The 72,089-nt window shown below is 33.5% G+C and overlaps 1 protein-coding gene across 3 annotated transcripts; it reads left to right on the top strand.

Moving 5' to 3' along the window:
• Positions 1 to 19,140: 19,140 nt before the first annotated feature.
• Positions 19,141 to 39,465, top strand: LOC124919693. Of its 3 annotated transcripts, XM_047460009.1 has the most exons (14): positions 19,141 to 19,489; positions 20,047 to 20,096; positions 20,449 to 20,753; positions 20,828 to 20,902; positions 20,983 to 21,041; positions 22,530 to 22,665; positions 26,492 to 26,588; positions 26,675 to 26,741; positions 31,890 to 31,988; positions 33,150 to 33,239; positions 37,811 to 37,965; positions 38,690 to 38,791; positions 38,995 to 39,148; positions 39,179 to 39,465. In XM_047460009.1, exons 3-13 carry the CDS (start codon positions 20,501 to 20,503, stop codon positions 39,140 to 39,142), a joined length of 1,281 nt encoding a protein of 426 aa, XP_047315965.1. In that variant the 5' UTR covers positions 19,141 to 19,489; positions 20,047 to 20,096; positions 20,449 to 20,500; the 3' UTR covers positions 39,143 to 39,148; positions 39,179 to 39,465. The 3 variants fall into 3 exon arrangements, with proteins under 3 accessions (XP_047315965.1, XP_047315964.1, XP_047315966.1); XM_047460008.1 differs by having other exon boundaries at positions 38,995 to 39,465; XM_047460010.1 differs by having other exon boundaries at positions 19,141 to 19,507; positions 38,995 to 39,465.
• Positions 39,466 to 72,089: the final 32,624 nt, after the last annotated feature.

Below are 72,089 nucleotides of genomic sequence, written 5' to 3'. Positions count from 1 at the left end.
AGTTGATTGATTGGATTTTGTTTCAACAAAAAGCTTATAAATAATCTTAAGATCGTTTTTCAATCAAAAAATTAGACAATCAAGTAGTATATAAAACAGACAAAGTTGAAATATAAAAATTTCAATTCAAACTACTAAATTGAATTACAGTGTGATTAGAAGTTTACATGGATTTGGAGAACACTCCTTAACTCTTAGAGAAACTTCTTAAATGCCTAAATTAGAGCCTTATAGCCTTACACGAAATTTCCGATCGAAATTCTAAAAAAACTTAAAGAGCTTTAATGGAGGATTTATGTTTGGGCTTGATTGAGAAGGGGAGAATGGATCTCTTGCCTTCGGTTTTCCCAGAGGGGCTATTTATAGGATCTTAAGGTTGGTTCTCGACCAAGTGGATTGAATTATGATAAAAGGCCATTGATGGTCTTTTGTTTGATCTTTGGCCAGTTGTTGTTATAGGCCGTAATGATGCCTCAAGGTGTAGGAGAAATGATCACCGGAGTAGAGTGATCATTTCACCCTATGAATGAAGTCAAAAGGCTGAGAAACGACAAAGTTCTATCTTTGAAAAATCAAAGCTAGAACTGTTCTTATCCAGTTTGTTGCGAGGAAGAAGACAAACTAGACAAGCACGATGTTGATTCCTCCTTCTGCGTTTGAGAGTTGAAGAATGGCTAAACCGTCGTCGTTTCAAATCTAAGGGTGGACGTTGGGAGTTTCGTTAGCTCTCTATTGGCAATGGGCGATCCGCGCACGTCTGGGCTGACATCGTTGGAGGCGTCCGTTTGTTGATCCTATGATTCGCAAGCGCGTGTCTCCTTCGTTGCAGCGAGCGATGCGGATGGCTCTCGTGCGTTGAATGGGCTTCCAGCGCTCATCCAACGGTTGTAGGGTCTACTGCAATGAATCTTTCTTATTTCGACTGCAGTAGATCACGCTCCATTTTCAACTTAAGAGCTTGTTTGAAATTAATTTTTCTTACATCCTTTCTTTTTATTTTTAACCTACACAATATACAAACTAATAAATGTGAAATTTATTTTGTCAATTTTTTTTTTTATATAATTTTGGAGTTTAATAAATAATTTATTTGGGATAAAATGTATATAACATTTATCCTAAATTATTTATTTTAACTTCCCCTGATTTTCTTAAAATTAATTTGAGATAAAATGAGTATAACATTTATTCCAATTTATTTTCTTTAGTCTTCATTTTAATTAATTGAGATTTAATTATCACAATAATTAATTCAATTAATTATTTAATTATGTTTTTACCTTACTTTTAATTATTTTGATTTTATTTATTTAAAATAGTTATTTTTAAAATTTAAAAATTTTATAGATAAAATTTTATAACTTACCCAAATTAACTAAATTAATTTTTTAAGATAAAAAAGAATTTCAATAATAACTTCACAGGGTTAATACAAAATGTCTTTAAAGCGGTTAGGATTAACCAATTTATACCAACCATTTTATCCGTAATTTGTATTTCACATTTTATACTAATCAATTTTTCCGCGATTGATAATTTTTGTTTGTATTCACATTTGTTTTACTAATGTACAATTTATTTCTTAATTGGCTCAAGCAAAGATGAAGATATATGTGTCTTATAAATTTTTTTATGACATGATATGTGTTTGAGTAAAGATTAAAGTGTTGAACTCATTTATTTTTAGTGGCTTGATATTTGTAAAAGTGGAGATTATCGAGTACAGCTTGTGTATTATCTAATGGATTTGGAATTAATCAAGATAGAGATAGTTGAATTTGTGATTTATTCATCAAGTTTCAATAAGGTAGTTTACACATAAGATAGAGATTTTTTTTTTAATTTTATTAGTTTATATTTTAGTGGATTTTAAATTTTTAATGGGTTTAGTAATAGTAGTATATTTTGTATGTCTGTAAATGTGCGGTTTTACCAATAAAAATGGCGTTTCTTTATGAGAGGGATTTATTGACTAGTCTTATTATATATCAGGTTCATTATTTTACCTCTATCTTTATTATTTTAAATTTGTATTGTTTGTATTTAATTTTTCTAACATACTAATCCAAAGAATGACATTTCAATTATGTTCTCCTAGTACTAACTGACTCTAAAAACTCAAAGTCACACCACTTAAATTCATCCTAATGGGTATTTAATATTTAATATGATGTAATGCCTTAAATATATTTATTTATTTATTTTAATTTCAATTTTTAAAATGTTGGCCTTTCCAGTGCGACTAATCTTCGGCGGGTTAAGCACATAACCCGCAAACACATTTAATCATTTAATCAGACGCACAACTTGTTTTGTCGTCGAAAAGACTCAAACCCAAGACCACAACCAAGTTAGGCGATATTTATTTCTTATTGCGGTTAGACTAGAATAGAGAATTTAAATATATATATATATATATATATATATATATATATATTATAATGATATATATATATATATATTATAATGATAGTGACTTTTGAATTTATTATAACATCACAAATTATTAATAATAATTAGGATTGTTTTATAAATGATTATATTTTTTATTAAAAAAAATTGATGTGTTTTTGCATTATAATTGGTTCAATAATTTGGATTACTTTTATAAATTATTATAATTTTTAATAATAATAATTTAGTGTTTTGCATCATATCGTACAATAGATATGATAAAAGTCATTAAACATATATGGAAATAAAGTAATTTAATGATAAGAAATGCTATAAAATATGTGGTATGTCACACCACGTGGCAATATGTTACATCAACAAATCAAGGCAAAAACAAAAGAAGAAAATATGTCACCGTCCTTTTCTATGGCAATATAATCTGCCAGGTGTCGAAATGGCCAATCAATTGAACCATTCCAGAGTGTGCCTTTTTTAGGCTGTCTTTACATTACTGATTGTTCCATCATTATTAGTTCAACAGCGAGGTCCACTTTGTTTTCTATTTCGATTTATGCTTTTTCTTTTCTTTTATTTTTCGATATTTCATATTAATTTCATATACTAATTTTAAAATTGTAAAAGTATTGTTATAAGAAAAATAGTAAATATGGATCAAATAAATCAAATTACAGCAATAAATAAAATATATATAGTGTTAACTAAGCCTAGTTTGGTAATGAGTTATTTAAAAAATTATAATTTGTGGGATTAGAAAGTTAATTTTTTTTTTTTGTAAAAAGAAAATATATACTATAGTGCTAACTAAGCCTTGTTTGGTAATGGGTTATTTAAATAACTTATGATTTATTTACAAACTTATAATTTGTGTTGATTAGAAAAAAAAATTAAAAAAACTTAAAATGTATTAATATATAAATAATTGATGAAAAGAGAACGAAGAAAAAAAATGACATAATGACGTCTAGAGCAAGAATGTAAGAAAAGAGAGAATAGATAAATAATTTTTTTTGTACGTAATTCTCTCTCATTAAACAAAATATATTTTAATAAATATATAAGAGTAAATAGTAAAATAATGTTTAATTTGTCAATAATTTATAATTTAAAAGTTATTTAACTAAATATTTTATTTATGACTACACCATATTGCATTTCTAGAAAATATTGATTTTTAATTATTAATATAATGTTTATATATTAAATGTGATGATACATAATTGTTTTTAAGTATGTAATAATTATACTGAATTTAAGATATTTTCTCAGTCAAATACATTCAGATATTTTCTTATTTGATTTTGAACTCTTGGAAGAATTCCTTGACATTAATTATTAGAGTTGGGTGGTGTATATTTGGAATCCTGATTTTTATATAAAATATTATTGCTAACACATTTGAAATTTTCTATGTAATTAAATTTGCTATTAATCTTGTTTAGAGGTAGTTTTCTACAAATTAATACACTTGTTAAAAAAAATCAACCAATTATATTTGATAGAAAAGTTGGATCAAAATATTTTTATATAGCTTGATTTAAAAATAAATCAAAATATCAATTTTTAATTCACTTTCTACCTTAAAAAATATTTTATCTAACAATGACATATTTCCTATCAAACAAAAATAAAATCACTTTCAATTTTTATTTTACTTATTTTCAAAAAACAATTATTATAATAATTCTCATAACATACTAATTTTAAAATAACCTCATTAATTTCTAAGAAACCCAGTTTCATGAAAGAAAACTTTTATAACACCTAAAAATAGTAACAAAACTGAATGGTTACCACCTAATAAAACAATTCGTTTGTCATGAAAATTGCCTTTAAATTTATTTATATAGTTAATAGTTTCCTTTAACTATATGCAAGTAATGTCTTCTAATTTGACATCTGTCTTCCCATTATTTTTAAGACTCCCAACTATATTTAAAAATGATTCTTTCCTTAATTAGTGTTTGGTGTGTGTTTTCTTATTTCTTTAGGTTTCTTATGTGCATATTTAAAATATAATATTTCTTAAACCATCCATTAGTATTAATTAAGAGAATGCTTCAAACTTATATAAAAAAAAAAAAAGTATTTCTAGAGTTGTGCATTTGTTTGTAAAAAGTTTGAATAGTTAGTGAGAAACCATTTATTAAAGCAAATGAGGGTGCCTTTATAATGAAGAATTTGAATTGAAATTTAATTCTCATATATGAACAAATTATTGAATTATAATTTAATTGAAAATTTATATTTAAAAAAATTATAATAAAAACAATTTAAATAAACATTATCTATATATATAAAAAAATTTAAAAAAGATTAATATATATTAAATATGAAAAAAAATTATTTAAACCTAACGACAAAGTATGACAGGAAAAAATTAAGAAAAAACGTTACCCAATAAATTATCGAGTTCCTAAATCTTCGAGAAGAACAATTAAACTCTTCGTCTTGTTTTTTTCTGAACGAATCTCAGAAAACATCATAATAATATCGCTAATATGAATGATACACATTTGACGACTACTAAAATCATTGAAAATAGTATATATATTACTAAAAACAATATTGAATTTATGAAGTTTGCACACCATGAGATGTCTCATACTTCAATCTAATATGTTTTAATGACAATGAAATATATGACATTGGTTCTTTTAGACAATATTTTTATTATCACTTGTTGTCAAAGGTTAATTATTTATAGTAATGTCTTGTTTAAAAAGTATATTTAATATGTTTTTATAAAAAAAATATTTTTTTTAAAATTAATTTATTTAAATACTTTTCTATTTAATTAATAATAATATTAAAAGAAATGAAAAGTATTTTAATATTTTATTTAATAAATAAAATAATTTAATTGATGTGAAAAAGAAAAATATGATATAATTAATGTTTTAGTAAAAATATAAAAAAAGTAAAAAATAAATAAAAGAAACATCATCAAACCATCCCTTATTAACAATGTTAACAATGGGTCATACTAGGGTCTTGTTCAGATTATGGTTATTGTTTGAAAATTGTATTTTGGGGGTGATTTTGAGGAGTTATAATTTTTTTTTTTGATAAAATGAATTAAAGGATATTAATATATAATAATAAAATAAAAAATAATAATTTAAAATAAAATATATTTTTGTATTTTGTTTAATAAATTAAATAATATTATAAAAAAGAGGTGAATAAAAAAATATTTTTAAATTATTGTATTTAAATAACCCAAATCAAATAATGTCCAAAAGGAATCCATGTTATGCCATCTCTCAACTAAGTCGTCTTCAATTCAATGAGAAGATTGTGAAGAATTATGCTCTTAAACATCCTTGATAGTAGATATATCTAATTAATATATATATATATATATAAATTATTATTTATTTTTGTATATTTAAAGACTTCCATTCTCAAGGTGTTTTAAATGAAATTGAACTCTTAATTTTTTGATATATTAAAAATACTAAAATAATTATTTTCATCCTCATATAAAAATATTAAGATAATTCATGATTTGGCAATTATATGTTTGTTTTCTTAATAATTGAAATATTAATAGAAAATTTCTAGATTTTTATATGATTTTTTTGAATTTATATTAATATTATATAAAAATAATAATAGAAAAAATAAATGTCAAATCAAATGATTAACAAACAGATCACATAATGTGTCCACGTCACCATCCCTACCTCAATCTATAAAAATTTGATTAAATAACCTCAAAGATGAGGTTATTTGATCTGGTGGTGATTTACTAATTAAATTGCGTTCGTGGTATTTTTATTTTTTTTGACGAAATTATCCTTGTAGCGAAACGCTAAGGGACTTAGCATTTCGCTAAGTGAATTAGGTTTAGTATAAATACTCTAATTTTTTCATTTTTTTCATTTTCTTTCTCTCTCTTCTCTTGTTCTCTCTTTCACGGCGGCGGCGACGAGACGACGGAGGCAGAGGCGACGGGGCGGCGGTCTAACCTAAATCGATTTGCACGATCTTCATTTCTTTCAAACCCTAAACCTAAATCGATTTACACTATCTTCATTTCTTTCAAACCCTAACCCTAAACCTATTTTGCATGCAGGTCAGGTGAAGGATGATTCTAAGGATGTTTCCATGATATTCTCAAACCCTTCTGTTCTTATTTGGTTTATATTGTTTCATATTTATTATTTGGTTCGTTCATATCATATTGGTTCATATTTCTGGTTCATATTTCTGTTTCAGGGAAGTTTCGCTAAGTGTTTAGCGTTTCGCTAAGTGCTTAGCGTTTCGCTAAGTGTCTAGCGTTTCGCTAAGTGCCTAGCGTTTCGCTAAGTGCTTAGCGTTTCGTGAGTTATACTGCGATGATTTCGAATTTGTCGAAGGTGGGAAGATCGGATGAGGCATTTGAATTGTTTGATGAGATGAAAGAAGCTGGTTTAAAGAGGCAAATCGATTTAGGTTTAGGGTTAGGGTTTGAAAGAAATGAAGATAGTGTAAATCGATTTAGGTTTAGGGTTTGAAAGAAATGAAGATCGTGCAAATCGATTTAGGTTAGACCGCCACCCGCCGCCTCTGCCTCCGTCGTCTCCGTCGTCGCCGCCGTGAAAGAGAGAACAAGAGAAGAGAGAGAAAGAAAATGAAAAAATGAAAAAATTAGAGTATTTATACTAAACCTAATTCACTTAGCGAAACGCTAAGTCCCTTAGCGTTTCGCTACAAGGGTAATTTCGTCAAAAAATAAATAAAAATACCACGAACGCAATTTAATTAGTAAATCACCACCAGATCAAATAACCTCATCTTTGAGGTTATTTAATCAAATTCCCCCTATCTATATCCACCAAAAATTTCAGAATTATTTTAAAATTATTCATTTAAAATAATATGATTTACATATTGATATTTAATCACTTCATAAACAAAATACTTACAAATTTAGAAACAAAACTCTTATTATTTTATCTTTCCCATTAATATTGAAAACCCCGACTATTCAAAATTCTAAAAAAAATCATTCTAAAACAATGAGCATATTAAACACAAAATTAATAGATTTAAAATAATAATTCCATCATAATATAAATTTTGAGATATATTATTGAAAACTCTATAATTTCATTCTAAGTAAATCATCAACCAAAAAGGAAAATGAAAACTTATTTCTTATCAAATTATTTGGTTAGGTGACATCTTAAGTTATGATTGATACATGATTTTTTAGTTTGATTTTGATTATCCACGTATATTAAGGAATTCTGTAATAGTCTTCGATATAGAGTTCTTAGACAAGGTAAATGTTTTCTCATTCCTTTAGTCAATACTATGTGTATTCTAGAGAAATGCAATACTTGCATGATACCTTTAAAAAGGATGGACAATATAAAAGCTAGACAACTCTCTACCATGCAACTTTTAAAAGATGTGAAAAAGCCTACCCAATATTTCTTATTACCTTGAAAGAAGATGAGAAAACAAATCCCAAAAAAAGACACCTCTAGAAGTCACGAATTTCTTAGAGAAATTTCAGATGTAATGTCCACTGAATTACTAAAAAAGCTACCTCCGAAGAGAGAGGTGGACAACATAATAGAGTTAGTCGAAGGTATTAAATCACCGAGGGAGGTCCCTTATCGCATGGCACCTCCTGAATTGGAGGTGCTGAAGAGGAAACTGAAGTAGTTGTTCGACGCGGGTTACATCAAGTCGTCTAAAGCACCCTATGGAGCACTAATGCTTTTCCAAAAGAAGCATGATGGGTCACTCCGAATGTGGATTGATTATCGGACGCTCAACAAGTTGACGATAAAGAACAACTACCACATCCTGCTGATAGCTAACTTGTTCGACCAACTTGGTGATGCGAAGTGGTTCACAAAGCTAGATCTATGGTCGGGCTACTACCAAGTAAGAATAGTTGAGGGAGACGAATCCAAGACTCCTTGCGTTACGAGGTATGGCTCTTTTGAGTTCTCATTTATGCCTTTTGGCTTAATGAACGCTTATGCTACATTTTGTACCATGATGAATCAAGTGTTTCAACCCTTTTTGGACAAGTTTATTGTGGTGTACTTAGATGATATAGTGATATATAGCAGAACGTTGAAGGATCATCTTCAACACCTACAACAAGTTCTCTAGGTACTAAAGGAAAATGATTTGTTCTTCAAGAAAGAAAATTGTGAATTCGCAAGGCTAGAAGTGATGTTCTTGGGGCACATCGTGGGAAGGGGCTAACTTCGCATGGACAGGGCCAAGGTGCAAGCCATTGAAGATTGTAAACTACCGAGGAAGGTTACTGAGTTGCGATCTTTCATCGGCATTGTCAATTATTATCAAAAGTTTATGAAGGGGTACTCGTCGATCACATCTCCGTTAACGGACTTATTAAAAAAGAATAAGTTGTGGAACTGGGATACAAGATGCAAGGGGGCATTTGAGAAGTTGAAACAAGCGGTGATGGAGAAGCCCTCTTAGTACCAAATCACACCATGGCTTACAAAATCCACACGGATGCCAAATATTTTTCCATTGGTGGAGTGTTGATGCAAGAGGGTCACCCCGTTGTCTATGATAGTCGTAAGCTCATTGATGTTGAATGTCGGTACACCGTTCAAGAAAAGGAGATGAATGGGTTGTCCATTGATTGCAAACATGGAGACATTATTTGCTTGGGTCCAAGTTCATCGTGAAGACTGATAACGTGGCGACAAGTTATTTCCTCACACAAAAGAAGTTGACCCCAAAACAAGCAAGTTGACAAGCTTTTCTCACGGAGTTCGACTTCGTTATGGAGTATAAATCGGTAAAATCCAACTTGGTAGTTGATGCCCTGAGTAGGAAGGCAGAGTTAATCTCCATCACGAGTGCTAACTTTCCTTTGGTAGATTAAATCAGGGAACGAATTGGGCATAACCCACAAGCCAAGAGTTTAAAACAATTAGCGGAGAAGGGGAAGACTCGTCAATTTTGGCTAAGAGATGGAGTGCTCGTTACAAAAGGAGATAGAATCTATGTACCAAAATGGGAAGGATTAATAAAAGCCATCCTAAAAGATTGCCACAACTCAAGATGGATTAGACATCCAGGTACACATCGTACATTGACACTCGTGGAGCGTGGTTATTATTGGCCTCAGAATCAACACAAGATTGTGGGATTTCTAGAGCTATTACCAACCCTAGAAAGACATTGGGAAAGCATTTCCATGGACTTCATGACGTTCATAGCCAAGTCCGATGGATGTAGCAACATCATGGTTATGGTGGATCGGTTTAGCAAGTACATAATATTCATCCTCATGACCACAAAGTTTACAGCTAAAGATGTTGCTCACTTGTTCTTCAAATATGTGATGAAATATTGGGGCATTCTAAAATTCATTATGAGCGATCGAGATACTCGCTTCACTAGAAGGTTTTGGATGGAGTTGTTCAAGCTTATGGGATTCGAACTCAATTTCTCAACCAATTTTCACCCACAAACCGACGGACAAACAAAAAGCGTGGACGCCTTATTTGAGTTTTTCTTAAGGCACTACGTAAGTGCCAACCAAAGAGATTGGACAAAGTTGCTTGACTTAGCCCAATTTTCATATAATCTGTAAAATAAAGTGAGTCAACGGGGGGAGCCCATTTTAGATCGCTACAGGTCAACAATCCTTAACACCACACACTTTGACGATGGGATACAAAGGCCCAAGCCCTATAGCCTTTAAGTTCGCCAACGAATGGCACAAGGAAGTCGACATGGTACGAGCCCACCTCACCAAGGCCACCAAAAGAATGAAGAAATGTGCGGACAAAAAGAGAAGACACTTGGAGTTCGAAGAAGGAGATCGAGTGATGGTAAAACTCCTCCTCCATCAAGGGAGACGGTTTTCCAAGGTTCAAAAGGGGCTTGTGAGGCGATACCAAGGCCCTTTCATTGTGGACCTAAAAAATTATTCTATCACTTAAAGCTTCCATCATATTTGGAGATGCACCTCAAATTCTACGTGAGTTTATTAAAAACTTATCATGAAGATAAAGAAGATCCAAGTAGAGGCGAATCAAATAGAGCTCCCACGACAATCACAGTCGTACCCGAGAAAGAAAGCGAAGAGATACTAGCACATCGGTTCATACCGAGAATGGGTTCACATCCAAGTTATGTCGAATATTTTGTGAAGTGGAAGAGATTACTAGAAGGCGAAGCTAGTTGGGAACACAAATTAGTGTTATGGAACTTCAAAAACATCGTCCAGACTTATAAAGAGGACGTGACGAGGATGTCACCGGAATGAGTGGGGGAGAATGTCACATTGCACTAATCTTCCTAGCCAAAGAGGAGGCCTAATCGTCTAAGTAGGCCCAACCCAAAGAGGAATATTCTAGTTGAAGTCATGCCCTAAATAGTTGGAAGGCATGTGCTATATTAGTGCATAATTAATTGTCAGTTAAAAAGCATGCCTGAATTTAGTGCATCATTAATTAGCAGTTAGAAGACATGACTTAAAATAGGGCGCTATTAATGGTGGTAATTATAATGAGTCCTATTATAAATGTCTCCAATGTATTATATTATAATAATTAAATATTCAAAAATATTCAAACATTATAATATTATTCTTTGTAATAGTTTGTTTTTTTTATAAAGTTTTTGTGTTTATTGAAGTAAACATTAATTGTTGCTTCAAATAAGTGTGACTAATTACTCATTCTATTACATGAGAAAATTAAGGTAATAAAAAAGTGGAGAAAAGGGAGTCCCAAATTGAGCAGTCGGAAAGGGAGAGAGAAGTAAAGGATAGAGGGAGAATTATGGAGGGAATTTTAATACGACCATAACAGGAGAATAAGAATTGTAAATTCAAATAATTAAATAATTTTTTTAAGATAATATAGATATTTTTTAAAATGAATAGTTTTAAATATTAATTTTTATATATATCTTTTTATATCACATTATACTGTATATATTTATATTTAAAATATATATTAATAAAATTTTATAAAAATTAATATATTCATATAATTTATTTTAAAATATAATTATTAAATAATATTATAAATATAAAAAAGAAATAAAATATTGTATATAAACTGAATCAAACTTACTTGTATTAGCAATTAAATAATAGGAGAATAAGAATTATAAATTCAAATAAATAAATAATTTTTCTAGATAATATATATTTTTTTTTAAATGGATAATTTTAAATATTAATTTATATATATATATATATATATATCTTTTTATATCATATTATACCATATATATTTATATTTAAAATATATATTAATAAAATTTTATAAAAATTAATATATTCATATAATTTGTTTTAAAATATAATTATTAAATAATATTATAAATATACAAAAGAAATAAGATGTCGTATACACACTAAATCAAACTTACACGCAATAAGTTTAGAATAAACTAAATAATTAGTTTAAGAATCAATAATCAATTTCAGTATTATCAATTCAATGTCACTAAAGCTTCATAAAAAAAATCTACAAAATTAATAATACTCACTTACAAGCAATAATGATGGTCTAATGTAATATTAGACGTAGTATTTAATATATATATATAATTTTTAATGAACACGATATACAGGTATTGCTTGAATTTTAAAATTTAAAGGAAAAAATATATATTAAATTATTTTATATATTTTTTACCTAAAAATAACATAACGTTTTTAATCATTATTAATTAAATATATATGTATATAATAATATTAAAAAAATGATTAAAATGATTATATGATATATATTTAATGACATATTAATGTTATATATATTAGATTAAAAATATTATTATTATTATTATGATATATATTCAATAAATAATAGTTTAAAATTATTATGTTATTCCTCCTAAAAATTTTAGGAGGAATAATTTAATACATAATTTTTTTTAAATTCTCAATTATATACCTAGAAATATTAGTGAGATATTTATTTTATTAATAAAGATTTAAAATTATTATGTCAATAGTTATAAATAAATATATATAATAATTTAATTAATAATATATATATTTAAATTAATAATATATTTTTAAAATTATTATATTATTCCTTATAAATAAACAAATATAATATATAATTTTAAAATTATTATATTATTCCTTATAAATAAACAAATATAATATATAATTGGTTAATGCGATGATATTAGTACAAAACATATATAACATTCCTATGTTATTAACACATAATATTAATGTGTTATATATTTAATTTGTAAAATTATTATATTATTTCTTATAACAAATTATATACATATATACTTAATTAATAATGATTTAAAATCATTATGTTATTTTTAGGTAAAAAATATATAAAATATATAAAATAATTTAATATATTAATTTTGTTTAAATTCTAAACTATAATTGGGTTTATGGTTTAGTAGAGAGAGACAGTAATTTAAAGAAAAAATATTATAACATGCTTCAAATATTGAATGGATTCATGCACTAAATGTATAGGTAGTATTGAACTAACCTAATCGTGCAAGAGAGAAAAGAAAAAATTTGTTATTTTTCAACAAATCAGAATAAATTACGTAATTCCCTCAAGTTCTCTTTAATTAACGTATCTATTTAGTCGTAAGTTATACTCAAATATGAGTTACAAACTAATTTAGTTTACTATTTTTAAATTTAATTTATTTTTTATTTTTTAATTTAAATTATTTTAACTTATTATTAAATATATCTTAAACATAATTATGTATATTATATATATTTAAATTATTATTTTTATAAATTTAATTATTTATATTTTAATATATTTTATTTAAATTATTATTTGATTATGTATATTATATATATATATTTATTTATTTATAAATTTAATTATTTAAATTATATATATATATTTAATTATTTAAAATTTATTTTTTATACAATAGAAATACAATATGATATAAACCATAGCTGTTTAAAAATAACCACAAAAACATTACAAAAATAAAATTTTACCAAACCCAACGAAAACATAACGAGATTAACTATTTGAATAATAACATTAAAAAAATTTAAGCCAAAATGTTCATAAAAAACATAGCATAAAAATTTTCATCAACAATAATGAGTCTAACCTTCGGAAATCTCTTGTACCGAAAAAATTCGAGATTCGAGAAATTTCAATATTGATTTGCGTGTCGAGAATCTTTTTAATAAAACATTATTTAAAAAGATTTATAAAAATATGACATTAATTATAAAATAATTAATTTTGATCTAATTTTAAATAATCTTTTAGATTTAGGATAATCAAATCATAATTTGATTAAAGGAAATTTTTTTAAATTAATAAATTTGAAAAAATATTTATTTGATGAAAGTGTCATCAATTGAATTTTAATTTAAAATCAATCAAACATTTTTGTATACGTATACAAACATATATTTAAACTAGAGATTTTTTTGAATTCAGTGTTTGATGATACTTGGAAAAGGACTTTCGCGCTATATCCTCCGTACCCGTTAAAGAGCGGTCTGTACTTTATAAAGTCTTGGCATTTGAAAAATTATTTATTACGTTTTATTTAATTAATTATTCTTCAGGTCATAGACATGCACATGTTTTTTCTGTATTTAAAATTGTTGTAGAATAATATTTAAATGATGGTACTTTACTTACGATTGATTTTGAAGATTAATGATGAAAGTACTACGAGTTGGATAACACTCATAGACTCTTTTAGAAGATTTATGAATGCTGAGATCCGAGCTTTACAACTTTATACAAAGATTCGAAATTTTCAAGAAAAACTTAAAAATTTTATTGACGGATTTGCTTGAGATTAATTGAGGGATTGTGATTGAAATCCTTGCCTTTGGTTTGCCCAAAAGAGGCTATTTATAGCCTCACAATGTCGGATGATCGATTAAGTAGATCACATTTCAGTCAAAAGCCATCAATGGTGTTTTGTCTAGTCTTCATCCAACTTGATCGTTTAGAACATGACGAGGCCTATGATCATAGGTGAAATGAACACCGTAGTAAGGTGATCATTTCAGCCTATGAATCAACTAATTTAGTTGAGTATCGGTCGAGTTCCACTTTTGAAAAATCAAAAGTTATGGCCGATGATTATTGTTGATTCTTGCGAGGAAGAAGACAAACTAGAGGCAAAATAACGTCATTTTGGGTTGAAATGCGAACGCTTGGGCGCTACGTCCGCGTTCCGTTAGTGCGTCGTTGCGTTTGGGCGTTTTGTCAGCTTTTGGGTTAACGACGCTGAAGCGCGCGTTAGTCGATTTGCTGATTCGCGAACGCGTGCTTCCTTTGATGCAGAAGCGACGAGGCTAGTTGTGGTGTATTGAATGAGTTTCCAGGTCTCATCCAATGGTTGTAGGGTCTGTTGCACTAAATCTTCCCGATTTCGATTGCAATTGATCACGCTACATTTTCAGCCTTAAGGTTTGTTTGAAATTAAAAATAAATCATCCCTTTGACTTTTGTTTTGTAACTACAAAATATACAAAATATTTTTAATAAATATGACATTTGTTTTATCTATTTATTTTATTTTATATATTTTTGGGTTTAATAAATAATTTATTTATGATAAAATTGATACAACATTTATCATAAATTATTAATTTTAATTTATTTTTGCTCTTCTAAAATTAATTTGAGATAAAATGAGACCACATATCCATCTCTTCTTGCCGTTAGGCTAAAATAAAGAATAATTTGAGATAAAATAAATACAACATATATCTCAAATTATTTTGTTTATTTTTCTAGGCTATTATCTTAATTAATTGGGGTTTAATTGTTATAATAATTAATTTAATTAATTATTTAATTGTATTTTGGTCTTAATTTTAATTATTTAATTTTATTTATTTTAAATAATTATTTTAAAATTTATTAATTGAATAGTTAAAATTTTAGTGCATACAATATGTAAATATTCACTTCATTATTTTCATAAATACTTAATAATTTTTTTTTATGAATAGATTAACTAACTTTTTTTTTATTGTGTTATATTTTTATAAAAAATATAATTTAAATAGATATATTAAAATATAAATAATTAAATTTATAAAAATAATATTTTAAATTGATATATTAAAATATAAATAATTAAATTTATAAATATAATAATTTGAATATATAACATAAATAATTAAATTTAAGATATATTATATAATGAGTTATAATTGTTTAAATAAATAAATTTAAAAAAGTGAAAACTGAATTTAAACATTAAACTAATAAATAGAGTAAGTTAGTTCCCCTCTTTAGAAAAAGAGTATTTAAGCACTAAGAGACAAGAAAGTTTTTAAGTCTTTGAGTAGGAGGAAAAATACTTTTTCAAATTAAGGCAAATTCAAAAATATCACATGATCATAAAGTTTAGTCAAATAGAGATTTACTTTCTATAATAACCATTTTGGCTGGTAAAATTTTTGGTCGAACTTGAAACTTTAGGTTAAATCTTTTTTTAGGTAACTTTTTTAGGGGTTAATTAGACATTCTTTCCTAATGCATTTCTATTATTGTCAAGACTAATATGATTACATGAATGACAAGTTTCTTGATATATATATTTAAGACATCAACAAGAATAATTATAGATGACATCGTCTCTTAAAAGAGAAAGAGAAACTTTGAAATGAGGTTGCAACTCTTCTAACAAGGTTGTGATGATATGTTGTAAAAATGCTTGAATTCAAAAAATGTTAGGTTAGATTTAGTTTTTATTTTAAAATTTTTATTTTTAAGACTATTGTTTATTATTTGGAGAAAGCTGCCCTAATATAAATGTCATTACATTCTTGTTCAATTAAAATCTCTCCAAAATCCTAAACATTCATCCTCCATATCTCTCTAGATAGAGATGGTGCTCGCGAAACACTTTAAAACTATAAACTTTAATCTCTAATTCTATGACGACAATGATGAGCGCTCCAAAACGGGAGGTTGTTAGTCGGAGGAGAAATTTTCGTCACACATTGCGACTAGATCTTCATGAATGAATAATTCAATTTTCCTTGTCAATCCTCTAGAAAAGTACAAAGGTAATCCAATTACCTTTAAGGGTGATTTAGTTGCATATAAAATGATTCTCATCCCTGGTATGTATTCTCAAGAATGATGTCTACTCACCCTCTCTCTTGTCCCTCTTTTCGCTGCGGTACGTGTACCTAATGAACCATGTGCAAGAACGTGTTGGACTACACTTGACTACTAACACGACGTACCCTTTCAGAGACTTATTGATGTGCGAGTCCTTTAGAATTTTGGTGTTTCATTAGTTGGGCAACAATCAAAGAAACAACGTCAACATAAACTCTTGGAATTCATTGATTTAACCCACATTATTTTGCCCTAAACGAAGATGTGATCGAACAAAATGCAAAAAAAAAAAACATTAAATTAGAGTTTCGCTCTTACACCGATATAATTATGAACAAATAAAAAAATTATAGTCATAGTTGACTTGAAACAAATTTAATATGAAATTGAAAAAAATGAATTGTAAAAAATAATATGTAATTATAAGAATCAAACTGAGAGTGTAATTTAAAAAAAATTGTCACACTAAGCTACTAAACAATTAATATTATAATTTTTTTTTAAAGTTGAGATATGTAAATTGGTCTTGATCGTGCTGCCTTAAATGTTAATTATTTTTTAGAAGATAGTTATTTATCCAAAAATATTATTTGGATATAAGAAAATAAAAATAACCTGTGAGATAAAAATATCCATAACTTGTAAAAACTTAAATAATTATATCAAACTAACCCTTAAAAATAAATATTTAGTATTTACACAAACCACAACCTCTTTCCCTCACCCAAATAAACATAATCAAACAAACCTAATATACTTTTATCTCATTGCCTCTTTCTCACACCCAAATAAGCATAAATTACTGTATCTTTTCCTTTGGGTATTTTATCTGTCCAGGGGTGAAATACATTCTTCCGATTTCTATTTTATTATTCGATCCCAACATCAAAGTGTAAATCTTTTCTATTTCCATCTCCAATTCGTTGGATATTCAATTCAGGATGACGTGTACTTCATTATCTGATTAAAATTTCAAAATTAAAGTTTTACAAAATAGAAAAATTAAAAATTGATAATTAAACCTAAATCGTTGACTTACTAGTTTCATTTTACCAATTTATCGGTTAATCAATTCTAGTGATTTCAATTAAACTGTTCGGTTTTCGGTCGAACTATTTTATACCGATTTAACTAGTAATTAAAGCGTTAATAATTTAATTATATATTTATATTTTATAATTTATATTAATTGTTTTTTGTTGTAAATATATAATATTTACTACTATATATATTAGTTATTTATATTTTTTAAATTATAATTTTTAAAGAATTGTTTATAAAAAATTATAATTTATATTAAATTATTAAAATATAAATTAAAATACAACTAAAATAATTTGAAATATATAAATTTGTTCTTATAATATTCCAATAATGTAGAACTATAAAATTATAATAAAAATTTGATAAAATTCATTAAAAAATTGAATTACCAGTTCTCGGTTAAACCCGATTAATCGATCGGAACCGATAAAATTGATATCAATATCGGTCAGTTAACCGGTTTATAAAATAAATGTCAAAATTGATTTTAATTAAAACCAGTTAACCAACCGATTAAACATCCTTACTTATAACATTGAGAGATTGAATAAAAGAAATATAATTTTAATAAATAATCTTAAAATTAATAATATCAAAATATAAAAAATAAAAATATTACTTACTTACATATTTTGTTATAGATTTTGAAGAAAATAACAATTTTATTATTATTATAGTGAGAAAAAATTAGAATGAAAGTTGTAGAAAAGTTAAAAATTAAATATTAAAAGTAAAAGAGAAATAATATTTTGTTATTAAAAAGAGTTAAAGATCAAGAGATATTTTACTCCTTTTTAGAATATTAAAAAAGAGAAATGACTAAGGAGAAGAAATTTGGAAGAAAAAGAAATTGAGAAAGAATGACCCGACACTCGAAAAAATAATAATTTTTTCTCTATTTATCCATTTTTCAACCAGTGATATAGTGACACGTCATTCTCTCTCCCAAATTTTCTCCCCTGTCACATGAATGTGGATAAGAACAAAATAAATGTCGTATTTAAGAAGATATAATATGTATTTGAAAGGTAATATTAAACTTTTATAAAAACTAGTTTACTTTTTATATATAGTCGAGTATTAGATATCGGGTTTATATTCAAAATTTACCATCCCGACACCATTCATGATCGGGTACTTTCTCCCATTTCCATGCCCGACCCCAATTTAAAATACCTGAACTCCACAAATATCGAACATACGAGTACCCATTGTCATCCTTAAACACGACCCAACTTAAGTCCAAAATTAAATCCATCTCTTTTTATAAACGTTTATCTAGATTTTGCCTAACTCTTATATGCATACAATTTTGTCAACTTGTGTGTGTATGATGTTTATTGTAACAATATACTAAATAGATTTTGATTAATGTATGGGTAAAATTTTATTAATTTTGCTTTTAGTTAGTTTGTTTATTATTCGTTCGTACCTACATTCAACTACTTAAGGCATTGTTGTTTATTGCAATTTGATTTTTGTTTCATAATAAATTAAAAATATAGATATTAATATTTTTTGCTAAGATTATTGTTTATTAATATACTGTAATGTGTTGTGCTGGTTAAGTAACTAAGCTACCTAATTCAATTTGCTAAATCTAACACCACCCAGGCCAGACAATTCTCTCTCTCTCTCTCTCACACACACACACACAGAGAGAGCGCTGTTTATCGATAAATCAACGATTCTTTCAACTTCAAGTTGAACCTTGTATGACTGATTACCTTTCACGCCTCTTCCTCAAGCGAACGCTCATACAGGATATGAAGTTTGTCCTGTAACCTCTAGCTTGAAGACAAGCAATTCTGATTGCCAATATTCTCTTTTCAACTTTTGGCCTCAATCATTGGTTGAACTCTAGGATACTTTTGATTTCCTTCTCAATAATTGGACTCTCCTTTTCATTATCTTGCCAAGGCTGCTTGCTATTATACCTATGCGGAGATCATATTTAGGTAATTGCGTAGGATGAGGTATGCTATATATATATATGAAAGCTGTATTTTGTTGATTCTTCATACTATATTGGATCAGTTCTTTTAACTTTAAGGTTTTACTATCCTTCGATTGCTTTACTTGTATGCTTGAGCAACGCGTGGTGGTCTTAATTGAGTAGAATCTTCATTTACTGTTAGATTTTGTGCGCTTGAAAATTTCGAACTTCTAGCGCGTCCTACGAACAGGTTCCGTAGGTAGGTGTGAATTGATGTGGAAATCTTCATTCCTTCTATCAGTTTGCGTGGTTAATCTTACTTGTAATTTCCTTCTACATGTACCGAATTATTGTGATAAATACAGTTTTAAACATGTGAAGGGATTGAATCGATGGTAAATGCCGTTCACTCTTTGGAAGGTTTTATTCTTTTGCTAAAATAATGGGGAGAGTAAAGTTATAGGAGATTAAATGCAAGTTTGAAAAGTCACAACTGTCACTTTTCACGCAATCCATGTGAAGTTTATATTTATAACTTCCCTGCCCTCTTCAACCATTTCGTGTTCTATTTTGGTGCAGAAACTGGTAGAAGTTGTCACCTGTCATAATCTCCTGATAGAAGTGCTGAGGTGAGATTTATTATATCTACTTTCTGGTGACAATTTGCTTTTAGTAGAGACAATAAGCCAGGAAAACAATTGATATATGTTTGTTTGTGATGTGTCTGAGAGAGAGGAATTCTGATTACTCCTATTTAAATTATGACTTGTCTTATTATTGTTTATTGTTTATTGATTAATTGCAAATCTCCTAATGAATAGTTTTTGTTAATATTCTTCCATTGTGAGTATTGCATAATCTTTGAACTTCAAAGCTGAAATTCCTGATGAATTTGTTTTGAAGTTCCTAAATAGTTTCTAATTCTGAATAAGGATATGTTGTGAACATTTGTCTTTTATGATTCACTGAATCAATTTGCAGGAAATAGATCGTGCACAAATTACGTTAGCAGATACAGTAGTTTTTTTCCCGGATGGGATGTTTAGTGTCAACCCCAAAGGATACTGCTGGAAATCGACGGCGGCCAACGAACATTGGGGATGTTTCTGTTTTTGTTCCTGGCATGCGGATTCCCAAACCTACTGACTTTTCTCAATCGCTTGGTGAATACTTGTCTAAAAGTATAGTTGAACGCCTTGCGGCACTTAGAACTCGTATTGTTGTAATGGCTGGACAAGAAGCTCCCACAATCACAAGGACAAGAAGAAAATCTGCCACTCAGCATGGTTTGTCAAAAGTCCAATGATGACGTCTTCTGCAATTATTACTCTATAAGTGTAAAGTAGTTTTTCTATTACAGGAGGTTCCACGCTGGCTGATCTTCAACAGGCGCTTGAAGATTACTTGCCTGTTCTTTTGGGATTAGTTAAAGATGGTAATGCATGCTTGATTAGTAGGACTTGTGAAATATCACAAGGATCAGCTATGATGATTTTTTGTTTATTTTATGCACAGGAAGCCCACTGCAGCATAAAGTACAGTTCTCATGGGTTAACCAGGAAGATGATGCGGAGGTGAGGAGCCCCATTCTTATATTGTGTAACTTGGGCCTGTTATGTTATACCATATACTTATGATACATAACTTAGTGCAAATTTTCAGGCTTTCCATGTTATCCTAATCATTACCAACAGAAGGGTTTATGGGATGTCTGGTTAGGAGAGATTGTGATAATCTAAGAGTAACTACTTTCAACATTTTTGTTTTGTTTTGTTTTTCCCCTATAGTTTTATTGGTTGCCAGTGGCTTCAACTGATTTAGTATTAGTGGCTTTGTAGATGAAATACATTAGTAAAGAAAAGGACAAAACTGATTGGTGAACTTTGGGACCTCTGCAGGATTCCTACTTCTCTTGCTTATGAGATGATCAACGGGATCAAATCACTTAAAAAGAGTAAAAGTTCCTAAAGTTTGTCCTGCTGAACAGTTGTAAATGAGCATATAAAGGTTATAGTTATGGAAGTGCAAATAACTGTTGCTAGTAATTAGGGATAGATGAGAAAGCACAAGATCCCAAAAGTATCTCAAGGAGAAAAGAAGCAACTAATTGACCAATTTTTCTAGTGATTTACTGATTAGAAATAATTAGAAGAAGAACAAGTACCTCATATATTGTGCAAAACAAAAGGTTTATATGATTTTGTATTCAGAAAATGTCACTGAAAGACTGAGGCACAGACCTTCATCATTTATATCAAGTTCAATTAATATCTGAAGTTACTTGTGGAATTTTTAAATTGAGAGAAAAAATATACTTTTGATGGTATATTATTTTGATAATAGGTGATACTTATTTATACAAGTGAAGAAGCTGATTTTCCTTAACTAGGATAAGTCAGAATCCCTAAAATATGTCAACTATTTATTATAATTTCCTCAATTAAGGTAAATCAGAATTCCTGAATATTTCAATTAATTTATTTTGATATATCTATAAATAAATTAGAAAATAAAATAAAATAAACCTAGTTTATCTATTTTTATACTCGACCTCTAACTAGTCAACATATTCTTCAAACTAATGAAAGGGTTAGGGGAGGAGCATTTTGGACGTCATTACAAATTTACTATTGAAGGGGCTATACGAGTCTCTCTTACAAGTTCAATGCACTATTTGAGTCTTTCTTTCAAGTTCTATATGCTATTTAAGTCTTTCTTACAGGTTCAATGCACTATTTGGGCCAATTGAACTATTATTTTAGTCTTTTGTGCAAATGGGTTTTGACTTGTTTACCTAAATAAGACCTAAACAGGCCAGAGTTTGTGGCCAATGTCATTTGTAGACAATTTTTCTTTTCTTTACAGCTGGACGTCTTTAGTAAAAGAAACCATACAAAATTAGGATAATATGAAAAAGATGCTACTGGGAAATGTTACGATTGTAAGGTCAGAGTGCTGTGATTGAAAAAAGAACGGACCAATAAAACACTTACAGTGGACTGCTAAAGTGTGAAAATAATTCCCAAGATATGTCTTCCTAATCCTTGTTAACTAACTTTCAGGAAACAACATTGTCTAATGCTTGGTACGAGGTCTTGTCTGCTCTGCACTTGATGGCAGTATTATCATTATCACAAGCCAACTTGCTGCTGCTCCCAAGAACATCTTCTGATGGTTATCTAGCAAAAGTATCTGAAGGTATTCAAACAAAATTTGTATTTATTCAGTGAAATTTATCATACATTATATAGTGCTTCAGACTACAGCTTTTTCTAACTGCGAAGCATAATTAGGTTCTGTGTTCATGTCCAATCTCTTTAAGATGAGTACACATTTAGGATATATCATGACACCTTTTCTGAACACTCTGTTATGTCTTGCGTGTATATGTATCCCTCATGTTTTATGCCAACATATAGATTATGCCCAAATTATGCAAAACCTTTCAAGATATTTGCAGCCAAATGACAATGGCAACCAACTCATACAAGAAGACAATAAGATTGAAAAGAAACAAACAATCTTGATCATGTGTGTTATATTTTACATGAGTAATTGCACAATGGATGATAAGAACATATACAACTAAAAGAAACATTGAAAACCACAAAAGTATCATTGAAAGAAACAATGGAGTTAATCAATGTGATATACTACTAATTAGAACAAGAGTCAAAACCTAGATCGATCCACCAAGTAATACCTGAATTATGTCTTAATGAACTGTAAGAATTATAGTATGGGACAAGGAATAACAGTAGGCACACTAGTAGAAGATCCTACAATTGGAGATGAGATAGAGTTAGACATTTTGGATGAGATTGAAGAGTAAGGGATGAGATATAGAGAGAGAACCTTCAAGATTCTAATTGATCTGTAAATGCATAACTTATTTTCTCGCAATCCCGCCTTATGCTTCCTTTTATAGTTCAAGAAAACTGAATAGGTAGTATATTTCTTGTTGGCTATAGCTTTAACCAACTTATTCTGCTTGATAACTTGGAAAAATACCTTGTCAACTTATTATGGGTTAGTTACCTAACCCTTATTTTCTTCATAACATTAGTCCTCCCCATCGATGATCAGAGGAAGTTGCATTTCCCATGAACAAACAAAGGAAAATGTGCTTCCAAAAATGATTAATCTTCCCAGGTTCAATCATATCAGTAGAGTATTGGCTCACACTATTACCATCTTTTCACACAACTCTTTCATCCAAGAAAGCTGTAGGGATAGGCTTCACCCTTATGCTGAAAATTAGGGATATGAGTTAAGCAAGCAAATTCTCCATCTTTTTCTTCAATAAGAAATGTGGATGACATAATGCATCTGAGTTGAACCAGGAATTTCTAACTTATAAGCCACCTTCCCCACTTTAGCAATAATACGAAATGGGCCATAGAACTTAGGGCTTAGCTTATGCGTTTTCCCACACACTGAAAGATGTCAATAAGGTTGTAGTTTCATGTATATCCAATCATCAATATTATATTCACAATCCACCTTGTATTTGTCAGCTTGCTGTTTCATACGATGTTGGGCTCATTGTAAATGAAACCTAAGCATTTTAATTGTTTCCTTACGAGCTGAAACACTACGATTGACAACTTCCACTCTTGAATCTCCAGCTAAATAGGAAAAATAAATTGGATGAGCCTGTCCATAAACGATTTCTTAATTTGAAGTAAGAGATGCTGAATGATAATTGGTGTTATACCACCATTCCGCAAGAGGAAGCCACTTCACCCACGAATGTGGTTTCTGACCCCTATACAACGTAAATAAGTTTTTTAGATTTCGATTCACTACTTCCGTCTGATAATCCATGAACACCGCTTCTTGAATCCCTTGTAAACGACAAAGTTCTTTCCAAAACGTACTTACAAAAACCTTGTCCCTATCACTAACAATCGTTAGACATGCCATGTAGCTTATAAATATTGTCCAAGAAAAGTTGGGCCATCGAGCTGGCCGAAAATGGATGCCCTAAACTCAAAATATGAGCCATTTTTGAAAGCCGGTCGGTCCACTACAACCAAAATAACATAATGCCCCTGTGACTTAGGTAATCCTTCAATAAAATCCATTGAATATCACTCCAAAGTGTTTTTGGAATGTCTAACGGCTTTTTGGATGAAACATTTTTTTAGTGGGAATACTCTTGTCTCTAACTCACTATAGGCTCGGGAAATAAATAGTGACCTTTAGGTCTCTCATATTCCCACTTTTATTGATGGCATTCCAAACATATGCTGACAAATTCTCAAACCTCTCTATCTATCTATACCTTTCCAATAATAAGCCTGTCTGTGTTTTTGATAAGTCACCATCACTCTCGAATGGCTGTCCACCGCTGAATTGTGCATAGTGGATATGATATATTTTTGTAGCTCATTGTCTGTACCAACCACAATTCGCCCGCCTTTTCATAACTGTCCATTAACCCATGTGAACCCCTTAACACTCCTAGAATCTTTTCACAAGCTTGTTCACAACAATCTTTAAGTTGACATCAGAAACCCATGTACCAAAATTTTTCTTTATTAACACCGAAGAGAATTCAGATGCCCTCTGAATGAACTTGTTATAATGCATATACAATGACCCTCTCCTCTGCCTTTCTTAAATTGGACAGAAAATTCAAAATCCCTAACTTGTATGACCATTTCTCTTGACTTGGATGGTTATTTTTTTGTTCCCATAAGTATTTCAAAGCTTCATGATCAGTCTTGATAACAAAGGGTTTGAATTGCCAATAATTTCTCCATTTCTTGATAACATGTATAACAACCAATATCTCACCTTCATAAGCCGACAACGCTTGTGATCGAGGACCTAGACCCTTAGGAATGCTACTAGATGGCCGTGCTGAATCAATACACCTCCATACCGGTTTTTCTTTCATCAGTCTCTACAACAAATCCTTCGACAAAATTAGGTAAAACTAAAACTGAAGGTTTCATCATTGCCTCTTTTAGCACATTAAATGCTGTCACCGTAGAGTTGTCATTCCAGATAAACTTTCCCTTCTTTAATAAATTCGTTAGAGGTATAGTAATCTATTTGCAATTTCTAATGAATCGCTGATAATATCCCGTTAGTCCCAAAACCCCTCAAAGTGTTTGAGATTGCCAGCTTATTGCATAAATCTTCATCATATCAATTGTGACCTCTCTCTTGGATATCACGTGCCAAAATAATCCACTTCGCAGCATGCATTAGAACAAGATATACTACTAATTAGAACAAGAGCCAAAACCTAGATCGATCCACCAATTAATACTTGAATTGTACCGTAACGAACAGTAAGAATAAGAGTATGAGATAAGAATGAACAGTAGAGATCCTACAAATGGAGATGAGATAGAGTTAGACATTTTAGATGAGATTGAAGAGTAAGGAGGGATGGGTTATAGAAGAGAAAACCTTCAAGATTCTAATTGATCTGTAAATGCATAACTTCTTTTACTTCCTTATGCTTCCTTTTATAGTTTTTCCAACCAAACTGAATAGCTAGTATATTTCTTGTTGGCTACAGATGTAACCAACTTATTTGCTTGCTTACTTGGAAAAACACCTCGTCAACTTGCTAACACTACCCCTTCTTCGTAAAACAATGTAAACTACATCAAGATAACTAGGTTGGCATGTAGGTATGCTAGACATGATAATGATCTGGAACAATTTTCTTCTTATTGACATAATTTCTTTGTAGTATTGTTTTGTTATTCTTGGTCTCTAATCATAATTAAGGTGGCTCCAGAGTTTGTCCAATTTATGTATTTCAAGAATCATTTGGTCATTGTACTTTGATATTTCTTTTAACTGTTGTTGAACCTTTAAAATGTAAAATATTATGAAGATTTCGTTTAATTTGGGATTCCATATAATCTCATATTTTTTTATGGTGAAAACCTTATGGTTGGTTATATTTGTGTAGCGTAGAAGTTTAGGCATTGAGTTCTTTGTGTAATCAAGTCTCTTCAATAAAAGATTTCGGTGTTTTTACCTTATATTATTGCAGAGAGTAGACGTGCTGCTATAGATGTTTTCTTGAAGGCGGCAGGATTCCTAGATTGTGCTGTTAGACAAGTTCTTCCCCTTTTGCCGACAGAATATAGGTCTACATTGCTTTATTCTTGAACCTTACATATATAGGATTTTGACTTTCTTTTCCATATCATTGCTTTCTCCTTTGTGTGAATAGGAGGAACTTGCCAGTTGATCTTGCTGAGGGAGTCCTTCGAGCACTTTGCCTTCAAGCATTGGGGCAGGTACTATTATCTAGTTGCTAATAGTTAGATATCTAGTAATCACAGCTATTTCTGGCGTCAAACAAAATAAAAAATAGATTGTTTCTGAGCAAAGTTATGATCAGTGAACACTCATAAAGTTATTAATAAGACAGACCAATGTTAGTTGATCACAAAAAATTGCAAAAACATAATTCTCAGAAATCCGCCGATGAGATAATGGATATTGATAATCTATGCATCTATGAATGAGGGTTTTGTTATTATTTGCTCAAAATTCATCTTCTAAATTTCTCTGGTTTCTTAATTGACACTATATCAGTTTATATCATGCCGGGCCCTTTATAAAATATGTGATGTTGAGAATATTCCAATTAATTAGAGCATATTTTTTTAATAAAGGGTAAATTTTCCATTAAAAAGAAAATTGCTGTGAATGCGAGAAACATTCAAAAGAAACAAAAATAACTGAAAAAGAAAAGGGAACACAATTAAATAAAATTAGATTCCAATAAGTTCAAAGAAGTCCCCTCCGTTGCATATTCATTTTTTCTTGATAGCTGCAAGAGTAAGGAGAATGATGTCTTTGATCTTAGCAATGTCATGCTTTTTTACTTGAAAGATTCTATGATTCATTTCTTTTCAAATAGTCCACCACATAATTCGGACGAACTTCCAGCTTGAACCAATATTGTTTGGAGTGCTCCGATCATTCCATTTTTCCCAACATTCCCCCACAGTTAATGGCATCTCCCATTGGAGATTAATGAGATTTTGGATAAGGGACCAAATTTCCTTTTCCATATGACAATCCAAGAGAAGGTGGTTGACTGTCTCCTCGGAACTTTCACAAATAACACATCTATTTGCCAAATGAAATCCCTTATTCTTGAGTTTGTCTTGTGTAAAGATGCCATCGTGAATGGCTTCCCATGAGAAGAACGTGATTCTCGACAATAACTTGATTTTCCATAAGTCCTTCCAAGGGAAAGAAGGTGGTATGATGTTGTTGAGGGAAGAGTAAATATGACTTACCTCAAAGTTTGGAGAGCCAATGAGATTTAAAGAGTCATGGATCAACCTTTCAATAGTAATGTCAGAGAGAAGGCCTCTAAGTAAGTCAGCCCTCAGACTATCAGCCGTTGAGAGACGGGATGGAATCCTCCAAATGTTTTGATCGCCGGATTAAGTGTATAAATCTGCAATATTGATATTTTTTTGGATAGAAGCCGAGTAAATGTCGTGAAAAGAGACTACAAACTTACCATTGTGGAACCGAGTAAATGTCGTGAAAAGAGACTACAAACTTACCATTGTGGAACCAGAGTCGAGCCAAAAGTGGATCCTTCTTCCATTTCCCTCTTTAAAATCAAGAAGAGGGTGAATGGTGGTCCAAGTCTTGACGATATTTCCCAAAACACTATTGCCGAAATATTTCCTTCCCGAAAGGGGCATCCACTCAGAATCACGATGGCCATACTTTGCAATCAACATCTTAGCCCAAAGACTAGCATCATTATTTTGAAATCTCCACCACCATTTGCACATTAGTGAGGTTGAAGAGGGTTAAGTTTTTAGCCATACTTTGCAATCAACATCTTAGCCCAAAGACTAGCATCATTATTTTGAAATCTCCACCACCATTTGCACATTAGTGAGGTTGAAGAGGGTTAAGTTTTTAGACCAAGTCCACTGTCGTTTTTGCACAACTTAACTGTATCCCATTTGACCAAGTGCGTCACCCGTGAGGAGTTAGAACTTCCCCACAAGAAATTTCGCATAATAGTCTCCATTCTTTTTGCCGCCGATGAAGGGAGGGGAAAAATGAACAGGTACTGCTACCAAAGAAACCGGTAACCTCTCCATTAATGATGGAGAATTTCGGTTCAAAAATGCATGTCTTAATCCACTTTATCCATTTATCTCCAAATCCTATTCTCTTAGAGAACAAAGTTCCAAATAACGTGGACCAACCTTTTTTGGATGTCCAATTTGCAAAACCAACCCGTAATCTTCCTTTTAATAATCGAATCATAATTCTCATTGGCAACTAAAAAAGCATCAGTGATTTGTCTGCCTTGAACAAATAATATTTGGGAGGATATCTTCAATCTATTGGCAAGAGTTTTAGCGAGAACTTTGTACAAACTTGACGCAAGGCTAATTGGCCTATAATGTTATAATTCATTGCCCCCTGAATTTTCTTGATAAGGACAATAAAAGTTGCATTCCAGCTCTTTTCAAAAGAGGGTAGTGCTGTGAAAATGTTTAAAAGATGCCTCATACTCGTCTTTAAGAAGATCCACGATCCTTTGATAAATGCCATTGAGTAACCATCAGGACCTGGTGCTTTCTCTCCATCACAATCCTTAATGGCGTTGAAAATTTCTTCGACAGTGAAATCCACTTCGCAGATTGCTCGTTCCTCGATGGAAATCTTGTCTAAACAGATGCCGTCAAGAGTGGGCCTACCTTGGCTAGTCTATGTAAGAAACTTCTTGTAGTATGAGAGGATGGGGTTTGGGTCCTCGATAACTTGTCCATCGATTTTTAGAATAAAAATTTGATTATATCTTTTTCAGGCGTTCGCGAAATTGTGGAAAAATTTTGTGTTAAAATCCTCGTCCCTTAACCATAAACATCTTGATTTTTGTCTAATATTTTTTCTCCCATTTGTACAAGTAATTCAGCATGTCAAAAAGCTCAGATTTATTACCGGTTTCTGCTTCCGTTAGTTCCCTTTCCTCCTCGACTCTATCTAACTCGTCGAATTGAGCACATACGGTTGAAATGAGATATTTAAGAGATCTAAAATTTATTTTTCTCCATTCCTTGATAAATGATTTGAGTTTCCTAAGCTTGAAGAAAGGCATAAAGAAGGTCTTCTTTCAACAGGGGGTTGCTCTGTCCTCGAGGAGTGAGTTGTCGAACCGGAAAAGGGGTTTAGATTGAACGTTGAAGTCACAAGAAAGAGTAATTGGCTGGTGGTCTGATAAACGTCTTGTGCGAGCTACTTGATTTTTTGGAAGAAAGATTCTTTCCCATTCCTCATTGAAGTGAAAACGATCGATTCTTAACATGCTGCCATTATTATTGTTTCTTTTCCATGTGAACTTAGCTCCGTCTAAAGAGGATCGATAAGGAATAAATTATCGATAAATGCATTGAAGATATTAATTTCCCTTGTATATCTTCTAGCGTTCTTCCTCTTGTTTGGTGATCTGACGAGATTAAAATCGCCACAAATGCACCACGGCAAAGGCCAACTGTTGTGAATATCACTAATTTCGCCGATAAAGCCCGTCTTTCTGGCGTAATCAACTGGCCCGTAAACGTTCGAGAAAACCCAAATATTGTCGTTGAAGATACATTTGAATTTTAGGGATAAAGAATATGAGCCCCCTTCGAATATCCTCTACTTTGAGGAGATCCTTAATTTTTTTTCCATTCCTGGTGTTCCAAATGACAAGAATACCACCTAAATGTCCCGAGGCGTTCACCGCTGCCCAATCAAAATTATTCCTCCCAAAGGAGACAGACATCATATCATCTTCTAAGTCGTTTATTAGAGTTTTTGAGAGCAATTAGATCACACTTACATGATTTGATAAAAGAGAAGACGCCGCTTTTCTTCCCGGGGTTATTAAGTCCCAATACGTTCCACGATATGAGATTGCATAACATTAAAAACCGGGTTGGGGCCTGGGACAGAGTGACCTGCGATGGCCTCTACGGTAGTGACAGTAACTTTGTCATTATTTCACGAGCTGCAACTTTGCCTTAATGTCAAAGCCGCTTCTTCTTCAGGGTCGCATTTTGTCGTACCCAATTTTTCTCCAAGTTCCATTTGAATTTCGAAATTTCCTTCATATTCACCTTCTGAGCTATCTGATTGCTCAGAGGTGTGGGTGGGGATCAGAGGATTTGAAATTATCTGGGGTTGAGAAAGGGGTGAGGGTTGGAAATATGTTGTGGGATTTCGCGGGCCTGATGGTGGAATGAGGAGGACAATTGTGTTAATATTTGAGCGAGTCGTACCTGATGGCATGGGATGAGGACGAGACGTCTTCTGAATATCCGGTAGTATCGGGATTGTCGTTGTTATGGGAGACGCGGACGTAGGGCCGAAGTCTTTCAGCGAAACAGATGGACCGAATTCCGACCAGAAGTATTGGAACATTGTAGACGAGACCACCGTCGTTGACATTGATTCTAGTTGGAAGATTAATCTCGTTTCCTTTGATACATATTCTTGCCCATTTGACGCTTTTTTCTCCAGTGTCGCTTTGTCGATTGCGACTAGACCGCCACAACTATCTCCGATCTTTTGGAGAGCTTCCTGGTTCCACAGGTGAATCGGAAGACCTACAAGCCTGATCCAAGAGTCTTTGGAGAGCTCTGACATTCGGTTACATCTGCTAAAACGATTCCATCTCTGAAAAGATATTTTGTGTCCATAGCATGGCCTATAGCCTATAGTGTGTATTTTTTAATGGATTAGTACCCTTTCAATACAAATCTACATCATGATTTCTTAAGATCACCCTGATTCTTACTAATTAAAGATAAATATCTTTCTAAACATTAAGACATAGTTAAAGGAATAATTATTAATCTAACTAATTATAAAATATGCTTTAATTAGTTACACTAATAACTATTCCTTTAACAATGTTCTAATGTTTAGACAAAACTAATTATAAAATATGCTTTAATTAGTTACACTAATAACTATTCCTTTAACAATGTCCTAATGTTTAGACAAAGATAATTATCTTTAATTAGTAGGAATCAGTGTCATCTACGTAGATTTGTATTTAAAGGAATCGATATCTTCAAAAACATATCCTCCTACATTTACCATTTGTATTTCAGTGTATGATCTTCTACTGTAAATTCTTACCCTGTTCTATTTTCCTACTGATTAATTTAACTTCGACCTTACTAGTTCAATTTAAAAAATTTCTGGCTATGGCACACTTTTGGTTGCGTGAAAATGATTCTATTGTCTTAAGTTAAACTGGGTTAGTTTTTTTTCAAAATGTTTGATTTATCTCACATTTGTTTCTTGATAAAACACAATTTATACTTTACTTTAGAAGTGGAGTACTGTTGAAACTACTTATGTTTAATTTTTCATTTTTATCTTTCCATTGATGTCTTTCACAGGGTGTTGATGTCCAACTTGGGATGGCAATCGATAGCACCAAGGCCACACTTGCTGTTAAGAGAAGGCTTGCATGTGAGATGGTTAAGTACTGGCAGCAGGTATATTTCCTACTTCACCATATTTCTCTTTGCTAAGAATATATTTGGATCCTCATTGAGGGCAATTTTCTTGTTTTATTTTTAGCATGATTCTCTTAGAATCCGGTTATTGTGAAATTGATTAATTGTGTAGTTATTAGTGAGAGAAGAGATACTTTATTATTGAGGGTATTCTCAATATATCAGAAAAGGTCGACTGTATTAGGGATAAGCTATATCATATATTTCCCCTCCAAAAAGACAAACAATATCACATAAATCCTGTAGCTACTGAAAATTAACTGTGGAATTTGTAATCCCACCGACCCTCCACTTCAATCAAATTGTTTTCAGTTTTCTAAATGAATATATAATAACATACTTCTAATAAAACTATAATTCTAATTTAATTCTACTAATTATAATTAACTAATTAATCCATTTAATTATTATGCATATCTACTAAAAATATAGTTATCTTCTAATATTCAAGCCACATGTCATCTTTTGATCTCACATGATAGGAAGTAATTGAAGTATTTAACCGAAGCCCGTATGAGCTTTGAAGTGAAGGCCTTGCTATTGTTTAAATCTACAGTTATGCTGTAAATCCAAGTCAATCGAGTGAAACATATTAACTTGGACATGCAAGAGAGTGTTAGAAAACTGGATATTCTCTCTCTCTCTCTCTCTCTCTCTCTCTCTCTCTCTCTATATATATATATATATATATATATATATATATATATATATATATATATATATATATATATATATATATATATCCTTTTGTCGTATAGCTGTTGGGCTCCTAGGCAACAGCCTAATGCTGCCATCACTCCCTTTGACTCTATTTCAACTTTAATTTTATTTGTTCATTATTGTATTATATTAACACCTCAAGTCATGCTGAAAAATCAAAAAAACATTAATGGTTCAATACAACAAACAAACTTTCTCCCAAGAATCCACAAATATTAATATTGATTGTGCATAATTTTGTGATTAGATTCGATTGAGATTATTATTATTTTATAACTTATGGTACCCTATAAATAAATGCTCTCTATCTAATATATCTCTATTATACATTGCTCTTTAGTTTTCTACACTTTGTCTGCTTAGACTTCAACTTTTTTCCATGCAATTGAAGATTTATTGCTTATCCTTTCTGATTTCCAGGCACAAGATAATATTGCAAATATTTCACTATCCAATGGTTGGGGAGAAAAACATCAGCTCTTTGTTAAATGGAAATATATTGAAGCAAAGGTACATCATAGTTGATTTCCTTAGTTTTTGTATTAGTTTTTAGCATAAATGGTTTCCACAGCAGCCAGATTCTTTTTGTGGTAATACAATGTCACATGAAATCATCTAGTGCATGATGATTATGTTAACAGTAAATTTAGATTCAGCAGTTAACCTAACAGAATTTAGTTGTACCTTGATTAAGTATCTATGAGAGAAGATAGGTTGAGATAGGAAGATCCACAGTTGTACTTAACAAATAACACCTACAATTGAAGATAAGAGAGATTTTATCAATAGGCAAGAGGATAGATTCAATGTAAGAGAGAGAGTTAGAGTTTAATCTTGAGAAAGATTATCAATTTTCTAAATGATCTGGAATTCCTGCCTTGCTGCTATTTCAATTCCAGCACCCAGCCGTTTTTCCCACCAAAACCATCTAGTCTTCTTAACTACTAATGACTTATTCAAAGTAAATGCTAATATCCTCAGCTTATTTAGGTTAAATCCCTTCTTAACATATTCTTAGTGGAGAAGTGAACATTTTGAAATAATATGATACAATACATATGTAAAGCTTTAAGAAATAAAATGTCTTTCATCTTTCCTCTCCAAATATAATAGTTTGAACCATTCAACAACAAAATTATTATATTTGTGTTTATCTCCATATATTATTCAAGTTCAAAATGCTTGTATGTGAACCAAGTTTTGATACCACTTTGTAGGAAATAAACAAAGATATTAACGTTTACGATAATAAATTGATTCCCCACTTGAATGAAACTTTAGGAGTAATAAACTATAAATATATGCGGAAATAAAATGATACAATAACGCACAGTATTTTATGTGGAATTCTCCTCAAATCAAGAGTAAAAATTACGGAACTTCTTGTCCAAATCAAGTTCCACTAGAAACAGAATACGATCAAAGTATACCAACCTTCAATAATACAAAATAGATAAAAGGACATAACAAAAAAAGTACACAAACTTCTTAGTCCCAAAATAGTAGAATAAAACTCAAAATTAGTCAGAAAATTCAAGCCATAAAATCAAAATTTTAGATGTCAAAACCTTAATCCGACCATTAAAAATGTAGAGGAACGAGTTAGCAATCTCCCGATAAAATTTCAGCTCAATCTCCGATAATGAGTTTGATGAATGCTGTCAGGCTATAGGCAGAAATATGTTTGATGCCTTCTCTTTTGCCTCTCTTTTTCTCTACTACTTTTTTCTTTCTAGCGGTTGCTCTATTAATTAATATTAGAGCTACACAAATAACCTTCTAAAATAATAATATTATCTTTAATGAAATTAAAGTGAGCATGATTCATTTTGAGTTTTTCTCAAAGTTGGGAGTTTAAACAAAAAAAAATCCAACAAACTCCACCTCACAACTTTGAGAAGGTTATTGTCAACCCGACGGTTGAAGAATAAAACTTGAACATGATTTGTGGTAGTGTTTTGGTCATCATATGAACGCTATTATCATATATATGCACCTTCTATAAAACCAACAAGTTTCATCTAATACATCTTGTATCCAATGATAACTTACAATCAATATGTTTAGATCTAAAATTAAATATTGAATTTTTTAGCAAGGTAAATAGCGCTTTGACTATCACAAAGAAACACATACCTCTTTTTGCACGAAACCAAGTTCAAACAACTTGACCTAAAATAGTTCCTTAAAAGCTCCTTTTGCTGCAATAAGTTTAACGTCATCGGTTCACAACGCAACACGTTTTTTAAGTTTCGATTGCCAAACAATAGTCCCTGCAAGGTAATGGAAGTTGATTTTCTCGAGTCAACATCACTTACCATATCTGTGTCGATATAACCAACTAAATTTGGACTCTCACTTCCAAGGCCTTTCATACTTGAGGTGCCTCTGAGATATCTTAATATCCATTTCACAACTTCTCAATGTCCTCTTCTCGAATTTGAAAGGAACATGCTTACAATACTAACATCATGAGTTATATTTTGTTTTGTGCTAACCATAACATACATAAGACTACTTACGAAAGAACCATAAGTACCATTCTTCAAATATTCTTTCTTATCACCGCCTGTAAGACTAAAATTCAAAGATCAATTTAAGGTGAGCCGCTAGAGCTGTGCCAACACCTTTATCATTCTCCATATCGAATCTATGCAACACTTTCTCAATATATCTTTTTTGAGACATCCATAACTTCTTTGTCTTTCTGTCACGACTAATTCTAATTCCAAAAATCTGTTTCGTTGGTCCAAGATTCTTCATCGCAAAAGATTTCCCTAGATCTTGTTTCAACGGTCAATTGTCACAACATTTTGACCAACAACGAACATATCATTCAACATAGAGTAACAAAAAAACAAAATCATCGGAGGAGAATTTTTACACAAACACACAATAGTCAGAAGTAGTCTTCTTATAGCTGTGTTGCTTTATGAACAACCCAAATTTTTTATACCATTGTCGTGGAGCTTATTTCAAGCCATACACGCTTTTCTTTAATTTGCAAACAATATGCTTTTTATATTTGACCTTAAATCGATATAATTCTCTTTATTTAAATCACTTGTGAAGAATAAAAACCCATCTTCACATCCATTTGTTCAACTTCCAAATGAAGTCTAGCTGTCAAACTCAATACAATTTTAACTGAAGTAATCTTATGAAGAGAAGATTTCATTAAAGTCAATTTCATTTCTTTGACTAAACTCTTTGACAACCAAACCAGCTTACAATGTCATGGAGCTGAAGTATAACATCTTGCTCTAGTCTGTATGGGTATGTACGATTGTCCTGTAGAGACTGAATCTCATCTTTCCTAACATTAACCCATTGTTGCATTGATTCACTATCCATAACTTTTTCATATGATTGGTTCTCTTCTCCTCCATCTGTCACCAACACATTCATTTTGAGTATATTTAGTGGAAATTGTCGATCTCTCGAAGATCTTCTAATTGGAATTGTAAGTAATTCCTCTGACTCGCTACTAACATTCTCCATGTAAACGTAATGTTAATGAGCATCATTCTGTTGCATTTGATTTTCTGTTGAACGGTGTGAATGAGATTGAATTGGATCTAAATCTATCCTTTCACATTTTCCCTTCAACTCAATATTTTAGCTTTATCAATGTCCTCAATAGTCTGATTTTCAAAAAAGATAACATCACGACTTCTAACAAATTTCTTTGCAACTGTATCGTATAATCTGTAGCCAAATTCATCTTTGCCATAACCCAAAAAGATGCAATATCGACTCTTTACATTCAACTTTGTTTTTCATCCTTTGAAATTTGCTTCTGGAAGCAAACATCTAATCCTCCCATCAATTGTCCTTTTCATCTTTTCTGCAATGCTATTCAACCAAAGTGTCTTTGAAGGTGTCTTTTGATGTCCGATTGCCTTCTATTACAAAAGAAGAAAAAACCAACCCTCCCAACTTTTGTCAACCCGAAACTTACTGACTTGACCTGACCCACCAACTTTAATCTTACAATTCCTGTCCGTTCTAGTTTGTATCAGTTCGATGAATTCCCGCGATACGCCGTTTATCTTATAGACGTCAAAATTAATATTTTTGTTATACAAAAATATACATTTTGACTAAAATAATTTATAATATAAATAATCTAATAAGTTAGATATTTATCTTAGTCCCTAATATGTTTGTTTTAATATATAAAATAGTTAAAAGAAAATATGAAATATAAGATTACATATTAGTAATTTTGTACATGTAAGTTAAAATAATACTTTGTTTTATGTTTTTTAGTCTTTGAGGCGGGGCATGTAAATAACATCCCCAATCAATTACCGTTTAAACTGGAGAATAATCGTCCCAAAAGAGACAATTTAGATCAGGACCAGGACCATGAGGGCGGATTTAAATTGTCATCGTATTGCTAAACCACACTGGAAATCATTTGTTGAATTTTCTGAGTCTAGTTTATCTAAGACCGAGTCTAAGGACCAATCTGATATTTTTCAACCAAAATAATGCTTCCCATAATCACTGTCTTTTTTAATATTCCATTGAATTCAAATTATTTAAATTCGCTTCACTCATTAATAAGGGGACACTGGCTCACCAATATGTGTAAGAACTTCAAGTTTAAGAGATTGCATCATATCCTTTCTTCCTTACATATTACCATCATCATCCTCAATGTCTGCCATAATTGCATTCTCCAAATTATAAATGCTGTAACGTTGAGGTTCAATTTATCATGTATAAATCATTCTATCAACCAAATTTTATGCATTAATATAAAACCCATATATTATCTACTATTGACGTTTGTTTTGATTAAAATATTTTTTTAGTGCATTACCATCATTAGGACTTAGGATATAGAAGAAAATGTCTTATTAATTTGGTGGCTAAAGGAAAGGAACATAAACCTAAGAAATGGAAAATAAAACAAAATAGAAGAAGCTATTATTGGAAGTATGTTATGCTTGAACCTGACTTGGAGATATGTGAACTTAATTACATGCTTGGAGTGGATTGGCAATAGAGAAAAGCCAAGTTCGAGAAATAGTATTTCATTTTATTAATTTTTTGAATAACTTTTCCTTCAGGCTGCTGCATATTATTATCATGGTTTGATCCTTGACGAAGGAAATACAGAGAAGTTGCATGGCATGGCTGTGGCTGCCTTGCAGGCAGCAGACGAGTATCTGAAAGAAAGTAAAAGAGCATGTGAGGCTTTTAATACCGCTACTCCTGTATCACGGTAAGCTTCAAGTCCCCTTCACTGTGATTTATGTAGTTATACCTTTTGGCGTCATTATCTCTCTTTGTATTTCTTCATGGTTCAAGTTTATATGGAAAATACTGATTGGATCATCTTTCTAAAAGAAACCACTTGATGTATCTTTCGTTTTGTTACCTGACTCTGAAAAAGTGTTTCTGCAGTTTTGTTTCAATAGATTGGAAAATATTTTGTTTCCTTGTTTGTTACCAATTCTACTGCTGTCCATTTTAAAATGCATTTCTATGAAACTACAATCAGTGTTCACGTGTTTAGTTCCTTGGCCATTTCTTTACAAATTTTCATAGCCCTCATAACTTAAGATGAGTAAAACCGTTTATAGACCTTAGCCATAGTGGTACTCTCCTTGTAAGACTTTTAATTCTACTCGTATCTAATATATAGATAACTTTTCATATATAGAATCACACTGTCCGTCCATATGTGAATTTCTTAAAGGAAAAAAGCTCATTGGATGTAATTGAATATTCATAATCAAACACAAGGCTAATGTAACTGTTTAAAGACTTAAATCTTGCCATGTATCCAAAGGAGTCTCACAATATTGATTATGAGGAAACCTTAACCTTTGCTCCAGTAGGAAACTACTGTTATTGTTTAATTAAATGTTCAGCTGCTGAAACTGTTTTCTCCACATTTTGAACAAAGCAATAGCTGAGAAGCGATTATTATTATTATTATGCAGAAACCCACCTCTATGGGGAACAATGAAGTACCTATCAGAAAAAATACCAAAAGATACCTCAAGCAGGGTCCGAATTAACCGGGATTTGTACACCCATGAGAGGTAAATCTTGCTTTAATAATTATCTGATATTTGTTTTTTCAAACACTGCTATTATTATTTTATTAGAAATCTCAGGCAGAAAAATTCAATTTTAAAAAACAGAGCTTTATGCTAACCAGGGTTATATAAATATACTTTATCCCACCCATTTCTAGACACCAACTGCCACAAATTTCTTAATAGTGTTGCAAATAAATTTACAGAATCATGGAGACTGCACCGACATTACCAGATTTTGCTCTGGCCCTTAAACCAGATGAATATGTACTTCCTCCCGTTCACAGCTCATGGAACGATGAGAACTGTCAAGTCGGATATGGGCTCAATAAGGTTATGGGTGAAACAACATAGTAACAGATCAAAAGAAGAAAATAAAAGCATTACTGCATATAGATGAAGCAAACTGGATGTCAAATCTCATTGTTTTCTCCTCATGGAACTGTAATAGAGATATGTAGATGTTCGGAACTGTTGACTTTTTATGTTCTCTTTCCGCTTGTTTATGTTATTTTTTTCTTCTATTTTCCACTCATAAATAGAAAAGCAGGTTACATTTCTGTTGTAAAAAAAGCTGTCAATCAAAGAAACTACATGTCTTTTCTTCCAAATGTAAGTTGTGATCTATTTATCTACTTTGTTCCATCGACTGATATTGATTGTTTATTTATGTAATTCATCTGGAAGAATCATAGTATGTTGTCTCAAACTGATGTCATATTAAAATGTACACGGAATAGTATAGAACCAACGATTTCATCAGTAAAAATGATAATATCTTTAAAACCAAAGATATCATAAAATGTGGATGACCTGTATTATTGGAAATTGTACACCTTTATATTTTGGATAAGATTCATCATTCACCGGAATGTGTGTGAAAATAATAAAGAAAAACATAAATTTATTGTATTTATCACGATAAACTTAACTGATCAAACCATTTTTGGTTGAGGTCAAAGATAAAATTACTGAAATTGAGTTCCATCTTGCTATTGTGTATGGTAGCAACTCAAGCACTGACATTCGGCTGCTCTAGAGCTGCCTTAGGAACTGAATTGGTGGTGATAAACCTTGGGCCGTCCTCGGTGACTATAACGCAACTAGAAATAAAACCGATCGTAGCACATAATCTGAAATCACTCAGGATATGATCGATTTCAATGACTACATCAGAGATATGGGTTGTATTGAGCCTACTAATTCTGGGAACTTCTTCACCTGGTTTTTTACGCGAGGTGATGGGCACATCACGAAAAGTAGGATTGAAAAATGCTTGGTTAACGAGAATTGGATCAACCAGTTTCCGAGAAGCCAACTTCACGTTCTAAATCTAGGTATTCCTGATCATTGCCCGATTAAACTGTTCTGGGAGAAGGAGAAGAGATTCAAGAGGCCCTTCAAAATTTTCAACTTCTGGATGGAAAATGACAAATTCAAGGATATTATTGAAAGTGTCTAGGCTAAATAGATCAGGGATTCTAATATGTACAAAGTTTCTGAGAAACTAAAATTCCTGAAGAATCATCTCCAAAACTTCGATAAGAAAAAGTTTAGCAATATCTCCAACAAGGTTCTAGTTGCAAGAGAGAAACTGGATAAAGTTCAGAAGAGGTTATTAAGGGAGGATAACAATGATCAACTCAATGAGAAAGAGAGGGATGCACTCGAAAATTTCAGGAAGCTGAGTCTCCTTGAAGAGAACTTTGTTAGACAGAAGTCAAGACAGAACTGACTTTCGCTGGGTGATAAAAATTCGGCTTTCTTCTATATAAAATGCAAGGATAGAAACATGAGAAACAATGTGTACAGGCTGAAGAACGACGATGACGAGTAAGTTCAGGGTCAGAAGGGTGTGCATGATCTGGTTATTAAGTTCTATAAGCAGCTATTGAGTATTAGAAAGCAGCCTCAAAGTCACCTGAATACCCTGTATCAGATTATCGACAGAAAAATCTCCTGATGTTAGGATCGTGTCGACTATAGAGATGAGGGTCAGAATATAGTTGATAACTTAACAATTTCAATTCGATTTTAATCCTGTGAGGGACATAAAACCTGTTTCTATTCTTCACAAATCTTTGCAAACTCTTGAACGAAATCAAGTGCGGAAATGCTTGCTCGATTTGAAGCGGCAGATAAACGATTGAACGATGCAGAAAGTAAATAACACAAAGAGTTTTATGGATGTTCGGAGATAAAACTCCTACGTCACCCCTTATTTTATTTCCAGAAGGATATTCACTAGAAGGTTATAATTAGTATAGAACACTACACAAATCCGGTCAAATACACAGGACTTAACAACTGCTTGTTTTTAAACTTCTAGCTAAATCTCTGTTGAACAGAACAACCTCTATTCAACTTACAATACTGAGATTTCACAAAGAAAGGAAAATAAATTGATTACAGAATGATCATAGACAAAGTAAGCAATTCACGCTTGAGCTAGAGAGTTAGAGAATTCGAGAACCGAGAGATTCGTCATTGTCCTTGGATCGCCTTTTATACTAAAGACTCAGCAATGATCGAATCTTCTTCTTTGATACGTGTCAGATATCCGTTGGATGTACGCCAGGTGTACGGGAAGGTACACAAGAATAGATTCACTGGATTGTGGCGTACCGAATTGTACTAGAGAATATTCGCTGGAACGTGATGTACGGGAAGGTACAAAACGTACTGGAGAAATATTGAGTACGTGGAACTTGAGCGGTTACAACTTGATAGGCAAACTGTGCAGATGGATGAAAACAAACGCTACTTATGGTCTGAGCAGAAGAGAGAACGCTTCTTCAGACGACGGTTGAAGCAAGGCATCTGCTTGCGCACTTCTTCAGACTATAAGTCTGATGAAGCCAGACGACGTCTGCTTGCGCATTACTTCAGACTAACAAGTCTGATGAAGTTCAGACTTCGTCTACTCACACACTACTTTAGACTTATAAGTCTGATGTAATTCAGACGTCGTCTACTTGTGCACTACTTTAAACTTACAAGTCTGATGCAGTTCAGACTTCGTCTGCTCGTGCACTACTTCAGACTTACAAGTCTGATGTAGTTCAGACTTCGTCTGTTCGCGCACTACTTCAGACTAACAAGTCTGATGTAGTTCAGACTTCGTTTGCTCGCGCACTACTTCAGACTAACATGTCTGATGTAGTTCAGACTTCGTCTGCTCGCACACTTCTTTAGACAACTCGTCTAATGAAGTTCAGTCTTCGTCTGAAGATATGAGTCCTATAAGCTATTCCTGCACAAAGACAAATTACACAACTTAGTTTTATTCACAAATGTATCCTTACGACTTTATGTGAACACATCATTAAAATCATGATGTATTGATTATGCTAGTTCTTATTCACCTAAGTTCATTTTAATCAATTTAAATGTTTTTCCTTAATTACTTATTTCTTTAATTAATTAATTCTTCTTTTCTTAGTTAACTTATTCTAACAATTTCCCTTTTTTTTATGATGTTAAAACTAAGTCTAACTAGATCAATTTTCCAAATAAATGATTATATTAATATTATTACATAACAAAAATATAGGAATACAAAGATTGAGTTTAGGATATTCTAACAATTTCCCCTTTCTAATAATGATCGCCGAGCACAAGTCATTGCAGTCTACTTCCTCCTTGATCACCTCCACCTTCACCACCACCGCAACCACCTCCACGACCACCTCCTTGATCACCTCGTCAATTTGGTTGACTGCTACCTCGACCACCTTGGACTGACCTCTTTCTGGAACGAGTGCCACGAGCACTTGTTCCCCCTTAATTACTGCCTTCCCCTTTTTTAACATTATCAGGGTCAGGAACAATAAGGGCAGTGGCTTTAGCAGCCCCTCCTCTTCAACCTGAAACGGCGGGCGACCGCATCAACATCTTCTATGCACTCAGCTTCAGTGGCTTTGAGGGATTTGGAGATTTTGATCATCTAGTGAGTGAAGATTTCAATTGAAGACTTTGTCTAATTATGAAGCTCAAAATTGAGAGACTTGGTCTTGTCATGAATCTCATTGCTCTACGTGATTAGATATTGTTGCATCCTTCTCATCTGAGTGTGGAGTATCGCTACGTCATGCATAGTCTTCAACAAATCTTTATTGGTACTCCATTGAGCCGAAGCTAAGCTAGCATTCGCTAAGGAGTTCGCCGCAAATTGCTTTTCAAGACTTTCCAGTCTGTTGGAAATGGAATGGATGCTCTGTTGCATCGGAGAAAGAGCTTTTAAGATAATCTTGCGAAAATATACAGTTCTCAGAGAGGCCTCCTTAGAAGAAGGGGCAGATGAGACGATATGGGAGCTTGCTAGAACATAGCAAATAGGATCGAGATGAAAACTTACTTGTATGGATTTCTCTAGATCCTTTTCTAGAGAGGATGCTTGAGGCACATTGATCAACGTCCTGGATTCACCTCCAGCTCCTTGGATTTCGGCGCATAAATCCTTGACAAAACCTGATATATCTTCAGAAAGGAGAGGTTGATCAGGGAGGAACTTGTTGGATTTTGAGGGAGAGGGTCGATTGGATGTTTGAGGGGCAGATTGCCTCTTTTTAGAAGCCCTTTGGGAAATAGGGTCCGAAGGCTGCTCGAACCCTTTGGATGTCCGCTCAGACGAGGAAGAAGAGGACTTAGCAGCTACGACTTCAGAAGCCCTCTTGGAATAGGCATGTTCCCCCTTAGCAACGGGGTCTACTCTTATTCAGACGGCTTGGAAGGTTCCCCTAAACAGACGGGGTCTGCTCTAGTTCAGACGTGAGGGGAGTAGCTTCGGACGATTCCTTCTAAGCAGATGAGGGCTTCTACTCAGACGTTAAAGCATTTTCCTTCTAATCTTGATGAATTATCTACTGCTCTTCATAAGGGATGAGCATCTGATTAGCCAAGTAATGAGAAAAGAATTGCCTTTCTTTAAAAGACGATTGCTGCTGCTCGATGATGTGAAGAACCACCTACTCTTCAACCTCCGAGAGTAGTTGCTCAGCCGTAGAGATAGGATTCAGCTCACCTTCAACGAATGACATCTCCTCAATAAAGGACATTTGTTTAGACCCGTCTAAATAGTTCAGATCTTCTCGAGGCGCCTTACTCTGAAGAGCATCAGAATGAGACGACTCAGTCCCATGGACGTATTGGAGAGTTGTTGAACAATGCGATTCCATGATAAGTTTAAGACGTTGAAGAACCTGCGCATCAGTTTGAGCTGTTCTGTCCAAAGGGTTGACATTTTGTTCCCTTTGGTAGAGGATGGGGAAGAGAGCGCGCCCTCTAGAATTGGCCACAATGAGCTCTCTTCTCTTGAGAGCCTCGTTAACATCTCGAGTCTTGGTCCAATAAAGGACTGACATCTATATTTTCAGCAGCTCCTTCCACTCTCTTGCCACATTCTTGATTGTGATAATATCATTGAATTTCATGTGGAGCCTGGTGCATACCCATTTATCGAACAAATCGATTTTAACATACGTCCTAGCCTCAACATCCTCCAAGATAAGGTCGATCATCTAAGTGGTTTCGGACAAGAGTTCGGGAGTTTCATTGGCTATGTCTTTTCCCTTCCCTACAACTTCGACAGTTTTTGGATTAGGAATAGGTTCTCTGAAGGATATTACCTCAGGCTACTCTTAGCATAGTAAACAGAGAGAAAGTCTTGGGGAAGGCATCTGCTAGAAGTTCTACAACAGGACCAACATCTGTCTAAACATGTGCTAATTTGTTAGTTTGCCCAGTATTCAGACCAAAGGTTTCTTCGGTAATAGCAGCAGCAACAGACACAAACACAACCTCCTGCTCTGCTAAAGGTAGGATAATATCAACATGACCAGCAGCTTCAACAATAGCTAGTTCGGCAAGAAAGACAATATTGTCTTCCCCCTGATTCTTCTCAACAATTTGACCAACTGTCTTAGCAGTTGGTTCAGCAGCATGTTCCACAACGGGAACCTCAATAAAGACGGGCTTTATGTCCAAATTAGGAATAATATTTACTTCGGAGATCGTCTGAACATAAGGGGACACCTCCATCTAACTAGTAGGATTATTCTCCGTCTGATCAGCATCAAGAACAGAACAGACTCCGTCTGATTAGAAGGAATAACAGGCGTCGTTTGACTAGAAGCTAGAGTAGACGTCGTCTGGCCAGTAGCTAGAGAAGACACCTCAGCCATCTCCTTGAATGGATTGGCCAAAACATTGACTAATGGAGATGGCGAGGATAGAGAATAGAGGAACAACAACAGGGGCTTCCTCAGTTCTCGCCCTTTTTTGGATTTAAGTTAACTTCACCAGATTCACCAATGGATGCCCATTTATGGCTAGAGGAACTAGAAATAGATTCCATGGACGATATTTTTGTTCTTTTCGCAAGGGTCTTACGACTAGAGGTCGTAGGACGCTTGGACTGAGTGGTCGATTGACCACTCGTCCGTTGAGCCGAAGAGTTTGATTTAGATTTCTTGACGAGTTTCATTCGCACCATATATCTTTTAATAGTGGAACTCATCATTATTCTACATGCATTAACATGCGCACCTTTGCCCAAGGGAACCTGTAAATGCTCCAGAAACTAGCTGAGTTGGACTGAAAAGCCCATACTCTACTTACTAAGTGGGGAGACCATCTAGCAAAGAATGAAGAAAAGGACGGACGCCCAGTTGACATCCATCCCTTTTGTTATAATAACCATCATATAGAATCTATCTTGGGTGTAGGCGTCGAAAGACCCTACTTTCCCTTGAATTTATTTAGCAACAATATCGCTCGAAATACAGAACGAATACTTAAGGAACTTCTTCTTCCCGTTGATGTTCATCGGACCACCGATGTCTGAAAATAGGGTTCGCATATCTGATATATCATTGGCCGGAATCTCATTAGCAAACGTGTGGCCTTCCGTCGGAAGCCCAAAGAACTCAGCGAAAGAGGCTTCAGATTAAGATATTTCAGCACCCTTCACCGTTTCCAAAATATAATCACCAACTAGCTTTCCAGAATCAAAGAACTCGCACACCTCAGAGTTATGAAGGATGAATGTACCGCCAAGAAACTTCCTGAGGCCAGATGCCTCTAGAGATTTAAACATAGCCACCATCTCCGGCGATTCATGCTCATACACAGAGTCAAAATCTACCTGCATGGTGTTTTGAGAGAAGACAACAATCTTTTAAGTCATCTTTAAGGTTTAGAAAACGATGAAGAATAAGAGTAATTTTCTAGAGAGAAGGTAGAGTGGAATAGGGCTTAGGGTTTTAGAAAAATCTCAAAGAGAATGTAAAGTATTTTAGGTGTGCAAGGCACCCTTAAATAGATTTGAACAGCCACATGTCCCAAAGGACATCATTAAAAAATAAACCGTCATTATATTAAAAAGTTTTCCAAATGCCATCATTAAAAGACGCCACTTAAATTAAAACGTTGCTCAAAAAAACATCATTAAAAGATGTCATTTAAATTATCATAAAAAGCTATTATTAATTAAAAAAACGTGCGGTAATGAACCGTTAGATATATTAGTCATATTTTTAACATTAATAGACACGTGTCTTCATGTTATTTGATATTTGGAGATATTTAAAAGATTTTATCTTATCTCAAAAATATTTACCTCCAAATATTTCGAAATATGATTGTTTACTGTCTAAGTGGGAAAAGTACAAGGACAACGCATAAAAAATAAGACAACTATCCTACTCGTTTTAAGACGAGGCGTCTGAAAACACATGTAGACAGACGTCTGTGTATGCTATCCGCATACCTTGTGTTTAAGCTTGGTAAGATGTCTGTTTGGAAGGTGTCTGCTGACGCATGGCAACAACGAGTCAGCAGACGTCTACTTCACATTTAGACGTCTAACCACGCTTAAATTGAAAGCTGCTTAAGCATAGCTCGTCTGATACATGGTTTCTTTAAACGACTGATTTGTTTAATCCGATTTGAGACATCCGTCTTAACATGTCTGTCCAGTCATCTTATCAAAAAAATTCCCCCCTCAATTTATGAATACTTAATTAAATTAATTTAGGTCTAAAAGACCCAAAACATTTCAAAAGTAAGAAAACTTAGTCTCGGGGAGTGGCTTCGTGAAGACGTCTGCCACTTGCTACTCTATTGGAATATATTCTAGCCGAATATGTTTCTAATTGACATTCTTCCGGATGAAATGATGTCGGATATTGATATTCTTGGTTCTGGAATGCAACACCGGGTTGTACGTTATAACAATTGCGCTGGTGTTGTCACAAAAAATTAGAGACTCGTCTGTCTGTATGCCGTAATCCCTCAGCTGCTGTTGAACCCACAATAGTTGAGGGCAGCAACCGCCTGCAACAAGGTATTCAGCCCATGTTGTAGACGTGGAGAGAGACATATGCTTCTTGCTGAACTAAGTGATCGGACGATCACCAAAGAACTGGCAAGTCCCACTGGTGTTCTTCCGATCGATCTTGCAGCCTGCAAAATCTGCATCAGAATAACTAATTAAATTAAAACTGGAATCTTTCGAATACCACAGTCTCACATTTTGAGTTCCCTTTAAATATTTCAAAATACGATTAGTAGTAATATAATGAGATAGTTTAAGGTTAGCCTGAAATCTTCCACAGACGTCGATAACAAATAGGATGTTTGACCGGCTTGTAGTTAAATAGAGCAAAGATCCGATGATTCTTCTATAAGCAGTGGTATCGATACTCTGTCCATCTTCATCCTTATGAAGCTTGCTGGATGAGTTCATTGGAGTTGAAGCAGCTGAGCACCTCTCCATGCCAAATTTCTTCAGCAACTCCCTAGTGTATTTAGCTTGATTGATGAATATTTCATTTTCAAGTTAATGTACTTGAAGACCAAGGAAGAACGTTAGTTCTTCCATAATATTCATCTCAAACTTGTCATGCATCAATTTAGAAAATTTCTCACATAATTTGGGGTTAGTTGACCAAAATATGATATCATCAACATAAATTTGAACAAGCAATATATGAGAGTCTTTAACGAATCTAAACAATGTTTTATCTACTGTGCCAATGATACAATCATGTTCAAACAGGAATTTAGTTAATGTGTCATACCAAGCTCTAAGAGCTTACTTAAGACCATATAAAACTTTATCAAGTTTAAGAACATGATTAGGAAACGAGTGATCTTGTAAGCCAGACGGCTATTCAACATACACATCCTCATTTAGAATTCTATTTAAAAATGCACTTTTCACATTCATTTGATACACTTTAAAGTTTTTAAACGATGCATAAGCTAGGAAGATACGAATAGCTTCAAGTATAGCGACATGGGCGAATGACTCCTCAAAGTCAATTCCTTCCTCCTGCCTATAGCCTTAAGATACCAATCGGGCTTTGTTTCTCACAACCAAGCCATCTTCACTAAGCTTGTTTCGAAAAACCCATCTGGTTCCAATAACCGATTGATCATTCAGCCGTGGAATCAGATACCACCCTTTATTTCTTTCAAATTTATTCAGCTCCTCTTGCATGACATTGAACCAATCTGGATCAAGCAGTGCTTCATCGATTTTCTTAGGCTCAATTTGAGAGATAAAGGAGGAATTTGTAAATTCATCCAATAATTGGTGTCTAGTCATAAGAGGAGCATTATGATTACCAATTATTAATTTGGTAGATGATTTCTGTTCCATTTGAAGCTTGGTCCTAAAGGATCAGACGTTTGATCAGATGGCCCTGCGACGTCCAGACTGTCAACCGTTTGCTGACTTATAGTCTGGTCGTCTAGTTGAATATCAACCGATCAGCCGTCTGATCAGATGTGTTGATCCTATTGATCAGGACTTCATCATCACTATCAGATTGAAGAGTAGCAGCCTCCAATCTATTAGCGACTTCAATGATTTCGTTAAAATTGTTTTCAACAGATTCATTAAAGACAATATGGAGAGATTCTTCAACAGTTAGAGTTTGTTTATTATATACTATATAAGCTTTACTAACTAAATAATAGCCTAACATAATTCCAGCATCTACCTTAGCATCAAAAACAGCCAAATAATTTTTCCCATTATTATAAATAAAGCACTTAAATCCAAATATCCTAAAATATGACACTTTAGAAACTCTTCCATAAAATATTTCGTAAAGTATTTTATTAAAACGTTTATTAATTATTGATCTGTTTTGAGTATAGAATGCTGTGTTTATGGCCTCTGCTCAAAGTCTTTGAGAGACACCTAATTCAGCTAGCATAGACCTCACTACTTCCTTTAGTGTAATGTTCCTCCTTTTAGCAACACCATTTTACTGTGGAGTTCTAACATTAGACAACTCATGTCGAATACCAGACTCCTCAAGGAAGGAAGACAAAGTTCTGTTGATGAACTCAGTTCCTCTATCACTTCTAATTTTAATGATACTAAAGGATTTTCATTTTGAAGTTTTTAAGAATCTTAATCAAGTTTTCAGCTGTCTAATCCTTAGAAACCAAAAATATAACCCAAGAAATCTAGAATAATCATCAATTATTACAAGAGTATATCTAGTTCCACCTAAACTAGTGAGTACAATTAGAACAAACATATCCATGTGCAATAACTCCAGACACATATCAGATTGAATATTCCCTTTTACTTTTAAAAGTTAATCTGAGTTGTTTGTCCATCTGGCAAGCATGACATACCTTATCTTTTGAAAACTTTAATTTTAGAATTCCAGAAACTGAATTTTTTGAACAAATGTTTTTAATGATTTTAAAATTATTATGGTTCAATCTCTTATGACATAGCCAATTTCGATCATTTTTGGCTTTCATGCATACATGATCGGATATCTTATTTTTCCAATTCATTTTATAAGAATTTCCTACAATGCTTTCGGTTAGTATGATGTTACCCTACTGATCCTTACAAGGCAGACATGTTTTTGAAAATCAACGGTATAGCCATTGTCACAAATCTGGCTTATACTGATTAGGTTATAACAAAAATTTTCAACAAGTAGCACGTTGTTAATGGTGAGGTTACCATGGATAATATTACCCTTATCCACGGTTTTACCTTTGTTGTTATCACTAAATGTGATCTTAGGCCCAGTGCACTTCGTTACTTCAGTTAGTAGACGTTTTTCACCCATCATATGTCTGGAGCAGCCGCTGTTCAGATACCAGACAGACTCCTCCAAGAAGCTGACCTAATGTACATATTTACATATTCAAATATACATATTTATAGCTTTTAGCACCCACATTTAATTAGGTCCATAGTTAATCAGTCCCTTGGGAATCCATATTTGGGTTATTTTGATGGATTTACCATTTTGTGTGGTTAATAATACGTATAATTTAGGCTTGGTAGACGTCTTCTTGCCAGCACCTGTTTCGTTAACATTAGAGGATGATTTTTGTCTAAAACTTTTTAACTTTTTTATCAAGTATTGGTTTGCCAGACTTACTGGTTGCCCTCTTTTTGGGCTTCAGTCAGCTTTCAGTTGGCTTCAAATATTTAACCTCATCCATTAAAGTTAGATTTTCACAACTTGAATCAGTTCCTTTTTCAGTTAAATGTCCCTTAACAAAGTTTATAGTCTTAAGCTCTCCTTTCACCGGGTTTAACTTTTTATTGGCCTTATCTGGGTTGCCATAGTCAAATTCTAAACCGGATTTGCATCCAACAGGCCTCAGCAGACTGATTTGCTGTCTAACTACATCCCTATATTTCGTTTAGGAACTGACCACATAAGTTAAATATTGATTTCAGATGAAAGAATCTGAACCTTTTCCTTGAGCTTCTTATTCTCAGATTAGAGCTCACCCATTTTTTTTTCAAAATCTTTCTGTTCAGATACTTGAGATGAAGATGTGTTATCAGTTTTATTTTTCAAACTCATCTCATTAAAAGAGTCTGACAACTTCTTGTACTCAATGACCATGTCATTGAGTGCAGCCGTTAAGTCATCTCTTGTGAATTCTTTTGAGAAGAAATCAAATACCTCAGATTCATCATCTGCCATGAAGCATGTGACGACTTCATCTTCACTATCGCTTAATGATGAGTCGCCTGAATCGCTGTTGGCCCATTTTTCCTTTCTTTCAGCAGCCATAAGAGCCTTCTACTCCTTCTTATCATCCTTCTTTTTGTCATCCCAATCTGGCTTTCTGCATTCAGCCTTGAAGTGTCATAGTTTATCACAGTTAAAACATTTCAAGTTAGCCTTGTAATTACTCTTATTATTATTATTATTATTATTATTTGAAGAGCTTGAGTTAAGATGAGTCTTTTTCATGAAATTTTCCATTTTTTACGAAATAGCCATGGCATCACTGCTGATCTGCTCAGTAGTCTTCACAACATTAACAACAGGTGGCTCCTTAGCAGTCACCCGCGCCTTGGTTGAGATGGATGATGTGGATGGCTCCTCTTCGTTCCTAGTGTTTATCTTAAACTCGTAGGCCTTTAGATCGGCAAACAGATCATGTAGTTCCATCTTGTTAATGTCTTTGGATTCCCTCATGGCCATCATCTTTATATCCCATTCTCTAGGAAAAGCACACATAACTTTGATTGCAACCTCTCTATTACTGTATGTCTTGCCTAAATTTGAGAGATCAACGATAATCTTATTGAATCTTTCATAAAATTCAAATATTTTCTCTCTGGGACACATATTGATGCTGTCAAATTGCTATGTGACAACCATGCGTTTGTTTTCTTTTGTTTTCTCATTGCCCTCACATAGTTGAGTCAACCGCTCCCAAATTTCTTTGGTTTTTGTGAATGTGGTGATCTTGCTGAACATATTATCGTCTAGTGTCTTGTAGAGAATGTCTTTTGCCATATCATCGAGATTGTTCTTCCTTTTATCTTCAATGGTCCACTCAAACCTTAGTTTCTCCTTCATCATAGGAGTTCCATCGGGATTAGTGGTGGAGATGGACTTTATTATCTTCATGGGGCAATCGGTGATGACATACCACATGTCAACATCTAGGACATCGAAATGCACTTGCATTCTTAACCTTCAGTAATCATAGTTTTCCTTCGAGAACATTGGGATCTTGTTGAGAATAGACATAAAACCCTAAATCATACGAATTTGTTTGGATAAAATAAATATGTTTTATTTTAATAGTTTTCTAAGAGTTAGGAAATATAAAAGATTTTATATCCTTAAAATTTTGAAAATAAGGTATGATTATTTTATAATTCATAATTTTTTTTGAATTATATATTATAAATAATTTTAATAAAAATGACCATTAAGTTCATGGATGGAGATCCATGAAAGATTATTATTTGGTTTGCATTATTCTATATTGAATGAAAGGCAATCAAAACGTTAGTTCTTAAAGAACTTTGGGGAAATGCCTTTCCGCATCATAACCCATGCAGTTTATGGTTTTGGTTGGATGAGTTTTACAAAAGAAATGGTGTCCTTCCTCAACCCTATACTCATTCGGACGAATCTATACAGGGATTCATAAACCTTGATGTGGTTATACTATAAAAGAGAACTAAAGAAAGTTTTGGATCTTTAGGCATGTAGATGGTTTTAAATTGGATGTGGATCATCAAATAAGAATTATAAATGAATGTTTATAATTAGCAAATTGATACTTACCTTAAACACACAAGACCTAAGGTAGTGTAAAAGTACGTTGGGTTTCTGTTTGTAATGAGATCTTGGAATCATTTTGTTCATAAGGGACTATAATAATTTGAATAAAATGTGCAATCATATATGTTAAATTGTTTAATCATAAGTATTTGTATTTTCAAACATTGACTAATTTTTTTACATTGTAGATAATGGCAAACGATAATTTTAAATTTTCTCTACGCTCACTTGTGGAGAAAAACAAGCTCCATGGAACAAACTTTCTTCATTGAGAAAGAAATCTGAGAATCATTCTCAAGTCCGAGGGACGTGAGGACGTTCTTGCTACCCCTATCCCGATAGTGACATAAATCTCATCAAATGAGGGGAAGACAATGATAATGCAGTTAAAAACTAAAGCATTGCTTGAAACTTGACTAATGCTTGCAGCAATGGAACATGAATTGCAAAAGTGTTTTTTAAACTCTGATGTCTATACCACTATAATTGAATTTAAAATATTGTTTCAAGATCAAGCAAGGATAGAACGATATGAAACTCACAAGGATATACTTGCTAGCAAGCTTTTGAAGGGAAAATTGTGAGTCCTCATGTGATTAATATTACTGGGATATTCAAGAGAATGGAAAATCTAAGGATCCTACATGACCAAGAGTTGGCCACTAATAATATTGTTCTTAGATCATTACATGATGGTTTTGCACCATTCAGAATTTAATACCATATGAATGGTCTAAAACATGATATGGATGAGCTCCATAATATGCTTAAAAATACTAATGGCAATATGATTGATGACAAGAGGAAGGAAGTTTTGAATGTCAACAGTTATAAAAAGGTTTTAAGAATGTGGCTAAGAAAAAGAACAATTACCAAGGAAAAGACAAACAAGTTATCATACCCAAGGGTGGTGAGAAGCTAAGAATAGCTTCTGATCATTTTCTACAAGGCCAAAGGACACCAGAAAAGAAACTGTCCCAAGTACCTAGAAGATAAGGAGAATGGGAATATGAGTTCCACTTCTAGTATTTATTTTATTGATATTATGACCACCTATATCCTTACATTAAATAATGGTCCCACTTAGATATTTGATTTTGTGTGGTTTTCACATTATTTCAAATGTGTATGGACTAAGAAATAGAAGACAAGTGTGGAAATGGGAGAGAGAGCTGCGTGTTGCAAATGGAGCAAATATTGTTGCAATTACTATAGAAGTTTATAGTCTATCTTTACCTTCCAGATTAGTATTTGAATTGATTAATTGTTATTATGTTCCTTGCATTACTAAGAACCTTATTTCGGTTGCTGGATTACATTATGATGGTTTTGAATTTAGCATTAAAATGGAGTATTTCTATTTTAAAAAATGATATTTTATATGTGAGTGCCCAAATTAAATGAGTATTGGGATTTTCATTTTGGAGCTCAAATTAGAATTATATAACATAAATAACAAAAGACAAATATTAAGTAATTTGAGTGAAGCCTACCCATGACATTGTCGATTGGGTCACATTGGTGTGAATTGCATGAAGAAACTCCACAAAGATGGACTTTTAAAAGATATGGATTCTAAATCCATTGTTGCATGTGAATAATGTCTAATGATAAAATGAGAGGCCACCTTTCAAAAGAAAGTTTGAAAGGGCTACTGAACTATTGGGCGTAATACATACTGATGTATGTGGACCAATGAACACAGAAGCTAGAGGTGTCTATAAATACTTCATCACATTTACTGATGACATGAGTAGATATGGGTAAGTTTATCTTATGTAACATAAATCAGAAACCTTTGAAAAATTCAAAGCATTTAAAAATAAAGTAGAGACTCAATGTGACAAGAAAATAAAAGCACTTCAACCTGATCGTGGTGGTGAGTATTTGAGCCTCGAACTTGATCATCATTTAAAAAAAATTGGTATTGTAAAACAATGAAAGGAGAAATATAACTTTATTAGACATGGTCCGATCAATGATGAATTTTGTTAATCTTCCGGTATATTTTTGGGGATATGCTCTCACTACCACTATACTAACACTAAATAGGACTCCATCAAAAACTGAAGACAAAATTCCATATGAGATATGGACTGGAAAGGTTCCAAAGCAATCATTTTTTTTGGGAAAAACGACTAAGCGTCATTTCATTAAAAATTCCCAAAAATGGGAAAAAAAACCACGAGTTTAAGAGATCATTCTAGACAGGCCTAGAATGATTTTGAAGTCGTAACATTCTGAATAAAAGCTAAAAAGCTAAAAACGTAAATGAATTATTTGTTTACAATGCTTTCAATTCTAGTGAGTTTAAAAAATGGTAAATTCCAGTTCCTGCAGATATTCCAGTTCTGCTCCGTGCTTGGAATTCTTCTCCACGTTCCCGCGAGGGCACTGCAATCCGATACAATATCTTTCCATAACTCGTCAATGCTCCTGCAGGTTCTGTCATATACCCTTGCATTTCGTTCTTGCCAAATGTTATACACCACTGCTCCAAAGCCACACTTGAATACGCTTGTTGCAAATCTATTTCCCTTGGCTTTGAGTAGTGCTGCTTCTTTGATTTCATTTCATTCGCTCGGGAAACTGGTCAGCTCCAGACTTTTATAGAATCTGTCCCAAAGCTCCGAAGCAATACAGCAGCTCCCGAATAGGTGATCTATGGTTTCTTAATTTCCTATGCATAGAAGACAGCTCGCGTCCGGGATGCTCATATACTTACTGATACGATCACGAGTGCTGAGTCTTTCCCAGAAGGCGAGCCATAGAATGAACTGGTGTCGAGGGATAATCTTCGTTGACCATACAAGAGGAGCCCATTCTACTTTCTGCGTTTTTTCCCGGATTACCTCCCATATTTTCTTCAATACCAGCTTCCCATTGTCCTCAGCTTTCCATTCTTGAATATCCGGTCTGTCGTGTAGTTGTATGTTACTTATATGATCAAGTATCCTATTTCCTTCTGGAATTCTTCTCAAGAGCAAGTTCCAATTCCCGTCTTTGATGTCTCTGATTTTCGCTTTTGCGCAGTCCCTTCTGATACGAGTATTTTGAAACTCCTCCTTGTCGATGATAGGCTGGTTTTTAAACCAAGGGTCATGCCAGAATAGAGTGTCTTTCCCGTCCCCTAGTCGGATGTCATAAAGATCTGCAATATCGCTTCTTAGTTTAAGAATCTTTTTTAGAGACCAGCTCATACCTTTGTGAATTTTGCAGGTCCAGATGCTGGTTTCGTATTTCATAAACCTCGTATGTACCCATTTGATCCATAGTGACTCCTGATTGCGCTCCAAAGCCCACAGATGCTTGAAGGTTAGAGCCTTGTTCCACTTGATACAGTTCTTCAAGTCGATGCCTCCCTTGTCCTTCGGTTTGCAGAGAGCGGTCCATTTGAATTTCTTTCCTCCTCTTCCACTATTACCCTAGATAAAGTTTCTCATCAGCGTGTCGAGTTCCTTCATTACCTTCTTCGGAATGACCATTTGCTGCGCCCAATAGCCAACTATGCCCATAACCACGGTTTTGATAAGTTCGATCCTCCATGCATAAGAAAGTTTTTTTGCTGCCCAGCCAGATATCGTGTTTTTACCTTTTCAATCAGCGGTTTGCAGTGTGAGATCTCGATCTGCTTCGCAGTTAACGGAATTCCTAAGTACCTTATGGGAAAGCTGCCTTCCTTGATGCCCATGATGTTGAAGATGTCCTGCTTTGTTTCGTCCTTCACGCCTCCATAAAATGCCACACTTTTGATTTCATTAATAGTTAAACCTGTTACCTCAGAAAAGAACGTTAGTGCAGCCCTAATAGTTTTAATGGAATCAACGTCTGCGTGCGCTAGAATGAACAAATCGTCAGCAAAGCATAAATGTGTAACCTCCTCTACCTCACAGAATGGGTGAAAGATGTATGGACGATTCTTTCGGAACATCGTGAAGATGCTCTCAAAGATCGCCATGATAGCTATGAAAAGGTAAGAAGAGAGGGGGTCCCCTTTCCTTACCCCGTTTTCACCCTTGAAATAGCATTTGTGGACTCCATTGACGCTAACAACAAAGCAGGATGATGAAACGCATTGCATAATCCAATTGATAAAAATCATAGGAAAAGCAGAAACAACCAGAAAGTCTCGAATGGCTTCCCATCTAACATAGTCGAAAGCTTTCTTGATATCTATTTTGAAAGCCACTCTCGGGGATATTTTCTTTTTCCCGTAGCCTTTTAATAGGCTCTGCATGAGAAGAATATTATGAGAGATTGTCCTACCGGGGATGAATGCAGATTGATTAAGATTTATTATTTTTCCTATTACATTTTTAAAACATTTAGAAATGATTTTTGAAATTATTTTATAAATCACATTGCAACAGGAAATTGGTCTGAAATCTTGTACTTTCTCAGGTACCGCAGTTTTGGGGATCAAGGTTAGGACCGCTGTATTCCATTGCTTTAACATCTTCCTATTTTTGAAAAACTCTAGAACCCCATCAGTAACATCTTTACCCACAACCGACCAATTATCTTTGAAGAACTGTGCATTAAACCCATCAGGACCCGGGCTTTTATTCCCATCAATACTAAACAGAGTTTCTTTAACCTCAACCTTCGTGACCACCCTTATCAACTCGCGAGTATCTTCTGCAAAGCAATCATTTTTGAAAATATGGGGATGTGAAACTTATGTAAAACGTTTAAAAAAATATAAACTTTCCCGAAAATTAAATAAATATTTCTTTATAGGATATCTAAAATGAAGTCTTGGATATTACTTCTACAATTCAATTGAGCAAAAAGTTTTTGTTGTTAAGGATATTGTCTTTTTGAAAAGAAAGTATATTTTCAACAAGTCAAGTGGGATAAATAATCGTCTTGAAACAGTTCAAGATGATGAAGAGCAACAAACTCAACAACAATATGACTCTAATAATATCAATGATGATATGATTACTTTTGAGTGTCTATGACCTCAGATCATCCAAGAATTAGAACAAGAAGAACCAGAAATGGATGTGGATCATATTCCGGATTTAGTTGTTGAACAAGTTGAACTCACTCGTAGATCGGAAAGACCAAAAGTTATGCCAAGATGTTACAATGATTTTATCTTAAATGCAAGTCTTGATGTTCTTATGCTAGAATATAATGAGACTTATACCTATAATCAATCAATGATGGGTCCACACTCCAAAAAATGGCTTGAGGCCATGAGATCCGAAATGCATTCGATGTTTGAAAATCAAGTATGGAACTTGATATATTTTCCAAATTGGGTAAAACCCATAGGGTACAAATGGATCTTCAAACTCAAAAATGACAAAGATAGAAATATATCTATTCACAAGGCAAGATTAGTTGCCAAATATTTTAGACAAATTCATGGTATAGACTATGACGAGACATTTTCACCAGTTGTTATTATTAGCTCCATTAGGATAATCCTAGTTATTGCTCCATATTATGACTATGAGATATGGAAAATGGATGTCAAAATAACTTTTCTAAAAGATTTTTTGAAAGAGGATGTGTACATGACACAACTTGAAGGTCTTAAAGATCCGAATCATGCTAGGAAAGTATGCAAGCTCAAGAAGTCTATTTATGGATTTAAGCAAGCATCTAGGAGTTGGAATATTCGATTTGATGAATAGATCAAAGAGTTTGAATTCATTATAAGTGAAGAGGATCCTTGTCTTTACAAGATGTTCTGTGGAAGTAGGGTAACATGATAGAATCGGTGCTAACAATAGAGACTAGGGTTTGACTATTGATAACAACTTATGATAAATGATTTGATAATAATCATGTGAGGGATTAATATATGATTCTATACTTCAAAAATCCTTCGAACTCTTGAAACGAATTCAAGTGCGGAAATGTTCGTCAGATTTGAAGCTTTGAGCCAATGAAAGATGAATGACAGAAAGTAAAAAACACAGGGAGTTGTTTATGGATGTTCGGAGCAAACCCTCCTACATCACCCCTTCTTCCACAACCGGAAAGATATCCACTAAATATTTTGAATCAAATACAACTTACTGAACTAGCTAACTCTCTGTAGAACAAAACAACATCTGTTCAACTTACAATATTCTCAAAAATATTCTCACAGCTAGACAGTAATTGGTTCTTTCTCTCTTGAACTTGAAGAATGTAAGAAATCAGTAAGAGCAAGAGTAAGCTTATGAATTAGTTGTTTGTAATCCGATGATTCATCTGTTGTCCTTGAGCATCTATTTGTAGTAGAAGGATACCAACAATCGAATCTTCTTCATGGAAACGTGGAAAGAGTCCATTGGAAGACCTCCCATAATATAAGAAATCTACAGACTCTAAGCAAATGGATCATGGCCGTACCGAATTGGTAGTGCGCCAAATATCCTCATGATATTGTCTTGTACTGGACAAACCGTTGGAAGGACATTTGCGTACGTGGAGTTCATTCATTTGATACAATTAGATGGCTTGTCAGACTGCACAAAAGTGAGTGGAGCAGGAGTAAAAGACAACTAGTTGATCGTGGTTAGACGTATGCTAACTTCAAACAACTGTTGAAGCAAGGCATTAAACGTGCTCCATTAGACCTAGTCTAAGGGAGTTAGACATCCTCGTCTAATTGTGCGTTCTATTAGACCAAGTCAAATGTTGTTAGACGTCCTCGTCTAACTATAAATCCCATTAGACTAAGCAAGTCTAATGGAGTTAGACGTCCATGTCTAACTACACATCCCATTAGACCAAGAAATTCTAATGGAGTTAGACGTCCTCGTCTAACTACGTATCCCATTAGACCAAGCAAGTCTAATGGAGTTAGACGTCCTCGTCTAACTACGAATCCTATTAGACCAAGCAAGTCTAATGGAGTTAGACGTCATCGTCTAACTACGTATCCCATTAGACCAAGCAAGTCTTATGGAGTTAGACATTCTCGTCTAACTACGCATCCAATTAGACTACCAAGTCTAATGGATTTAGACGTCCTCGTCTAACTACGAATCCCATTAGACCAAGTCTAATAGAGTTAGATGTCCTCATCTAACTACGTATCCGTTAGACTACCACATCTAACTAAGTATCCGTTAGACTACCACGTCTAACTACGTATCCATTAGACTACCACCTCTAACTATGTATCCCATTAGACTAACATGTCTAATGGAGTTAGACTACAACGTCTAACTTCACATCCCATTAGACTACCACGTCTAATGGAGTTAGACTACCACGTCTAACTTCGTCTAATTGGCCTGCTTATACCACGTCTAAGTTAGCATAGTTTAATGCACCTGCACAAAATCAAATAGACAACTTAGTTTTATTCACAACTAAGTTTGAATCACAAATCATCAAAATAAGGTTGGCATAGAATACGCTTATTCTCTTAATTATTTTAGTCAAAATAATTTGACCCAACAATTTCCCCTTTTTGATGATGTTAAAACTTAGTTAAAAGATTAAGACAAATAGACACAATCGTTAAACAACAAAACAACAATAAACAAAAGATCATATATTCATACTTTCAAAAGATCTAGTGGAGATAAATAACATAATCAAAAATTTCCCAAAAACAACAAAAAGATTGGGTCTTTTTCCTATCCCTTTCTACCCTTAATTTCCCCTAGGCCTAATGCCACTTCTTTTCCCCCTTCTTAACATCATCGGGAGCGATAAATTCCTAATGAGCTCTTTCCGCCAAAAGGATCTCCTGATTTCTTCTTTTGAGCTTAAACCTTCCTACCCGGAGAATGTAGTCAAAAACTCTTTGGTAGTTTAAGACTCTGGAGGACTTAATGAGGACCCCATGTCCCCGAACATTTGAGAGAGTAGGAAGCAGCATGTTGAGCGGGGCAGTATATCCAGGTGGCCTTCTTTCAGGAGAGATCATTTCCACCAAGTTTTTGAAAATAATTTTCGACCAGTTGATTGTTGTCCCCTTTGTGATAGCAATCATTATCTCGAGGACTGTCTTCGAGTATGAGTTGGAGAAGCCCTTGGCCAAGAGGGACTTGGAGATGATATCGTTGAGCAGGGAAACTCAACTTTTTGAGCGGACTTTGGTCCATGAGTTTCGACAGGAATGAGATTACCATCACAAGTTGTTTCAGAGAAGGCAAGCCTCATCTCAAATAAGACTTCTCGGAAGATGTGGGAAAATCAGACAACCCCTCTATTGGAAGATCGAAGAAACGATCGAAGGATTCTTCACAGAAGCAAGTATAATCATCAAAAATCTTTGCTACGACAAGCCTGTTGTCATATATACCTCCAAACTTAAAGAATTCACGGACTTCAAGTTCACGAATAATTATAGGAGCCCTAAGAAATTTTCAAGGCCTGAAGCTTTAAGTGATTCGAACATGGTTACCATTTTGGGAATGATCACGGTGGACACATAATCAAAGTCCACCTGAAAAGTAGATGGAGCAAGGTATCCCATTTCGATAAATTGTTTGAGAACTAGGGATTCAGAATACTAAGAGACACAAGGAAATTTCCTAGAGAGAGAATACGAAGATTCGCAAGAAAGATATTACATCCTTTTGAATATGACCATTTCTTTTATAGACATAGACTGACGTATGAATTTTAAAGGCAATGAGTAAATGAACCGTTAAAATATAAAAACATGTTCCTAAGAGACTCATCATTTAAAGATGCAGCATTTAAAGATAATCATGAATATCTATCATTAATGTAAAGCGTGAAGTAGCGGGATATCGGAAATTTTAATCATTCTTTTAACATTGAGAGACACATGTCTTCAAGTTATTGAAGAAATGACTGTTCAACTTTTGGCGGGAATAGTACATAGATAGATAATGTAACAGTGGACAACTGTCCCACTCGCCTGAAGATGAAAAGTCTAAGGACACACGTAGTTAGACGTTAACTTACTGTCCACATTCTTTGCCTCTAAGTTGGATAGGCGTCTATTAGACGCGGGCGTCTAACCACGCTTGTCTTACAAACGTCTAAGTGTCTATTAGATGTGGACATCTAATTACGCTTGAACACCACGTGTTAGACGTGTGTCTAGTTAGACGTGAGCGTTTAACTACGCTTTTCTCTCACACATTTAACCTACGTAGGTTTTAAACCAATACTTTTATCCAACTTGGAAACACAGATTTCTTAAGTAAATACACGTCTAAGTAGGTACATTCTTTAGACGATTGATCCATTGGACCGATTGAGACCTCGTTTATACATGTCTGACCAGTTACTTTTAAACAACAAATTCCCCCTTAATTTGATCATGATCGGTTCAAACAAGTCAGTCAATATCAACAAGCCCTAAAATATTTCTAAAGTGAGAAAATTTAGTCTCGGGTAGTGGCTTTGTGAACACGTCTACTGTCTGTTAATCTGTTGGGACATATTCAAGGCGAATATGCTTCTAACTAACATGCTCTTGGATGAAATGATGTCTAATTTCGCTATGCTTTGTCCGAGAGTGCAGAACTTGATTGTAAGTGATTTCAATTACACTAGTGTTGCCGCAGAAAATTGGAAACTCTTCTGCTTCAATTCCATGGTCCCTCAACTACTGTTGAATCCACAAGAGTTGAGAGCAACAACTTCCTGCTACAAGATATTCTGCTTCAGTTGTAGACATGGCAACTGACATCTACTTATTACTGAACCAGGAAATCAAACGATCACCAAGGAACTGGCAAGTTCCACTGGTGCTTTTTCAATCAATCTTGCAACCTGCATAATATGCATCTGAGAAACTCGTTAAATTGAAACTAGAATCCGTCGGATATCACAATCCCACATTTTGAGTTCCCTTTAAATATTTCAAGATTCTCTTAGCAGTAATAAAGTGAGATAGTTTAGGATTAGCCTGGAATCTTCCATAGACGCCGACAACAAACTAAATGTATGGCCGACTGACAGTAAGATAGAACAAAGAGTTGATGAGTCCTCTATAGGTAGTGATGTCAACACTTTTTCCATCTTCATCTTTGTCTAGATTGCTAGAAGAACTCATTGGAGTGGCTGCAGCCGAGAAACTCTCTATTCCAAACTTCTTTAATAGCTCCTTGGTGTATTTGGATTGGTTAATGAAAGTTCCTTTTTGAAGTTGACGAACTTGAAGCACGAACAAGAAAGTTAATTCTCCCATCATACTCATCTCGAATTTGTCCTACATCAGCTTGGCAAATTTCTAACATAATTTGGGGTTAGTTGACCCAAATATGATATAGTCAACATAGACTTGAACAAGCAGAATATGAGACTCCTTAACAAATCTAAACAATGTTTTGTCAACTGAGTCGATAATAAAATCATGATCAAACAGGAATTTAGTTAAAGTATCATACCAAGCTCTTGGAGTTTTTTCAAACCATATAAAGTTTTGTCAAGTTTACAAACATGTGGTAAAGAATGATCTAGAAACCAGGGGGTTGTTCAACATATACATCTTCATTTAAATTACTATTTAAAAATTCACTTTTTACATCCATTTGAAAAACTTTGAAGTTCTTAAAAGATGCAAAAGGTAGGAAGATTCTGATTGCCTCAAGTCTAGCTACAGGTACAAATGACTCTTCAAAGTCAATTCCTTCCTCTTGTCTATATCCTTGAGCAACCAACCGTGCTTTGTTTCTCACAACTAAGCCATCTTCACTGAGCTTGTTTCGAAAAACCCATCTTGTTCCAATGACCGATTGATCAGTCGACCTTGGGGTTAGATGTCACACTTTATTTCTCACAAATTGGTTTAACTCCTCTTGCATGGCATTGATCCAATCTAGATCGTGCACAACTTCACCAATTTTCTTAGGTTCAATTTGAGAAATAAAACGAAGTTAGCCATTTCATCCAATAATTGACATCTTGTTCTACGAGGAGAGTTAGGATTATCAATTATCAATTATGGTAGATGATTCATGTTCCATCCAAAGTTTAATTCTAAAGGATTAGACGTCGGATTAGATGGCTCCGCGACGTCTAAACTATCAACAGCCTGTTGAACAGAAGTTTGGACGTCTAGTTGATTCTCAACCAAATCAGCCACTTTATCAGACGAATAACTCCTTTTGAACGGAGCTTCATCTTGACTATCAGATTCAAAACTTGCCACTTCTAATCTGTTAGCAAGGTCGATGGGATCAATAGAATTGTTTTCAACAGATTCATCATAAACAACATGGAAGGATTCCTCAACAGTTTGTGTTCGATTATTGTATACTCTGAAAGCCTTACTAACTAAGGAATAACCTAACATGATTCCAGCATCTGCTTAAACATCAAAAGCAGTCAAATACTCTTTCCCATTGTTATGAATGAAACACTTGCACCCGAATACTCGAAAGTACGAAACTGTAGGAATTATTCCATAGAACAGTTCATAAGGTGTTTTGTCAAAGCATTTATTAATTATTGACCGATTTTTTTGTATAGCAATATGTGTTTATGGCTTTTGCCCAGAACTTCTGAGGAACACCTGAGTCAACAAGCATAGATCTCGATGCTTCCTTTAGTATCCTGACTCTTCTCTCAGCAATACCATTTTGATGTGGAGTAATGGCACTGGACAAATCCTGTCTAATACCAGACTCCTCGAGAAAGGAAGTTAGGTGTCTGTTGGTGAACTTGGTTCCCCGATCACTTCTAATTTTAGTAATGCTTAAAGATTTTTGGTTTTAAAGTCTTCTAAGGATCTTAATCGAATTCTCAGTCGTCTGATCCTTAGATTGCAAGAATATAACCCATGTGAATCGTGAAAAATCATTAGTAATGACTAAGGTGAATCTCTTTCCTCCCAAGCTCTTTATAGGAATTGGACCGAAAAGATCAATATGTAAAAGTTCCAAGCACCGGTTGGACAGAGATTTCCCTTTACTTTTGAACGATGATTTTCTATGCTTGCTTAACTAGCAAGCAGGACAAACCTTGTCCTTTAAAAACTTTAAGTTAGGTAAGTTGAAAACCAAATTATGAGAACAAATGTTGTTAATGGTTTTAAAACTAAGATGATTTAATCTCTTATGCCATAACCAGTTTTGATCATTTTTGGCAATCATGCATATGGAATCAGATATCTTATTTTCTAGTTCATTTTGTAAGAGTTTCCTACCCTACTTCCGATAAACAAAACGTTACCTTGTTGATCTTTAACCAGGCATGCATGAGTTTGAAAATCAACAGAAAATACATTATCACATACTTGACTAATGCAAATCAGGTTATAACATAGGTTTTCAACAAGTAGCACATTGTTAATGGTTAAATTACCATGGATAATCTTACCCTTACTCATGGTCTTACCCTTGCTATTGTCACCAAAAATTATCTTAGGACCTGAGAAGTCTGTTATTTTAGTTAGGAGTCGTCTATCTCCAGTCATGTGTCTAGAACATTCGTTGTCCAGATACCAAACTGAATCCTCCAGGCAGTTAATTTGATGTACCTACACAAAAACATATTTACAATATTTTGGTACCCACATTCACTTGGGTCCTCGGTCAATCAGTCCCTTAGGAATCCATATTTGAGTTATCTTGATGAATTTTCTTTTTTTTGTTATGATAAGTGCGTATGTTTTATACTTAGCAGACGTCTTCCTGCTAGCAACTGAGCTCTTAACCTTAAAGGATAGTTTTTGTTTAAAACTCATTGACTTCTTGTCAGGTTTTAGTTTGCCAGACCTACTGGTTGTTTTCTTCCTAGGTTTCAGCCAACTTACAGTTGGCGGAACATAAGCAATCTCATCCTTTAAGGTTAAGTCCTCACAACATGGATCAGATCTATTATCAGTTAAACTCTCTTTTACAAAGTTTATAGGCTTAAACTTGTTTGTTGCTGAGTTTAACTTCTTACAGGACTTGTCTGAGTCATCATTGTCAAATCCTAAACCGGATTTGCATCCGGTAGACCTCAGCATATAAATTTGATGTCTGATAGCATCTCCAGACTTTGTCCAGGAACTGACCACATATGTCAAACGTTGGTTTTCATAAAATTGATTTTAAACTTTTCTTTGAGCGTCTCATTCTCATATGAGAGCTCAACCACTTTGTTTTCAGAAAATTTTGGTTCAGAAACTTGAGATGAAGGAGAGTTATTGGCCTCATATTTTGATTTTATTTCCTTAAATGAGTTTGATAACTTCTTGAACTTAGTGATCATGTCATTGAGTGTAGCAGTTAAATCATCTCTAGTAAAATCTTTTGAGGAGAAGTTGAATACCTTAGATTGGTTGTTCTCGCAATCTCTAGGTGAGTCATCTGAGTCGTTATCGGCTCACATTAACTTGCGTTTAGTGCTCGTGAGAACCTTCTTCTCTTTTTGGTTCTCCTTTATTTGATCGTTACAGCCATATATTCGAGTCAGCTTCTCCCAAATTTCTTTAGCGGATGAGCATGACTTGATCTCACTAAATATGTTCATGTCAATCGACTTGTACAAGATATCCTTGGTGGCGTTGTCCAGGTTGTTCATCGTCTCATCTTCAGTTGTCCATTTACATCTTGGCTTCTCAATCTTTATAGGACCATTAGTGATGACATACCACATGTCGTAATCGAGGGCTGCCAAATGCGCTTGCATTCTCATCATCCAATAATCATAGTGTTCTTTTGAGAGAAAAGGAATGTGGTTGACAACAGACATGATTTAGGTTATTGTTGGTGCTTGAGAATAGATAACAAGGCTCTGATACCACTTGATAGGATTGGTGCTAACAATAGATACTAGGGTCTGACTATTGATAACATCTTATAATAAACGATTCGATAATAATCCTGTGAGGGATTAATATCTATTTCTATTCTTCACAAATCCTTCAAACTCTTGAAACGAATTCAAGTGCATAAATGTTCGTCGGATTTGAAGCTTTGAACCAATGAAAGATGAATGACAGAAAGTAAAGAACATAGGGAGTTATTTATGGATGTTCAGAGCAAAACCTCTTATGTCACCCCTTCTTCCACAACCGGAAGAATATCCACTAAATACTTTGAATCAAATACAACTTACTAAACTAGCTAACTCTCTGTTGAATAGAACAACCTATGTTCAACATAGAATATTCGAAACAATATTCTCACAGCTAGACATTAATTGATTCTTTCTCTCTTTAACTTGAAGAATGTAAGAAATCAGTAGGTGCAAGAGTAAGCTTGTGAATCAGTTATTTGTAATCCGATGATTCGTCTGTTTTCCTTTAGCATTTATTTATAGTAGAAGGACACCAATGATCGAATATTCTTCATGGACACGTGGCAAGTGTCCATTGAAGGCCTCCCATAATATTAGAAATCTGCAGACTCTGAGCAAATGGATCTTGGCCGTACCAAACTAGAAGTGCGCCGAATATCCTCCTAATATTGTCTTGTACTGGACAAACCGTTGGAAGGACATTTGCGTACTTGTCGTTCGTTCATTTGATACAATTAGTTTGCTTGTTAGATTGCACAAAAGTGAGTGGAGTAAGAGTAATAGACAACTAGTTGATCGTGGTTAGACGTATGCTAACTTCAAATAGCTGCTGAAGCAAGGCATTAGACGTGCTCCATTAGACCAAGTCTAAGAGAGTTAGATGTCCTCGTTTAAATGCACGTTCCAATAGACCAAGTCTAATGGAGTTAGAAATCCTCGTCTAATGGAGTTAGACATCCCATTAGACTAAGCAAGTCTAATGGAGTTAGACGTCCACGTCTAACTACGTATCCCATTAGACCATGCGAGTATAATATAGTTAGACGTCCTCGTCTAACTACGTATCCCATTAGACCAAGCAAGTCTAATGGAGTTAGACGTCCTCGTCTAAATACGAATCCCATTAGACCAAGCAAGTCTAATGGAGTTAGATGTCCTCGTCTAACTACGTATCACATTAGACCAAGCAAGTCTAATAGAGTTAGACGTTCTCGTCTAACTATGCATCTCATTAGACTACCAAGTCTAATGGACTTAGACGTCCTCGTCTAACTACGTATCTATTAGACTACCATGTCAAACTATTTATCCATTAGACTACCACATTTAACTACATATCCGTTAGACTACCACGTCTAACTACGTATCCCATTAGACTACCACGTCTAATGGAGTTAGACTACAACGTCCAACTTCTTATCCCATTAGACTACCACATCTAATGGAGTTAGACTACCCGTCTACTTCGTCTAATTAGCCTTCTTAGACCACGTCTAAGTTAGCATAGTCTAATACACCTACACAAAACCAAATAGACAACTTAACTTTATTCACAACTAAGTAGTAATCACAAATCATAAAAATAAGGTTGGCATAGAATACACTTATTCTTTCAATTATTTTAGTCAAAATAATTCGACCCAACAACATTCTTAATCTTGAATGTGGATGACATACTACTTATTGGGAATGACATTCCGATGCTAGAGTCCGTCAAAGAGTGGCTGAAGAAATGCTTCTCAATTAAAGATTTAGGAAATCCCGAGTACATACTAGGAATCAAGATCTATAGAGATAGATCTAAAAGTCTACTTAGATTAAGTCAAAGAACTTATATTAATAATATTCTTGAAAGATTGAAAAACAAGATTCTAAAAGGGAATTTTTACCCATTCAACATGGCATATCTCAGTAAGACACAATGTTCTAAATCAAATATTTTGCTCAAAAAAATGATCAAAATCCCATATGCTTCTTTTATAGGATCTATCATGTATGCCATGATATGCACATGTCCAAATGTTGCATATGTTTTAAGAATGTGTAGCAGATATCGATAAAGACCTAGAGAAATATACTAGAGTTTAACTAAGAATATCTTAAAATACTTAAGAAGGACCAAATGATGATTTCTTAGTGTATGGGGGAGATGAAAAATTAATCACACAAGGCTATACTGATGTAAGCTTTCAGACAGACCGGGATGGTTTTGAGTCTTAATTAGATTTGTTGGGAAAAATTAAGAGTTAATTAACTTAGAAGAAATTGTTTGGAAAACTAAGTAATGAGTTAATTAACAGAAAAATTCTAAATATTAATCAATTGAGTTTTGATGATGTTTAAATATGAATGAAGCTAAGTCGTCTAATTGTTTCTATGTAGGTGCATCAGATCTGGCTAACTTAGACGTGGTCTAAGCAGACTAATTAGATGTGATACGTAGTTAGACGTGACAGTCTAATAGATATGTAGTTAGACGTGCCATTATAATAGATATGTAGTTAGACATGCTAGTCTAACAGATACGTAGTTAGACGTGTCAGTCTAACAGATACGTAGTTAGACGTGCCAGTCTAACAGATACGTAGTTAGACGTGCTAGTCTAACAAATACGTAGTTAGATGTGTCAATCTAACAGATACGTAGTTAGACGTGCCAGTCTAACAGATACGTAGTTATACGTGCCAATCTAACAGATACGTAGTTAGACGTGTCAATCTAATAGATACGTAGTTAGACGTGCCAATCTAATAGATACGTAGTTAGACGTGCCAGTCTAACAGATACGTTATTAGACGTGTCAGACTAATAGATACGTAGTTAGACGTACTAGTCTAACAGACACGTAGTTAGACGTTGGCGTCTAACTCCTTCAAATTAGTATGAAGTGATGTGAAGTTAGGCGTTGCGGTCTAACTCCATTAGACTCGGTGGTCTAATAGAAATCGCTGTTAGACATTAACGTCTAACTCCCTTAGACTTGGCAGTCAAATGGAGCACGTCTAATGCCTCACTTAAGTAGCTGTTTGAAGTTAGCATACGTCTACCCACGATCAACTAGATGTACGCTACTCCTGCTCCACTTTCTCTTGCAGACTATTACGCCAACTATTTGCATCAAATGAATGAACGCCACGTGCGTAAATATCCCTCCCATTACTTGTTCAGTACAGGACAGTTGTAGAAGGATATCTGGCACACTACCATTCAGTACGACCACGTTCCATGAGCACATAGTCTGATGTACTCTGTCCTTTATGCGACCATCCTATGGGCGCGTTCCACGTGTCCATGAAGAAGATTCGACTGTTGGTATCCTTATCCTACAAATAGATGCTCACGGACAACGGCCGAATCACCGGTTACTCTGCTCATTTTCTACAATTTTACTCATCACTCTTGCACTTACCGATTGTACATCATTTTCAAATTCAAGAGAGAGAATCAAACACTGTCTAGCTGAGAGATATTGTTGATTATATTGTAAGTTGAACAGAGTATGTTCTGTTCAACAGAGTATTAACTATTCAGTATTCTGTATTTTATTCAAAGAAGTTTTAGTAAAATCTTTCCGGTTGTTGAAAGAAGAGGTAGCGTAGGAGAGTTTGCTCTGAACATCTATATATAACTTGTTGTGTTCTTTCCTTCTCTCTTTCAATCTTATTGGTTCAAAGCTTCAAACCCAAATAAACAGTTCCGCACTTGAAATTGTTTCAAGAGTTTGTGAAGGTTTGCGAAAAATAGAAAGTGATATTAATCCCTAACAGGATTTCTATCAATCCGTCTATCTGAAGTTGTTATCAATAGTCAGACCCCCGTGTCTATTAATTACACCGATCCTATCAAGATTATGTCTTCATCCTTAACGGAGGAGCTATGAGCGGAAAGAGCTCCAAGGAAGATACAATAGTGGATTCTATAAAAAGAGGAAGAGTACATTGCTGCTAGTGAAGCAACAAAGGAGGCCATTTGGATAAGGAAGTTCCTAGATGAACTAAGTGTTGTTCATAATATTTTAAATTCTATTGACATATATTATGACAAGAATGGTTCCATAGCCCAAGAAAAGAAACCAAGTTTGAGCTCTATATCTAGACACGTTATGAGAAATAATCACCTTATTCGACACATCATCAATATGGGTGATATTAGGATGTGTAAGGTGCATACTAATAACAATATTGCAGATTCATTGACCAAACCTATGCTTAGGCCCAAACATGAAAGTCACACTAGGTTAAAGGTCACAAGCACATTGGAGAATGACTTTAATTTTACTTTTTGTATTACATTATGAATTTATGAGTGTCCGACATTAATTTTATTTTTGGATGCATGATTTTATGATATATGATATTTCATCCTTATTTATATATTATTCTTATCAATATTGAATAATATGTCCAAATAATCCATTATTAACAAATGAGATCACCTTAAGTGTTTTGGTGAATGAAACTTCATTAAGAGAAATAAAATTTTGAATTATTAAAAGGTCTATAGTTTGAAATCATCAAATGGACATAGATAATTTTATATATTACTATATTGTAAGTTGACTGATAATGTCACATTTTATGAGCTATAGGGACATGGAGATGTCTAAGTTATTTACATATATGTGTATGAAGGAATACATGTAAGACTGACCACCTTAAAACTTTTCGAAAAGTTATATAGTTTTGAGTTAAACTATTTTTAGTAGATTCTTCAGACATGAGTATGTTATGATCTTACTTGATGATTGGTATTTCTTTAAAACTGTTAAACACTTTCCGTAAAAGTAAGTTATAAAAGTAGTTGTTAAGGTTACTAAAAGTTGAGTGGGAGCGATAGTCATACAAGACTGGAGAAGTCGTCCTACTTCATGTATAATGTGATACATTGAAAAAGAATGGTGTCTCAGCCACTTGAAGGCAAGAACTAAAAATGCATGGCCATGCTCAGATGGATTATTTGAATCATTCGTTTTATTAAAAGTTTGAGCTCATAAATTCAAGAAACATATTTGATAAAGGATATGAATGTTACCATATCGTCAAATAAGAAATTAAGAGACAAAGGTATTTTATATTGCACACTTGCTTAAGGACAATCGGGAGATTGAATGAATTGCGTCCTTTAGTTCATTGGCAATAATTAAACTTGGGTAAGACAGTTAACGAAGATAATTTAATCCTATTATTTCAGGAGTCGCGATGTTTTGCTAGAAGCCAACTATGATTAATGGAGTTTAACCTATAAATATTATAACTGGGCCATATGAGGTCATATATTTAGAGTTGATAGAATAGATTAAAAGGGAATAATTTCTAATTATTAGTAAATATATTAGATATTATTAATAATTAAAAATATAGTTTTAATGTTTTATTTATGAAATAAAAAAAATTATTAATGGTAAAATTAATTTCGAAAAGGGAAGGTGGAATATAAAAGATTGTATTGTTTTATTATTTTATTTATTAAAATAAAACAATTATTAATGATAAAATTAATTTCGGAAATGGAGGTCGGAATATCAAACATTGTCTTTTGATATTCCTATAATCTTATAATATGAAAAAAAGTATAGTCTCTTGAATTCCGCTATTCTTCCATCTTTCCTTTTAATCAACGAGAGATAGATGGATTTTATCGCGATATAACAACTTTTTCCTAAGAGACAATAAAATTATCTTTGTTGTTTTCTCGTCCTAGCATTCGAAGGCAACAAAATCTAAACTACGTGGATTGGAGAAGTAATACGTGGGGCTCTCATATTTAATACTGCAAGATCTGCCCAGTTATCACATGAATATCTTGATGGATTATATTTAGTCGATCGATTATGCATAAATATACTAATTAGTTATTTAAATTATATTTTTTTTCCGCCACATATATCTAATAAATCATCAACAAAAATATCATCCATCAACAAATCTCATTATACTTGGACTTTGGCTAACCCATATACCATTGAGCCTGAGAAAACAAGACAACAAAAAACAAAAGTCTCCCAAAATCATTTTGGATTTCATTCCCGAAAGGGGCCGAAA

Source organism: Impatiens glandulifera, chromosome 1 (genome assembly GCF_907164915.1).
Source record: "Impatiens glandulifera chromosome 1, dImpGla2.1, whole genome shotgun sequence".
Classification (NCBI taxonomy): domain Eukaryota; kingdom Viridiplantae; phylum Streptophyta; class Magnoliopsida; order Ericales; family Balsaminaceae; genus Impatiens; species Impatiens glandulifera.
The sequence above is the reverse complement of the archived record's forward strand: the minus strand, read 5'-3'. Positions and strand labels throughout refer to the sequence as shown.

What these genes read in the sequence shown, in the direction of transcription:
- LOC124919693 (XM_047460009.1), top strand. Translation starts at nt 20,501, where the DNA reads ATGGGATGTTTAGTGTCAACCCCAAAGGATACTGCTGGAAATCGACGG. An exon ending in AAAATCTGCCACTCAGCATG is followed by an intron (nt 20,754 to 20,827) that starts GTTTGTCAAAAG and finishes TTTCTATTACAG; the next exon opens with GAGGTTCCACGCTGGCTGAT. An exon ending in ACCAGGAAGATGATGCGGAG is followed by an intron (nt 21,042 to 22,529) that starts GTGAGGAGCCCC and finishes ACTAACTTTCAG; the next exon opens with GAAACAACATTGTCTAATGC.